At 38.6% G+C, this 66,595-nt stretch overlaps 2 protein-coding genes and 1 long non-coding RNA gene across 4 annotated transcripts; 2 read left to right on the forward strand and 1 right to left on the reverse strand.

The window, feature by feature from the left end:
• Nucleotides 1-1,573: 1,573 nt before the first annotated feature.
• On the reverse strand, nucleotides 1,574-45,392 carry edil3b (EGF like and discoidin domains 3b). 2 transcript variants are annotated; one of them, XM_039678253.2, is made up of 11 exons: nucleotides 45,181-45,388; nucleotides 42,900-42,974; nucleotides 41,212-41,241; nucleotides 40,661-40,789; nucleotides 28,628-28,741; nucleotides 25,971-26,152; nucleotides 20,909-21,064; nucleotides 15,302-15,446; nucleotides 15,034-15,218; nucleotides 4,016-4,171; nucleotides 1,574-2,428 (listed from the first exon to the last, which is right to left on the reverse strand). In XM_039678253.2, exons 1-11 carry the CDS (start codon nucleotides 45,245-45,247, stop codon nucleotides 2,279-2,281), a joined length of 1,389 nt encoding a protein of 462 aa, XP_039534187.1. In that variant the 5' UTR covers nucleotides 45,248-45,388; the 3' UTR covers nucleotides 1,574-2,278. The 2 variants fall into 2 exon arrangements, with proteins under 2 accessions (XP_039534187.1, XP_088982509.1); XM_089126383.1 differs by lacking the exon at nucleotides 4,016-4,171 and having other exon boundaries at nucleotides 45,181-45,392.
• LOC148969463 (uncharacterized) lies at nucleotides 3,604-28,634 on the forward strand. Its single transcript, XR_016149525.1, has 4 exons — nucleotides 3,604-3,801; nucleotides 4,597-4,697; nucleotides 25,965-26,180; nucleotides 27,718-28,634. It is a non-coding gene; the product is annotated as an uncharacterized LOC148969463 (long non-coding RNA).
• Nucleotides 45,393-45,598: 206 nt separating the features above from the next.
• On the forward strand, nucleotides 45,599-59,340 carry rasa1b (RAS p21 protein activator (GTPase activating protein) 1b). Its single transcript, XM_039677522.2, has 26 exons — nucleotides 45,599-46,330; nucleotides 46,740-47,405; nucleotides 47,505-47,657; nucleotides 47,820-47,955; nucleotides 48,054-48,124; nucleotides 48,679-48,796; nucleotides 49,250-49,281; nucleotides 49,370-49,422; nucleotides 49,506-49,656; nucleotides 49,746-49,824; nucleotides 49,895-50,018; nucleotides 50,103-50,259; nucleotides 50,342-50,429; nucleotides 51,521-51,601; nucleotides 51,688-51,845; nucleotides 51,932-52,008; nucleotides 52,095-52,267; nucleotides 53,807-53,966; nucleotides 54,040-54,182; nucleotides 56,423-56,538; nucleotides 56,659-56,745; nucleotides 56,936-57,003; nucleotides 57,145-57,233; nucleotides 57,341-57,418; nucleotides 58,351-58,485; nucleotides 58,563-59,340. The coding sequence occupies exons 2-26, from the start codon at nucleotides 46,921-46,923 to the stop codon at nucleotides 58,644-58,646; spliced, it is 3,096 nt and encodes a 1,031-aa protein (XP_039533456.1). The 5' UTR covers nucleotides 45,599-46,330; nucleotides 46,740-46,920; the 3' UTR covers nucleotides 58,647-59,340.
• Nucleotides 59,341-66,595: the final 7,255 nt, after the last annotated feature.

Below are 66,595 nucleotides of genomic sequence, written 5' to 3' on the forward strand. Positions count from 1 at the left end.
CGGAGAAACGATCTACAGTACCATTGACGATACGGTTGACGTACTCAGTCATGCGGCGCATTGAGGAATGTGGCACGCTCAGATTCCCTCATGTCTGCGAGCATCAGCAAGAGGTGCCTCTCTGTGACGGTGAGCACAGCAGTGCATCTACCGATGGCCTGTGCCGGATAGCATTGCTGACACAGAAGGCTTGAAGGCGGCGAGAAGTCGACTGGCTTCCTCAAGCGCTTTCCTCTGTTGCTGATTTCAAAGGCGGCTTCTCTCTTCTCTCTAGCTTCTCTCTAGATCCAGCGGTGCGAAGCGCTTCACTGAAGAGATGAAAATCAGGGAAGCAACCTCCGAGCAGTGCTTTTATACGCTAAGCCACACCCACTTGAGCGGGTTGTGACGTGTAGTGGACACGAGGCGCCATTATTGGGCATAACATCACACCAGGCTCAGTGGTAGGCTGCTGCAGTTGCTGCAGAGCAGGCAATGAGCACACTAGACGGCCTGCTCTAGGTCTGCTAGCTGCTGCACTGTGTTGACAAAGAATACAAAACTAAGAATCATTTTTGGCTTCAATATCTCGAGAAAAGGTGACTTTACCCATGACGTAAGCTAAACTTATAAGCAATATGAGAGAACTCGTAAGAGAACGGAATAGACCAGGAACATATTCAGACTCAGTGGACATAAAACTGTAGCTGTGCAGGAACAGAGTTTGATTTTTATTTTTAAAATGACCATTACCAGTTCAGTAATACTTTATTACATTATAATCAGGTCTGTTCAGTAACTGTCCTGTGAATACTGCAATGAAGAAATAGAAAGATAGTAGAGATATACATATAACAAACTTGCTCTTGCTGTGTACTGTATTTACACGTTTTTAAAAACACTACAAAAGAAATAAATAAAGGAATAATAGTTTGCTTGCTACAAGATGACATGAAACTCAGCCTGCAACCCATTTCACTTCTATATTGTGAAACATGATATTCGACGGTACAAAAAATTTTTCCCCACCATGGAACTAATTTAATTATAATTTCATGGATACTTGACTTTGAATATATATGAAATACTGAACGCTATATTGTGTTGAAATAATTCTGCCTGTAGCTGTATGCAGGAAGAGTGGGGTAAGATGTGTCATCCCTTTATTCAAGCAAACTGCATAATTTTTGTAGAAAAGTGATAAGCAGTAAAAATATTTTGAATATTTAAACCTTATTTTGGGCTGGGTTATAACAATGCAATTATGTGCAGCAACATATAGACTTTAGAAAGGGATTATGCATTAGTAAATATATTCACATTTTCTCAATTATTCAAAGTACCCTATGATATGTCACAGGTTACCCCTAAAACACAGGGCAAGTTGTGTCACTGAACCACTGTGACACTTCTCATTTCAGTCGACATCCTGAAATATGATGATAAATATTAAGGTACAGTCACATTAAATTTTAGCAGAAAATTACATGAGAAAAAAAGGTCCATTGTCTATAATTGTCGATAGTGTAGCGATACTTCCCGGAAATTCCTAAATATGTGGATTTCTATTTAAAAAACTGCATGAAAGCATTTTTTTTTAAGTTTATATCTTATTCATTAGAAAAAAAGTTATAATAGTGGCATATAAAGAATTGTGAGATATGAACTCGTAACTGTGTTAAAACTCGCAATTGCGCGAAAAAAGTCCAAATTTGTGAGATAGCCACATGTACCTTTTAAATCCCTGGTAGAAATTAAGCTTCCATAGATTCACCACACAATGGTAAATGTGACATCACCTCTAGTCTTGTGTTTAGAGGTCTTAATAAGCGGCACAGTTTACCCCACTCTCCCCTACTTATTCTTCGATTTTGCTTTTACTGAATATTAATAAATTGTAAATGACACCATTCAGTAGTTAATATACATAAATTAGATAAGAACATTACTAACAGTTCTCAGAACCACCTCCTAATTTTCATAAATCATAAACTCGAAGCGCTATTCTAGCAGGTGACCTTTGACCTGAGTGGATTCAATTGACCTATTTCAGCTGTTTATACTCTGAAATAAAAGTAGTCAGTTGTACGATGACAGTAACATTTAAAAAGCATTGTGATTTGTTTTTTTAGAGAAAAAAAAGAATCCATTCAAAGTCATCACAATCATCATCGACCGTAATCAAAAGATCTTTCATTTTCAAGTCAGACCAGTTAAGTCTCATTAGCATCCTTGAAAGATCACCACTAGAAATGTTGAAAGTTATTTATACACAGTCCTTCATGAATGCGGTGAACTTTCACTGTTCCTCCGGACACCCTAGAAGCTCCACCCTCATAGTGATGCGTCCGTACCACGACCACGGAAGAATCCGGATGAATCGGGCGTAGATCGGCGGATCGATCGCATTCTTTCTGTGTGTTTCATTGTCAAAGTTTCCTTGGAAGATCTGCCAATGACACAGAAGGACAAAGAATGATAAAAAAAATGCTGAATCAGTTGAAAGCAAGATCTGATGTCATATAAAAGTGCCCAATAATGGGGCGGTAAAATAGGCCATATAAATCAAACGTTTGGCTTTCATACACCCTTAACCTGCGCTCTTTTAATAGCACTCGATAAAGGACGTCGTTCACAGATTAGTCCTCGGAGAGAATCTATTCCAGTGGACCGTTTCTTATCAGCGCTGTCAGAATAGATTACCCAGCCAACACCACTAACAACCCCCAACCACGACACTCATGACCTTACAGTGTGTGTGTGTGTATTCAGAGGACAAAAACTCTGTCTCTGTGTATTCAGGGGGAAAAAAGAGGGTTATGATAAGAAAAGATCTGTGACTAAGAACAGTCAAACTTGATTGTTCACTTAAAATGTTTAATTTGATCAATATGTAGCCTATTCACTATTCATACATAATGTACTAAAAATGTGCTAGTGGTTCGTTTGCATCATCATTCAGAAGTAATTTATTAAAATAGTTTAGTAATAAATACCAATATTTACCTAAACTACCATTCAAAAGTTTAGAGTCAGCAAGAAGTCTCTTATGCTCACCATGGCTGCATTTATTTGATCAAAAACACTGGAAAAACAGAAATATTGTGAAATATTTATTCATTTAAAATGTCATTTATTCCTGTGATTCAAAGCTGCATTTTCAGGATTACTCCAGTCTTTTTTTCTCCATGCTTTTTGCTGCTCAAGAAGCATTTCATATTATTATTATCAATGTTGTGCTGCTTAATATTTGAGTGGGAACAGTCATACATTTTTTTTGTCCGAATTCATTGATGAATAAAGTTCCAGCTTTATTTATCAATGAGCAGCATTTATTTGAAATTAAAATATTTTATATATATATTTAATCATCTCATACTTTTGAACGGTATTGTGCTCATTTAAACCATGGAAAACATACTATGATTATTTCTAGACATTCACTCCATTTTTAGTTCTTATATTAAACAATCTGTGGCTACAGTGGCTGTTAGAAAATAATTTAGTTATATTTTGAATATACCTAAAAATATACATAATTTATATAAAATTTTAATATTTAATAATTTATATTATATTTAGTTTAAAAATAATCAATCAATGCACTCAGAACACCGTAGCAATCACATAGCACTGGCATCAGTCAAGTTATATTTGTCTAATGAACGTTAAATAGAAACAACTGTCTCTCTCTTCTCCATAGAATGACTCCTGCTGGAGTTTTGTGTCTGACAAAAGCTTGAAAAAGCTGAAAAAAAAAAAAAGTCTTGTCAGCTGCAGCCGCTCCGGACGGGAAGCGTGGAGGTGATTCTTCAGCTGGAGGTGAGAGATTGTCATAAAAATGCTGAAAGCTTCAAAATTCCTCAAGGCTAATGCCAAAGCCATGTCCTTCACTGAGCTCCATCTACTCCTTACAACCAGCTGAGGGATTTTTATAAAAAGACTCTCATCAAATATATTTCTAATAGCATCAAATACCAAAAATGAAACGTAGTGGGTTTGTTTCACATACTCTGTTGAACACAGCATGTCCTACCTTATCCTTCTGTTGTTTCTCATCCTGATATATGAGCCATCTCTCTCCATCATTACTGAATGCCAATTTAAAGGAACCAACAAACTGCACGTGCCCGAAATCTTTGGCTCCTTGGGTGATAATTCCTGTGATTTTGGTTGTAATCAGCAAATCCATCTGGTGATAGTGAGAGAGAGAGAGATGGTTTCTAAATACAGTATATCACTTAAGAAGCACATTTTACAGTAAAAACTTCTAAAACATCTACTATAATACAATGGAATATTTACGATTTGTATGTTGGTTGTAAAAATATTTCATCAGCATACTCAGGTAATTTTGAATGGCAGTCAATGGAGAAAATGGTGTAGTGAGCTCAAAGGCAGAAAATTAAACAATGAAAAGGGGAAAGTAAAATAGCATGAGCTGTGCAAAAATAGAAACGGGCTTCCAAATAAAGGTGTGTCAGGCTTTTGCAATGTAGACACGTCTAAAAGTGTCATTGTAAAGTAGGTTATACCTCTGCTAATGACTAGAAAGGTGTCTGAAGTTAAAACGACTCTTTCTGAACCTGTTCTCTGTTTAAAACCGATTGAATTGAGTGCTCTTCACGGGACGATTGACGTCAGTGTTTCCCCTCGGAGGACCGGAGTAAATCAGCGCCACTGACACCGCAGGAACCTCTTCAGGCCACTGGATTTCTGTAAGTCTATTACTTTAGAGGTATTACAGGGTTTCAGGGATGCTCTGAAGCTTCTTGATTTTGCTAAAACAGCCAGACCTGATTATTGAACTTAAAGGGGGGGGTTGACTGCGATTTCACTTTTTTCATTTGAAATAGTGTGTAATGTTGCTGTTGGTGCATGAACAGTATCTGCAAAGTTGCACCGCTGAAAGTTTAGTGATATCGTCTTTTAAAAATCAGGAAGTATATTGCCAACAAAAACGACTTGATTGGGACTACAGCTGGGTTTTAGACGTCACTAACCCATACGTTTGCATCAACCCCTCCCTCCGGAATATGCAAAAAAGGGCATGCGCATATTTCTGGCTCGTCGAGTGTGTTGTGTTCACCCAGCTGTCAGGTCTTCTGTGTTCAGGCTTCCCACGGACGCTGTACTTCAACAATAATGGATACAATTTATGTTTGATTATGTTCCTGAAAATGGCGATCGTAATGTAGCTGCGCATTTTACGGAAGACAGCTTCCAGAATCTCCACAAATTCAACACCGGATTCAACAAGAAACTGTCACTAAAACATGAAGCAGTTCCAACTTTAAAACCAGAGGCAGCAGTTGTTGGGCCACAACCTGTAAGTAGGCTAAGACTTCATCATTTTAAATGTATTTACATGTATAATTCCAGACGTAGCCTTGTGTTTTATTTTTTTCAAATTCCAGCTCTGGCTTCATTGCCACTAGGCTACTATGCTATTTTGTGTTGACAAACGCGTATAAACATTATGGACCTGAATTTTGTATAAGTACTAATGTTTTAAACGTATTTTGCATGTATATATGCTTCATGACGTTATTTTCGATTTGATCAAGAACGTAAACTAATGTCAACGCTGTTTGTGTTTAACATTAGTAGCCAGTCAGTTGCTATTGTTGCCAATCAGATGCTATTGTGTTAAACAAACGTGTATAAAGTAAAAAAAAATGTAGCAAATTATGATTCAGAAACGTTTAGTAAGAGCCGTGTGTGGTGTGGTTCTGTGTACTCTCTTCATCACGGCTTTCTCGGTCTGATTCTGCCTCAAACTGATACTGCAGTTCGACACATATTTACATCTGGACCGGAGCTCATGACATGTTCGTTTCGCCCGTAAAGGTAATGGGCGTTAACCTTCCGGACAACGTGAGCGACAGTTTAGCCAATCACAACACACCGGCCTAAACTAACCAATCTGAGCCCACTGCCTGTTTCTGAGGGAGTGGTTTCATAGAATCAGGAAGTCAACCGCTCGTTCGAGGACAGAGGAGAGCGCGGCTTACAATAAAGGTGAAGTTTATGAAAAATAAGACTTTTAAAAAAAGAAAAACCACGAATACTTGTTATATTGCACCCCATAAACACAATCATGCAAAGAAAAAAAGCAGTAAACCCCCCCTTTAATTGGCTTTTATTAAAGTAAGCCGTGCCTGAAACTGCAGTGCGCTTCTCTCAAAATACATCAAGTGCATTTCTAGATGGTTAGGGTTGAATTGAATTGACCACGCCCACAGATTGTGTTTATGTAAATACATAAACATGTGGCCACACCCACAATTTATTTAACATGTTTTTAAAATGTTACATAAATACCCAATTTAAACCATTTATAACTTTATAATAAGATTAATAATAATTCTACTTATTTAAGTCTCTAAATTTCGCAGACTAATGTCTGCTGAACAGCTGAAGAACTTAATTCATTGTGAAAATAATTAATACAACCATCAAAGCTGAATTTAAATAAAAGCACCATATTCTTTTTAAATAGCTCTATAAAAGAATGACTTAATTATTCTCATGATTCAGTATATATAGAGGAAATTAAAATGTATTAAATATAATGAAATAAGTAAAGACCTTTGTACTTATTTCATTATGTTGAATAAATTCACATAATTTAGGGTTATTTTAATTTTAAAATAATATATATTTTTTCATTAGTTTAGAGAAATATCTCTATTCAGATGAGGAAAAAAAAGCATATTAAAATAAATTATAAATGAAAACGTAAATACAATAAAATAAGTTCAAATGTACAATGAGCACATTCGTACTGATTTCACAAACAGCACTTCTATATTTTATTAAATTTATTTTCAAATAGAATTTTTATTCTTAATTGTTTTTAAAGCATTTCAATTAGTTTAGAGAAATATCTCAGTCTTTTTAAATATATAAATATTTAAATAAATATTAAACAAGCTATTTTAATAATTGTTAATATAATTTAATATTTCTGGAAATACCTCATATGATGAGATATTTATGGATAATTCATGTTAAACAATATTATTAAAATACATTTGTGGTCTGGATCAGCAGGCATTGTTCAACTGTGCCATGGAAGAATGCGGTAGTTAAAGCATATGAGAGGAAGAAACTGTCTGCTCATCTGGCCACTGAAGCAGAACAGAGAGGATAGAGAGTCCAAGTTTATCCAGTGGAAGTGGGTTGTCATGTATTTGTGGCACAGTCTACAACCCGGTTCCTCAGAGATGTTGGGCCAATCCCAATTCTACCCCTTACCCCTTCACTTTCCCCTTCCCCTCCGTTTTGCGCGTCCACGTGAAGGGGTAGGGCTGTCCCAATTCTCTTTTGGTTGGAGGGGGAGGGCTAGGGTGAAGGGCCAGATAGCCCTTCAAACGAAGATTTTTCGGGAGCACACTTCAAACGAAGGGGTATGAGAAGTGTCACTGCTAACCCAGGCTGGCTGCCCAAGCGACAAAGGAGACCCATAAATTTAAGTATTTGTGGCTTTAATAAGTATTATAACGACAAATAATGATTTGCTTTATGTTACATTCAATATTGTGTTCATATTTACGGTCAGTTTCTTCACAGAAACGTTTGTAAAAAAAAAAAAAATCGCTAAAATTACTGTAGTTTGCTAACGATAGTCCCGCAACATATTTTCGTCGTCTCCGTTGTTTCCTGCGAACTTCACAAGATGCAAGAAAATAGCTGTAACCCACGCGACTGAAATAACTGCAGCTGTCGATGGGATCTTGGAAGTTGTGATAAACATCGGCGCATCTCCTGTGACGTAGGCGCTAGCGACGACTTATAATGACGTTTAACGGAGGCGTAGTGGTGTCCCATTTCTTAGGGGAATATTTTCACCCCTACGCATTGCCACTCTGTTTCAAGGGTCAAGGGGAAGGCGAAGGGGTAGGGCTAGGGGAAAGGGAAGGGGTAAGGGGTAGAATTGGGATTGGCCCGTTGATTCAGTGGCCAAGAGTTGCGTCGCACAGTAAAGAACTTATCTGAAGCAGCAGAGAGGAGCAGCAACTGGCTGTGGTTGAGACGGAAAGATTCTGGCTGGCTGTGTACAGGCTACGCTATGGTTTCATAGAAGTCTTGAAAAACTCAAAGAGTCTTTTGGTTTATTTGTATAGTTTGCATAGTAATTACAGTTATTACATTCCTGTGTATATTGCGTGAATGAGGGTTAGTGTTTGGGCAGATATTGGGTTTTGCGGTGAGTAGTATGCCATATGGAAACCGTTGCCACTGAACCTGCATTAACGAAGACAGCCTTAGTCAAACGGGTTGGCGCGTATGGTTGGGTTGGGAGAGATTGTGAGATTGTGGTTAGGTCACATGTGAACTATACAAGGATGGAGCAACCTCAACAGTGATGTAAAGGTCAGTAAGCTGGGCTGAGTTGAGTGGGGGATGGAGTGGGGTGACTCTGGGAGTCACTGTCGAGTCCTCTTGAGGTGTCGTGGCCTAGTCGACGAAACACTGAGGATGGAAGAATCCCACTTGAAGACCCTAGAGATGTCCCCTACTCGGCTCAATCCAGACGGTTGTCGTGCTGGTCCACTGGGGAGACCACACTGTAGATGCAGCCGTTGTGTGTGCTGACGCGCCAAGTACACTCAAAGTCCTTTTAGGCAAGTCATACCACTCGGCCGCCATCTTGGCAACACCTCCGGGCAGCTATTTCGGACTAATAAGACCAGGCTCCTATCTAAATGAATGGGCAGAGAGTCAGAACTGCAGTTTCACTGGTCACCGGGACATAAAAACTGCATGTATAGAAAGAAACAGCAGTACATTCTGACAAGAATCGCTGAAAAAGTTTGATGACTTTGCCCCAAAATAAGGTTTAAAACGCCTTTTTCCCCACAGGATGTACTTTTACTACACATGTGCAAGGGTTCTCGTCTCCGCTGTCGCAAACATCTAATGTGCGCGTGCGTCAGTGGAACCAGACGATAGGCTTGAATGTTTCCCAGCTTGACTGTTAAGCCTTGTTCACACTACATGATTTTAAAACATCAGGCTGAACTGTGCGGTTCATACTACATGACTTGCTCTCAGTGAAATCAGGAGTGTTCAATTTGTTTAGCTGTTCACACCACACAACACAACGTGATTGATCCACAACCGGAGGTAACTCACTACACGAGTTGACCACGCACTACATAGAGATACAACCATGATCGGATGATAGCTCAGTGTTGTAGTCGAGACCACCTCACTCGAGTCCGAGTCGACACCGAGACCAGAGAGAGTCGAGTCCGAGTCAAGACCGAGTCCATAGAGAGTCGAGTCCGAGACCAGAGACGGTCGAGTCCGAGTCGAGACTGAGACCAGTGAGGGTTGATTACCTAATTTACTTTTATTTACTTAGAGAAATCCTTTTTTTTTTTTTTACTGAATTTACTTAGAGTTTAAAAATATGATCAGTTTAGGTTAAAAAGGCCACATAGTAGGTGGTGTTAAAAGTAATTTATTACAATTTGTCATGCGCAGTTGAAAATCTAGAAAATCACCAATCACTGGGTGTGTCAATCAATTTAAAGAAATATTTTATTAACATACATTAATAATCATGAAAAATATTTTTAATTGAACTAGAGTGGACTCGGGAATAATTCCGAGTCCTAAAAAAAAAATGTTCGAGTACGAGTCAATTCCGAGTCCAAATGGACACGAGTCCATGACAAGACCAAGACCATTAAAATATGGTCTCGAGACCGAGTCCGAGACGAGTCCGAGTCTCGAGTACTACAACACTGTGATAGCTGTTTCAGTACTATGGTACGGTCTAAATTATGAAAATAATCAAATAAATAACGAGTTGACAACAACTCTGTCACCCAACGATTCTATCTTGTCTACGAACCACGTTTTGTCACGAAAAAAACACGCAATAAAACGAACCAGAAATGATGCGAAACAGCACGTGCGCCATACCCAGTGAAGAAGAGAACACAACGCGCGGATATGGACGTCAGACAGAAACTAGTGCTGGACACTGTTTGCGTGACGATCTGCTCTGAGAAAAAAATGTAAAAAAACAAACAAACTAAGATTTACCTGGTGTCCTCAACCCATGCGTTGCTATGATTGGCTGTACTCATGACATCACTAAGGTTGAGTCGCGCAACGGCTCTGGATATCTAGCAGGCTAGATATTTTTCTGGGCTCGGCGACGCGTCTGCGAGCGTTTTCGCTGCGTTGTTGGCTCTTTCATACTAACAGATTGGCGCGCTTTCATCGTCCGCTAATCCCCCGCGATTTGCACGCGATAACACCCTGACCTGTCGGCAAGCTCAACGATTTGCAAATCGGGCTTAAAATCCTGTAGTGTGAACTTGGCTTTAGAAGCAGACAAATGGCTTTCCAGCGGGAGGGGCGGGGCATACAACCACCATCTTTGGCGTTACGGGTTTTCCTATATAGTTGTATTGAGGATTTAGGAAGTGGCATGTCTCTAAATCAACTGTCTCTGCAGCCGTTAACGCCGGACAGAAGGAGGGACACATCACCATATATAAAGAAATGTAAATGGATGGAGAAGATAGTTTACTGTAAAGCTATGTCTTAGTTGGTGCTTATCTTGGCAAAAGCTGAGTACAAATCAGCATGAAGTTTTAACATCTACTCTTGTGTAATGGAAATCGTGAAGCTGTTATAAGCTATTCTGTTTCCTACATCCTGAATGGGACAGTCAGTTTCTTTGGCTTGCGCTCTCTCTCTCTCTCTGTATTATTTTTTCATGAGGACTGAGGTTCTGCTTTCTGACCTGGCCTGACGTGAGCGGCATTCATAGCAGCTCTGCAATCTCAGAGGAGGGTTTGAGCGGCCGGGCTCAGCTCTGCAAGCGTGCCGGTGTCATATAATATATACATTAGGCTGTTCTCTCGGATCCAATTTCCCAATCTCAGTTCAATGGATACAGACTCAGCCATTTAAAAACATCACGGCCCTCCGCTCTGAGGCCGAACTCAGATTTACGTTTCATCATAATGGCAGGGCAAACACTGATAATAGTCTACCAGTTTAGCTAGATTGGTGATGTTGGTGGTACAGTAGCTGACCTCAAACTGACCTGAGTGTACATGGAAGATTATGGACGAAATGAAAGATTACCCTGCAGAATATTGATTGCATGGGGATGATTATGTTTATAGGGCATGGAAAATTTGGGGTAAAATCTTATAAATAGATTGATGCCACATCCTACCACATCAGATTCAGCCCACTTGGATTTTTAAATGATCCCATTGGCTGAAATATTTTTTTGTGATATGGTATCCTATTTGGTGCCTCCTTAGAAATCCTGAAATCACCACATAAATATTCTCTGGTTCTATTAAAAATAATACCAGCTGTTTATCACCCCAGTTTATGCTTGGCACTGTGTGACTTTTTAACTCCCTCAGGGGCAGAAATGGAAAATGAAAGTTTCTGCGACAGTACAAAGTCATGGATATTTAATGAAGTAAACATTGTTTGGTTCATGATTGGTTGTCTGTTGCTAAATAACTCATAAAAATTCCAGAGAGGGCTTCATAAACCAGAATATATAGTGCTTTTAACTATGGGTTTTAAAATTATGATAACAAAGAGAGAGAAAAGCAGCGAGAACTGTTTTTATATTGTACAGCTTGCTGATCTGTTTCATTTTAATGAGCAAAATCTATTTTTTCACTTTTGATCAATTTAATGTGTCCTTGCTGAATAAAAAGTATTAATTTCTTCCAAAAAAATTTTACTGACCCTACACTTTTTAACAGTATATATATATATATATATATATGAAGAGTTCAGATGCAAAAGCCTCTAAGTGCCATTTGAAATTTTCTTCAAGAATGATCATTTTTATCAACCTTGTATATTTAAGTTCTAGCCTAGAAATCTAGACGCACCCTAGCGGCAGCAAAAATTATTTTGCAGCAAAGTGTGGTCTAGCAACTCTCCATAGACGTTTTAGCTGGAAAAACTCAACTCTGGTAGGGCCAATCACATCGTGTATAGAGTCGGCGGGCGGGCTTAACAAAGTGACGACAGAGTTGCGACGATCAGAGCAAGCTCGGACATATTCGGGTTTAAGTCGTTCATCCTCGGATGCGGCCGGTGTTCTGACATTCCATCCTACCCGTCAGATTGTCCTACCAAGGCTTACTGCGCATGCGCACATCAATAATACGTCATTTTTTGTCACGCTGAACAACACGCCCATAATATTTTACTACTTGCGCGAGATCTTCTTCATCTGAGGTAAGTTTTTCACTATACAAAGATATATAGCAGTAATGAGAACTGTTTACTCTCACATTCATACAAAGCAAATTCATATTAGCATTTTTTTCATGAAAACATTAATGTAAAATCATTCTACTCGTTTATTTCATACTGGTAGGACAATCTGATGAGGCATTTTGCACTGTAAAATCATACTACTCGTTTATTTCATACTGGTAGCACAATCTGATGAGGTATTTTGCAACGTAAAATCATCCTATCGTTTATTTCATAGGACAATCTGAAGAGGTAACGTTACTTTGCACTGTAAAATCACCGTAACATGGCCTCCCAGACAGCAAACTGACATTGAATCAACGTGGAAACGACGTCTCTCATGACATTGAAACGACGTTGATTTTGCTCATCGAATTAACGTTGAACCAACATCAGACGCGGCATTCTTCAAAGCTAAATGAAAATCGAAAATTGGTTTGCTTTCATAACGTTGAAACAACACGTTGATTTTAAGTTGATTTTCCGTTAGTTTTGAAAGAATGACGCGTCTGACGTTGGTTCAACGTTAATTCCATGAGCAAAACTATGTCAGATCAACGTTGTTTCGATGTCATATTTCCACGTTGATTCAATGTCAGTTTGCTATCTGGGCTAATAAGAAAATTCGGCAAAGTTACACAGAAATATTTTATGTAACTTAGTCACAGACGCGAAGCAGAAACGCTCAGTAGGATTTTACGACGTGGTAGGATGAACCGATAGATATGGCTATAATTTTGCGCTACGGTAGGAAAATCTGACAAGATAGGACAGATCGACAGAACACCGGCGCCGCGCGCGCTGTTACAAAAAAGCTTTTGCTTGACGATCAACTTGTCATTTTGTCGTCGAGGACAAAGGCTTTATTCCGTGTCAACGCGCGCTCTGATCGGTTATGGTGCACGGACCTTTCCCGAATCATCTCCACCACTCCGAAGCACCACTACTCCGCCTCCGTTTCCCTCGTAAGCTGATATTATTATTTAAACATTCTCTATGATGTTATTTTTTTAATGACACACTACTGTCTCTTTCTCTCTCACACACACACAAACACACACTGACATACGGTCTCTTTCTCTCTCACACATATGTAGGCTAGTTATAAACTCTTTAGACATTTAATGATTAGTGTTTTATTTTTAAAGTTTGTGGGTCGTGTAAAAAATAAAAAAAAATCCCTTATTTTGGGGATGTATTCCGGGAAATCTCCCTTATTTTCAATGTTCAATGTTGACAGCTGGACTGGATGCGGTAAAAGTTTAATATATTAACTTGCTCCGCTGAGTACGTCACCTTCTTCGTTGCTCTGATTGGCTTTAGCGCTATCCAATTGCGTGCAGAGAGAATTTGAAAGACAACCGTTTATCCCGCCCCTCGGATTGAGCCCTGTCAATGAAGAGTTTCCAGACCTAACATCTTGATGTAGGTCTGGCATGCCAGGCTATTTAAGTTCAGTAATTTTACTTAAATGGCAATGATAATTACCTATTAATTGTTATTTAAGTGAAATTACTGAACTTAAATATACAAGTTTGATAAAAATGATCATTAAAGAAGAAAATTTCAAATGGCATTTAGAGGCTTTTGCATCTGAACTCTTCATATATATATATATCTATACAGTTTATATATATATATATATATATATATATATATATATATATATATCACCAGCCACTAGGTACACCTGTTCAACTGTTCTTTGGCAAAAATATCTAATCAGCCAATCATATCGCAGGAACTCAAAGCATTTAGACATGTAGACATGGTCAAGACGTTCTGCTGAAGAGAGTTCTGAATGAGAATGGGGAAGAAAGGGGATTTAAGAGACTTGTACCATGGCATGGTTGTTGGTGTCGGGCTGCTCTGAGTATTTCAGAAACTTCTACTGGGATCATCACACACAACCATCTCTAGGTTTTACAGAGAACGGACCGAAAAAGAGAAAATATCCAGTGAGTGGCAGTATTGTGGGAGAAAATGCCTTGTTGATGCCAGAGGTCAGAGGAGAATGGTCAGACTGGTTCAGCTGATAGAAAAACAATATTAACTCAAATAAACTGTTACAACCAAGGTGCAGAAGAGCATCTCTGAACACACAACACGTCAAACCTTGATTCACACAGACTTCCCAAAACTGGACAATAGAAGATAAGAAAAATATTGCCAGGTGTGTTGAGTCTGGATTTCTGCTGCAAAGTTAAGATGGTCGGGTCAGAATTTAGTGTAAAAAAAGCATGGATCCATCCTGCCTTGTAACACTGGTTCAGGCTGCTGGTGCTGTAATGGTGTGGGGAATATTTTCTTGGCACACTTTGGGCCTCTTAGTGTCAATTGAGCATCATTAAACACCACAGCCGACCATGGCCATCTCTTTATGACCACAGATAGTGTGCCATCTTCTGATGGATACTCCCAGCTGGATAACACATGTCACAAAGCTTTAAATCATCTCAAACTGGTTTCTTGAACATGACAGTGAGTTCACTGAACTAAAATGGCCTCTACAGTCACCAGATCTCAATCCAATGGAGAAGCTTTGGGATGTGCAAGAACAGGAGATTCGCATCATGGATCTGCAGCAACTACATGATGCAATCATGTCAATATGGACCAAAATCTCTGAGGAATGTTTCCAGCACCTATGAATCTATGCTATGAAGAATTATGGCAGTCTTGAAGGAAAAGGGGGTTCCAACCCCCAAGGTGTACCTAATAAAGTGGCTGGTGAGTGTACCGTATATACAGTAATAGTGTTATACAGTAAGTCTAAAGTCTGACCTGTAGCCACTGTGATTGGTCGTTATGGGCTGATGTCCATGCGTTGACTTTGCCCTGTTTGTCAAGTCTGGCCTTGGAGGGTTCCCAGGAGAACATGTCCATATTTAGGGTCTGAAACACACTGGAGGAGGTTATTTGATAGTCGTGGATGTGTCCGGTTTTCATCCCCATGGGCTCTGAGCATCCTGAAAAACAATCGCAAGAGTGAACATAATTCTCACGCCTCATGACTGTGCCGAACACTGCGCCCATGTGTCAAAACACAGACCTGTGAGCTCACAGCCCAGGAGCTCCATTCGCAGTGTGCAGTGTTTCCTGCAGACTTGTGGGTAAATGCGGATATACTGCGCTTCAATCGGTGGGCTGAAGTAGTTGACAGAGGGGGAGTTGTTATCTGTATTTCCTGTGAACATCTGCATTAAAATAACAAAACTATGGTCAAATATTAATGTACAGTAATGCTAAATCATAATATAAGTTAGTTTCATGTCTCTCATATCACACTGCACTGATTTTCACCCACATACACTACTGTACTGTTCAGTTCGGGGTCAGTAAGATTTGAAAAAATATATAATAATGATACAAATTAATACTTGTATTCTACAAGGATGTAATACAATGATAAAAAGTAACAGTACAAACATGTATAATGTTACAAAAGATTTCCATTTAAATACCAAATAAATGCTGTTCTTTTGAAAATTCTGTTAATCAAAGAATCCATAAACAAATGAGCCACGGTTTCCTACTAAAATATTAAGCAGCACAACTGTTTTCAACATTGATAATAATAATAAATATTTTTGAGCAGCATATTAAGCATATTAAAATGATTTCTGAAAGATCATATGACACTGGGCTGGAGTAATGATACTGAAAATTCAGCTTTGCACCGAAGAAGTAAATTACATTTTAAAATGTATTTAAATAGAAAACAGTTACTTTGAATTTGAATATTATTTTAAAATGATACTTATTTAAAAAATATTATTAATATAAAATTACAGTCCGTCGATTTTCCTCTTTGTCGCCATCTCTGTTTGAAATCTGCAATTGCAGTTATTCTTGGGAAATATCATTAGGAAACATGGATTAGCTTTCATTGTTATGCTGATGATACTCAGCTGTATATTTCTTCAAAATCTAACAAAACTTACCAATTCACAAAATTAACGGAATGCATAGCTGATATAAAAAATTGGATGACTAGTAATTTCCTACAACTAAATTCTGAAAAAACAGAGATTCTAATTATTGGACAAAAAACTTCAACCTTGAATGCTGTCTAACACTTTATGGCTGCTCTGTTGAGTCTTAGCCGTCGGTTAGAAACCTGGGGGTGCTCTTTAATACCAATCTCTCATTTGAAAATCACGTTTCGAGATCTATAAAATCGCATTTTTCCATCTTAAAAATATGTCTAAATTACGGCATATGCTCTCATTGACAAATGCGGAACAATTAGTTCATGCGATCATGACATCAAGGCTAGATTATTGTAAAGCTCTACTGGGTGGTTGCCCTGCACACTTAAAGGGTTAGTTCACCCCAAAATGGGTGACGACTTTATTTCAACTATTCGTTTATTTCTCCCTCTGCGCGAGTCAGGTTACTAGTTTAATAGAGTAAGCTTCTGTTATTGTACGTCACACGCATCACACACACATGACCAGCGTCGGCCAATAGTGAGCCTACGTGTGACGTAGCTTTACGCAATCACACTACGTTAACTGACTACAGGCCCATGGAGAAGGAAGTGAATAGTTGAAATAAAGTTGTTATTAGGGCCCGAGCACTAACAGTGCGAGGACCCTCTTGAAACTGTTAGGGTTATTTTTTTTTTTTTTTTCTTTTTTCTGCAAAGTAAGTGCCATTTTCGGGGCCTCAACATGCTCAAAAACTCACCAAATTTGGCACGCATGTCAGGACTGGTGAAAAATTTCGTATTTTGTGGGTTTCGCGGATGGGCGTGGCAAAATGGCTCCCTAGCGCCACCTAGAAAATTGGAAAAAATTAGCCCCTCGTCCACGTTCAACCTACAAGCACGAAATTTGGTGGGGACGTGTATCATATCAAGACGCACAAAAAAGCCTCAAGAACCCATACCCTAAACTCAACAGGAAGTCGGCCATTTTGAATTTGGCGCCCATTTTGGGACGATTTACACACTCAGTACTTTAACGAACTCCTCCTAGGGATTTAGTCGGATCGACTTCAAATTTCTGCTGTGCCTTCTGAAGGCATTGACGATGTAAAGTTGTGCTATCTGCGCATTTTCGTCGATGGGCGTGTCCGTGGCGTCGATGATTCGCCATGAAACGGCAACAGGAAGTGACCTTTAACGAAGCAGCCCCCGTCGCATGTTTGACCGACATGTACGAAATTTCTGTGGCACATCTACCATGTCCAGACGCACTGAAAAGTCTCTTGGAGCGATGCCCTAAACTCAACAGGAAGTCGGCCATTTCGAATTTTACCGCCATTTTTGGATGATTTACTCATTACGTACTTTAGCTAACTCCTCCTAGGGCTTTAGTCGGATCGACTTCACATTTCTGCTGTGCTTTCTAAAGGCATTGACGATGTAAAGTTGTGCTATCTGCGCGTTTTCGTCAATGGGCGTGTCCGTGGCGTCGATGATTCGCCATGAAACAGGAAGTTGTAGTAACTTGGCTGTAAATGCCCAGATCTGCACAAAATTTTACACATTTGACAAGAGTCCCGCCCTGAACAAATCTACATGCCGACATTCACCCACAGTCATAGTGCCACCTAGTGACAGGAGGAAGTGACCTTTAACGAAGCAGTACCCGTCGCATGTTTGACCGACATGTACGAAATTTCTGTGGTACATCTACCATGTCCAGACACACAGAAAAGTCTCTTGGAGCGTTGCCCTAAACTCAACAGGAAGTAAGCCATTTCTAATTTTACCGCCATTTTGGGATGATTTACTCATTACGTACTTTAACAAACTCCACCTAGGGATTTAGTTGGATCGACTTCAAATTTCTGCTGTGCCTTCTAAAGGCATTGACGATGTAATGTTGTGCTATCTGCGCTTTTTCGTCGATGGGCGTGTCCGTGGCGTCGAAGATTCGCCATGAAACAGGAAGTTGTAGTAACTTGACTGTAAATGCCCAGATCTGCACAAAATTTTACACATTTGACAAGAGTCCCGCCCTGAACAAATCTACATGCCGACATTCACCCACAGTCATAGCGCCACCTGCTGGAAATAGGAAGTGACCTTTAATGAAGCAGCGTAGCAAATTCACAGCCGCACCGGCTGAGCTGCAAAATATGCAACGTGGCCGCCTCACACCCCGACGCGCTACAGGTGCGAGGGCCCGCCCATCGCTGCTTGCAGCTTTAATTTTTGTTTGTTTTTGCACACAAAAAGTATTCTCGTCGTTTGATAAAGTTAAAATTGAGCCACTGTAGTCACTTGGACTATTTTAACGATGTCTTTAATGACTTTTCGATGCCAGCAAGAGTCATTCCCTCAGGAAGCCTATGGACTAGTATACTATGCAGGAGCGATCTCAATATCTTAAATATCTTAATTTGTGTTCCGAAGATGAACGAAGGTCTTACGGGGTTGGAACAACATGAGGTTGAGTAAATACTGACAGAATTTTCATTTTTGGGTGAACTATCCCTTTAATAAACAAACTTCAGCTGGTTCAAAACGCAGCAGCTCGAGTTCTTACAAGAACCAGGAAGTATGACCATATTAGCCCGGTTCTGTCAACACTGCATTGGCTGCCTATTAAACATCGTATAAATAATTTAAAAAAATTGCCGATTACTTACAAAGCACTAAAGGGTTTAGCTCCCCAGTACTTGAGCGAGCTCTTAACGCATTATAGTCCTTCACGTCTATTGCGATCTCGAAATTCCGGCCAGTTGATAATACCTAGAATATAAAAATCATCTATGCTAATATTAGTCTCTCTGTTTATCACGAGGGACCCTCTATGGTGGACCTGCGCCTGGACCCATCCCTACTCATCCTTAAGTGCCGGCGACATCGGCACTGATCCTCAACAACTCGTCTCCATACCGGCGTGATTACTTCGTCTTCCAAACAGATGGAAATGGACAAATACTCTTAATGTTTCAATCCAATTTGACTTCCGAATCACGCACTGTTTCTTCGTTGGCCAGGGGAGAACTGGCCCCCGACTGAGGCTGGTTTCTCACAAGGTTTTTTTCTCCATTCTGTCTCCTGATGGAGGTTTGGTTCCTTGCCACTGTTGCCTTGGCTTTTGGCTTGCTTAGTTGGGGACATTTAATGTTCAACAATATTACTGATCTGTGTTGCATTATTTTCAGGTTATCACTGTGAAGCTGCTTTGATACAATCTGTATTGTAAAAAGCGCTATATAAATAAAGGTGACTTGACTTGACGCTTTACGTGGGTTGTACCTCGGCACGGCACAGCGCAGATGAACACAATGTTTAAGGAGAGTGTGCAGCTGTCAGTCACACGCCGGTGTGGATACTGTCATTCGGAATCACAGATTCTACTTTTTGGAAGTATGATCGACATAAGAATCTTCATCCTAAAATGTAATCTGAAAAAGTAATTAACATCCACGTTTGTTCCGACCAACTGGGGAAAAAAGCATTGCAGTAAATCGCGCTGATATATGCTGCGTTCACGTGCTATGGAAAGTAGGATATTTTCCACTTGTTAACTGGTATTTACCAGTGTGTTGCGTTCTTTTGTGCTTTTGTTGTCGTAATGTGGTAAAAAGATGGAGATCCAGACCTGTTATTTATCTGCAACAGCAAGAAAATGATTTATCAAAACTCAAAAGGTAAATAATATGCTATATATTTTCTAGATCATGAATAGTAAATAGTTTTACCATTCACGACTCTTGCGGTGCTCTCCGCCATTTTGAAAAAGGTTCAAAGGGTATCTCATCTCGGCAACACGTCCATCAAAATATTCTATGAGTTGCCCAGTGGAAAATACCACATGAGGGGGTGTTCATGTGCATTTTCCACGTCGGCTTTTGGTATTTACCATAATTACCATAGCACATGAACGCAGCATAAATCTAACGTCTTTTGCATTTTACAGAGGGTGAATCTGTTGTCACTGGTGATTGTCATTTGAACCTTTCTGGATCCGCCATCACATTGACAAGTTTAATTATATCAAGTGCTGTGAGAAAAAGCTATAAATCTCCACCTCATACATCCTCACACTCCTAGCCGAGACTCTTGACGCAAAAGACATTTTTGGATTTCCCGTGAAAATCCACTAGTACCACTGGAATTAAAACATTATTAAAAGCTTACCACTTTGAATCGAGCTAGGCAAGCAGATAGCGTTGAATACTGGCTGGTTTTGTACTTTCTCAAAAAAAAAAAAAAAATGACCATTTTTAACCCAAAAAAGTTACAGACTGGAGCTTTAATATATAAACAACCTTGGTGAGCATAAGATACTTCTTTCATTAAAACTATTGTTTTTAATCTTACTGACCCCAAAATGTTAGTGCAAATAATAGTGTACTTTTATTATTCAATACGATATTATAATTTTAATTACATATTTTAAAGTCAAATCAATTTGTACTTTAATTATTAATTTAATTTATCATTATCATAAAAGCAAGAATTGATATATAGCTGGCCTAAATTCTGATAAATGTTACATTGAAGGGATAAAATAGTTTTCAGGCAGATTTGTTGCAGATATATAAAATTAGAGGAGTCTGACTGATAAAAATAAAAACTGGAAAGAGGGCAGAGTTGGCAGGAGAAGTTCTTAAGCGTACAGATTCTTAATTTAAAAAAATCCCCCTCGGGCTCTCTCATCTCATCTGGAACGAACGGTGTGCCCCATCTTACCATGTCCTCATCTGTGTCCTTGACTTTAAACATGCTCCAGGCCTTCCCGTCTTCACTGTACGCCACTTTATATGATTTCACATACTCGGGGCTTCCGATTCGCTTGGCACCCTGTGTTATCAATCCGGTCACTCTCATCCTGCGCTGTAGATTTATCTGTGAGGGGACAGCACAAAATCCATGGCCTCAGCTTACAAGATGAACGAGTGAAGCCTCGTGGGCTGTGGGGTAATAATTTGTCCCTATCAGAAATTGCTGTGGTAGAGAAAATAATGCCTGTGTATCTGGAGAGGGGCTGTGTGGAAGTAAGCTACTGTATGAAAGTTTTCACTGTAAAAAGCAAATAAATCAAATTTAAATTGTAAATAGAGTCCAACAGTCGGGTTCTGGACGTAAAAAACGTCATTCATTTTTTTCCACAGGGAAATGTTTTTTATACTTATAAACAGGGCCTGAAATTAATCCTCGCCAAGCATCAAATGCAAGTAGAAATCAGCGTCGGTGAGTACTGTATATTAAACCGTGTCAATCACCAGTTACCCGGTAACATGCTTATGAATTGTAACAATGCAATGATGTGAGAATATAACGTGAACAAACTGCTGCATCATTACGAATGTTTAAGCCGTGCCAATTTAAAAATTCGAGCACAAGAATGCGAAAAAGGGAACTCAATTCGTTACTCGCTCACTGTCTGAAGTTTTCTGTCCACAAACATTCGAAGCGTGCTGCCAGAAAGCCGCGTTTCAGACAGAATACTGAATTGAGCTCTCTTTCGCGTCTTCTTGCACTTGAAAGGACAAATTCACATGAGGTATCCTAGTAAACATAGTTGTTATGTCTTAAGTGGACGTAAATAGTTGAGAAAGAAAACGTGTACAGTATCAGTATATCTGTGGATCCGTGCAGGTCTTCGTGACATCAGCCTAATAGTCCTGCTGCTATCAGTGTCATTCATTTTGCCTGTCCCTTAAACACACTGTAAAAAAATGTGGTCTATGCAGACAACCCAGGCTCCACAAATGGCAACAAAAACGAACTGCGGCAACCCGTTCCACAAAACATAACAAACTGTTCCAGCCAATAACTGACAAGAAGGCCCTGTGGGTGGGGTTTAGGGGGCTAGTGCACGGATGAGGAGGAGGGAGGGTCTATCTAGCCTCCGTTTTTGAAAATAGTTTAAAAATCAATAAGAAGTCACGGTAGTCCAGTGTTCCCCTTTGTGTTTGGCGGTTTCGCCGGGTTCCGCGGGAAGTTAGAGAAAATAGAGGAGTCAAAGGTTATATGACGCCATAGACGGGAGACGAAACGGAAATAAAGAAACGTCCCGTGTCTTCGAATTAAACTATAAATTTCTCCGTATTTGAAAGTTGGTGCAAAACTGTCGGGATAATGTAAGTACACATCTAATAGAAATATATAACATAGATAGAGTTATTTTTGCTATTTTTAAAGCAGAAAAAATACATATTGTGGCTTTAATGGAAATCAATAACAAAAGACAAAGAGAAAATCACTTACTGCTCTTGTCTGAATAACTTTTTTAACTTTAATAAAGATTAGACTATGTTTAAAAGACTACGCAGCCATTTTACATTTTTACAACAGCCATGTTATTTTATATTTGTTTACTTTATTAAATTTCAGAACCTAATAAAATCGTGAATTTTGCAAAAACACTTTCATGGTCTGTAAAAAATATTTATAGCTGCTGGTAAATTTTCTGGTAAATAAATTAAAGAGCCCCTATCATAGCATTTGAAATGTTCCTATTTTTGTTTTAGGAGTTCCAAAAAACAGTTTAACATGCATGCAAGGATAAAAAACACTTTATTTGTCTCATATTATGCATTTATTTTTAACTGATTTGCTCACCGACTCCCAAATGATTCGTACAACGACTCTTTGCGTGACGCTAATCGGCGGTGATTGGTCTGATGACAGACCTGGTCAGTTATTGCAACGCATAAACATATTGATAAAGCACTGCAGTACTACAAGACGTCTATTCTTTATGACAATTCCAATAACAGCGACACACATTTCACATATTTAAAAAAAATTACATTGCAGACACATACTGCCTCGTGTCCCGACGCAACAAAACCGTTTAAAATCCATAAAAGCAACAATTATTAATAATACTTACAGGTTGTGATTCGAAGGAGGAAGCTGATCCATATACACTGGGTGAGTAAGTTACTGAGCCCTCCTTCAGGAACAACCGCTTGCAAATCCACATTTGAATTCATTTTTGTTTTTGAACTAACGATATTCGTAATTAAAATGATGAGAACACAATCGGGCTATACTGTTGTGGTATCGTTGCAAATATGAACTCTAACCACCGATTCTTCACATGCTCGTCCCTGGTAAATGAAAACAAAGTGGCTGAACTATCTTTGCATTGTAGAAAACAGCGTCTTCTCGACATGATGCTATGATGAAGTATTTGAACGTGTAGACTTCAAGTTTACACTTCCGTCTGCGTGCGCAGTAACTGGGCGCGGCCAATGACCTCTCTACGTCACGATGTAACAGCTAATGACTCGTTTCAAAAACAATTCATTCGACTCTCACTTTTGAAAGACAATAACTTTATATACGGTGCACTTTCAGATATAAATCTTTGCAGGATGTTTTCATTCCCTTAGAGCTATATTCCACACCATATGAACAGTCATTTTCAAAAATCCATGATAGGGTCACTTTAAGTCACCGGCCATTGACAGCTGTGGAAAGAAGCTCGTTTTAGGCCCTGCTTGTAAACCTTACAAGACCTGCACCTGTTGGGAGTTGTGAGGTTGTTAAATATTAATTAGTGGTGAAAAACTACATTACCCATGATGCAGTACAGAAAATTACACTCATCAGAGAGTGGTGGTGAGCAAATCACCCCAAAAGAAGTACTCAGTCCCAATGAAGCACCACGACTGACGTAATCCAGTCGGCATATTTTGCAACAAATTTAAAATATATTGTTTCTATAGATATTATTATCAACTTTCAGTGAATAGTTTTTTTCACCATAGTCTTTAATTCAATTATGTAATTTCCAATGCTTCATGGGATTGTAGTTCTTTCCATCAGGAAAGTCATTAAGTCTGACTAAATGGGGAAAAAATGCATCCATAACCAACACCGCTGAAACTTCCCGCTGGCGGGAACTAATGAACTCTGATAGTGGCTGTTAATTACTAAAAAATTGGTAACAGTTTACAATAAGATTTCATTAGTTAACTACATTTGTTAATGGATAATGAACCACTTCTACAGCATTTATTAATCTTTGTTAATGTTATTTCAAAATGTACCGCATTATTAAAATCAAAAGTTGTTAACATTAGTTAATGCACCGTGAACTAACATGAACGAACAATAAACAGCTGGATTTTTATTAACTAAAGTTAACAAAGAGTTTCAAATACAGTAATAAATGTTAAAAGTTCATGTTAGTTAATACATTAAAAAATTAGACCTTAAAAGAAGTGTTACCAAAAAATTCATACAAATTAAATGTATTTTATTTATTATCAATGTGTACAGTTTCATTTTAAACATTTGTTTTTGCTTTAGTACAAAGTAAAGCCCAATTATGTCATGTTGAAAACAAAGTCTTCACACCACACATTTTTATTTGGGGTCCTTGCCATCTAGTTATTTGAAAACCCCATTCTAGGTTGGATCACCACTTGATGTACAATATAAAATGTGGGTCTTGATGCAGAAACCAACTCTGATGCAGCAATGAGAACATATTAGGACTAGACAAACAGGTAATGCCGTTTTCCAGCAGCAAATTGAGGTCTTATTTAAAAGCATATTGGCATCAAAGACTTCTTTAATCTTGAGAGCACAAAAATGGAGTCAGGCTGAGGCAAGACGCCAAACAGAACAAGGCCGGGACGCTGGTGTTGTGTGGGCATAGCTGGTGGAAGAGTGTGGTTATCACTTAAGTCATTACTGTGGCTGTGAATGCACAGAATGTTCTTTCTGTGTGTCTCTTAATGAAATCCTGACTTTAAAAGACTTTAAAATCTCTGATGCAATTTGCCTCCAAGTATAAACTAATTACTGTGGGGTGTTTATGATTTTCTTTGAAAGCAGTAACTGTGCTGGATGATTGGTTTACAGCTTTGAAGTTATGTTAAGTAAGTTGTTAAAGGGATAGTTCACAAAAAAATTCTGTCAGTATTTACAGCCCCTCATGTTGTTCCAACCCTGTAAGACATTTGTTCATCTTCGGAACACGAATTAAGATATTTTTGATGAAATCTGAGAGCTGGATCACTCCTCCATACTAGTCCATAGGCTTCTTGAGGGTTTGAAACTTGCCGGCCTCGAAAAGTTATTAAAGACATGGTTAAAATAGTCCAAGTGACTACAGTGGCTCAATCTTAACTTCATCAAGCGACAAGAAAACTTTTTGTGCACAAAAACAAACATAAATAACGACTTTATTTCAACTATTCATTTCTTTCTCTTTGAGCCTCTAGTCAATTAAACGTCACACGTAGGCTCACTATTGGCTGACGCTGGTCATGCGTGTGACGTACAACAACAGATCGCCCAGAGAGAAGGAAATTCTCTCTGAAGGAACACAAAAAGTGTTCTCGTCGCTTGATAAAGTTAAGATTGAGCCACTTTAGTCACTTGGACTATTTTAACGATGTCTTTAATAACTTTTCGAGGCCGGCAAGTTTCAATCCCTCAAGAAGCCTATGGACTTGTATGGAGGGGTGATCCAGTTCTCAGATTTCATCAAAAATGTCTTAATTCATGTTCCGTAAGATGAACGAAGGTCTTACGGGGTTGGAACAACATGACGGTGAGTAAATACTTACAAAATTTTCATTTTTGGGTGAACTATCCCTTTAAGCTCGTGGTTTTGCTAAGGCAAGCAACACTATTACTATTGCTCAATTTTTGCCCATATATAGATATTCAGTTATTCAAAAATGAGATGAGACTTGAATGTGTACTGTATTAAGAAACGAATAGTCTTTATGGTGACGTTAGATTGGCAGATTTTCATTTAATGGAGTCAATGTGGCAGGATTACCTGAATCCACGGATATCGATCGCCCTCGGCTGCGCTCCAGGCATTGACGAGGCCCTTCTTGTTGAGTCGGGCGAAGTACGGGAACCACTTCTGCAGGCCGAACAGAGCTCGATGTGTGGAGGAAGCTGTTACCTGCTGGTTCGAAATGATCCCCCCTTCCATTCCTAAAGGTCCAGAACATTCTGAGAGAATAGACAGAGAAAAGAGATGGTAAGAAAAATCGCATATAACAAATTCTCATCTTAAAATATTCAGTTGTTTCCTTCTCATAGATATTTAACTGGATTTTGCTTAACCCTCTGGTGCTGTTCAGTCATATTCTGTTTTTTTTTTTTTTGTTGTTGTTTTTTGTAGAATTTTTTACTTCATCGGAATGGTACCAAACTTGGTAAAGGTTTTGGCACTTGCTGTGTGAACACACAAAAATATCATGGACATGGTTAAATGGTCCTGAACAAAAGAGTCACACTTGTTGCGGTCAAAAGTGACCACATTGGAAATGAATGGGAGATGGATTGCATCTATTGGAAAAGTTTGGTACTACGCCCAAACAAAGTCTTACTGAAAGCTCATGTTTTAAGATATCAACCTCAAATTTGGAACACAGCTTTTTTACATTTATGGCTTTTCTCACAGTTTTGGAGTAAATGTGTTTTGGAAAATATATATTTCATTAAAAAAAAATTAAATGAGTATTTTTGTGCATTTTTTATAAAAATAAATGTAAAATTGTTTTTCACTTCAGCAATAATCTCTTTAAAAAGAGAAAAAACTTAAGTCTGTGCTCCAAAGCATTCAATATTGATGTCAGTTTAAAGTGGAAATTTCATTTTCATGTCTATGCTCAAAAACGGAACGAATGACTGTTCTTCTGACTGAATCAAATGCATACAGCACCAAAATTAGTATAGTTTGATTTAAGAACAGATGACTCTTATGAGTCAATTGTTTTTAGTTAATCAACAACAACATACCACTCGAACAGTGAAGTACGATTCCTGCAAAAATGACTCTTGTGAGCTGGTTCTTGTTAGTGAATCAGTCACGTACAGCTTAAAACTGTTTTATGTTAAGGTAAAGTTAAAGATACACAGGAGTTTTGTCAGTTAAAATAAATGAATGAAATATATTGTTCAGTGTATACGGCTATTTAGCTAAGATGTGTTATTTTAGTATTATTGAGAGTATTATTTTACTATATAGTATAATTTAGTATTATTCTACTTTTTTAAATAAATTTTCTATTTCTATTTAAAGTTTTAGTATTTTGGGGTTATTTTTATGTCTTTATAGTATTTATTACTTATTTCAGTTTTATTATTCAAGTTGAAATATTTTTAAATATTTAAATATTAAGTTTTTTAAAAAAAAATACACATATATATATATATATATATATATATGTTATTTCAGTTAAAGTAAATTTTATTTGAAGTAACGAAAATTTATTTTTTATGTTTTTTGTTAACTATAATAAACCCTGGCTAAGACCAATAATTAGAATGCATTTATGCGACCTCTGTTTAAAAATATATTTAAAAAGTCTGAAAACTTAACTTATGTGAGAATTTTAATCTAATTATTATCAAAATTATCTTATTTGGAAAAGTCTCTTGAAGTATAAATAGAAAATGTTATTTTTTCTTTACGAACAAATATAATAAGGGAAGATGAAGCAATTCAAAGAATACCACAAACGCAGAGTTCTTCGTTCTCAAATGCTAATATGATAATATCATTCTCGCAGGTTCCCGCCACAGGCTCCGTATCGGCCCCTGAAATGCCATCTTTCTCCGGTTTGTCCTCAAAAACATCTGTCAGCTCTGAACTTTTGGAGGCAACGTCCTTGGATTCATCGATTGATGTTGTGTCCTTGCTCTCACACACAGAGGTGTCTTCGCTCTCGAAGCCTAAGATGTCCTCCCTTGGGTCATCGCTGTCATCGTTTCGTCCACCTGTGGAGATGTAGCTCGCTCGCTGGGACATTAACGGAGTACTTGAACCATCTCCACTTAATGATCTCGCCGACTGGGTGGATTCGAAAAGGAGCCGCAGGCTGTTCAGACTTGCCCGTAGGGAGCTTTGCCTGCTGTGCTTGGACAGCATGATCACAAACCAAACCGTATCGAGGGATCTAACTTTATATGTGCTCCTCTGAGAGCTGTTTAAGTAAGAGTGCATGACTGTAATCTTCAGCTAATTCTTTTATGCATTCATAGATGTGTTAAGCTACAGATGGGAATATCTTGTTTTGAGTTAGCACAAAAAATACCAACAAATAAGTCACGCTTATGTAAGCGTTGGTATTCTCTCGAGTCCTAGAGCGTACGGTGAGTTATGAGGCGTTTCTGGCATGCTCAGGCGCACAAACGTCTAGGAAAGTTGCATGGACAAAAATAAGCAAAACAGAATCAGTTCCCCGCCCGAAGTCATTGAAATGACAGAATGATTTCGTGAGCAATGTGGTACCCTACTCTGTCAATGTCATATTGGCCTCATTCACTCAGATTCTCCTAAAAACCCTGTCGAAGGCAGATGGCTCTCATCCCCAAGTTGACGCACATAATCTAGTTTTAGTTTTCTCCTCGAGAGATGATAACGAATATTTATGCACATGGGTTTCATTAAATGAGGTGATGAAGTCGATTCTCGCTTACTGTACTGACAGTTCCGCCCCATGTATTCGCCAGGACATTGGCAGGTGTAGTTCGCTCGCAGGTCTGTGCAGCTGCCTCCATTTTTGCAAGGATTTTTTTCGCACTCGTTAACATCTGAAAAGACAAGCAGACATCCACGGACACATCAGGAAATTATCAAAAGCGTCAAATTGAAAAAAGATCCTAAATGTAAAATATAGTGTCACAATACAGTATATCGCAATACAATATGTATCGTGGATAGTGACGATGTGAATAGTTCACCCAAAATAAAAATTCAAGTTTTCAGAGTTTTAGAGTCAGTAGCCTACTACATCATGTTGAATATAATGTATTAAAATGCAACAGGGGAATATTTGATAATGCCAAATGTCTTATGTTACCAGTAGAAAGAGGCCTACATACTGTATATAGTCAGTTACAGAGTGCAAGCATCGGCTATTCATCTAAAATAATTCGGTAACATTTTACTTGAAGGGGTGTTCGTAAGACTGATATGACACCTTCATAACCATGACATGACATTAAGTGTCTTTCACTCAATAATGTTTAAGATGTATTTGTTATGACATCTCGACATAAATCATAACATCATAAGCTGTCAGTGTCTTTGTCATGACAACTTGACATAACTTAAACTGGCATGTGGTTGGCTTTGACATCGGCTGTCATGAGGCCATTATAGGTGTCATCATGAATATTTTTCGTGACCGTGTTACAGTGGTACTTAAAAAGTTTTAATGGCTTCATGACAGCCAATGTCAAAACCAACCACCTGACAGTTTAATGTAATGTTAACCAATAAAGCTAGGTGGTTTCTTAAGTTTGATAATTAATCTGCTATGTCATGTTTATGACAGGTTGTGTTGTCTTAGTAATATCAAGTTGTCATAACAAAGATATCTCAAACAATGCCATATTTGCATTAAAAATGTCATAACTGAGCCAATGACACTTAATGACAGTTGTCACAAACATGCATAAAACTTCCTTCATATTCATAACATATGTCATGTCATGATTATGGTGTTATGTACACCCCTTTAAGTAAAGTGTTACCAATAATTCTGTATTTTCAGCCTCAGTATCATGAATATTTTTTATTCTGGTGTCACCATTGTCCTTAGCATTGGGTTTCTAGCACCAAGTCCAAGCTTATTCATTTACACACACACAATGTAAAACCAAATTTAATCAACAGTAAAAATTTTGTTAACCTTTTATCATATGTCTTGGAGTATCGCAATAATATCGTATCGTGAGTTCAGTATCGTGATATGTATCGAATCGTGACATGAGGGTATTATTACACCCCTAATCGTTTCTCATTAAGTGTTGATTTGCCACAGCGATGAAAAATTTCTCTCATCATACAGTACTGATTTACATCGAAAGTTAAACTTGCTAAGATAAACTAAATACAGATAGAAATATTATTGCTTAAATGTTGTCCACAGGAGACTTTGACACTGAAGTATCTACTTTTTCTCATTTCAAGCTTAAGCAATTTATAGGGAAATGTACACATAATATTGTGTTTGCCACCAATTCACTAAAACACAAAAGTTACGAATTGCCACGAAAGTTCGCTTGATGTTAATTTCATAAGCAGGCTTCGTGACAGACCCCTGGCAGAAAAGCTCATGTTGTCCCATCTTAGACTTTGATTTTTAAGCAGAACAAAAGGAACTCAAGAGACTCGTTACAAACAGCATGACGAGGGATCATCCGAGCAGAAATTCAGGGATCTGCAAGGTGGAGCAAAGATCTATTGTGTCAGGTATCTGACAGAGATAAAGCACACCTTTGGGTTTTCCACAGCAGAAGATCTCTTGAGGGCAACAACAAAATCCACAGCTAAAACAGAGTCACTTCAACAACCTCAAGAACAAACGTGGGATTTAAGGATCTGATTTTAGATTGCTATGATGATGTGGTGTCAAAGTAAAAAGAAAAGCTAAAGGAATAGGACTTTTAAAATCTCATTGCAATTTCAAAACTCACTGTTTACATTTTTAGAGGGAAATGTGAGTGGGTCTTGCTCATTACAATTCTAAATTGTTTTGGAAGGTTTCCAGCACTTTGTTGCAAAGGTTTTCAGAGTAGTTGCTATACGGTTGCTGTACTAGCCTAAAACTGGTCTCTAGATATGCCTCAATTCCCCTCTCAGTCTACAGGATTTTTTTTTTTTTTTTTTTTGCTCATTTTATCAGAAAGTAGAGCTCAGTGGTAGTAATAGTGACACAATTACACCACATATTTAGTTCAGTTTTCTACTGAAAATTACAATCTTGTTGCATTTATGTGCATTTTACAAGTACTGGTGCAAATACCACTAAACTGACTACCGCAAACTTAGTAAATCACCTTGCATGAATCATATAAATACTCTCCACCCATAAATTTTGCGTCTCAAAGGGAAACTCCTATCAATGCATATGCAATAAGGTCAGCCGCGAAAAATAATTGTCCATGCTTTTTCAAAACTAATTCTCATTGTGTGTCTTTAGTAAATCCTTACAGTAGTTTTTAATTTCAGAAGAGGGTTTGCGTTGGCTCAAGCTGTTAGTAAATCTGGCCCTTAGAATTTATATTTGCATTGTGAACATCAGAATATGTCACATTCACGAAACAGTTCAAAAGTGTAGGGTAGCAAGAAAGAAATGAGTCATACATGAATTCAGCAGGTACACATTAAACTGATCAAAAGCCAAAAGACAGTAGGCCTATAAAATGTTACAAAATGTACATTTCAAACAAATGCAGTTTCCCTTTCGTCCTGGGAACTCCAACGTGTCGTCGGGCAGTTCCCTGACAAATTGGGATCATGCTAGGGAGCCAACTGCCTTCAAGAGAATTAAAAACGAGCCAATGAAATTGGCATGCAAAATTTGCATTCCGCGAGCCGCCTACTAGCGTGGATATAAAAAGCGGAAGTAAACAATGCATGACGCTTTTTGCTTCGAAGCCTCACAGAGTGTTACCTGCTGCTGTTCTGGATATTGAAGAGAGCCTTCTAGGAAGAAGACTCACCCATGCGTTTCTGGACGTGGTTGACTTCTCCCTCAGGATGATGGCCACAAACACTCTCTCTCGCGTCTGGGCTTAGCACAGGCTGAGGCAGCGTTTGTGGATGAATCATGTTCTCATTGTGGGAATATGACTCTGACGATGCTGCGTTCGAGGCTGAGAACCCTGAAACATAGGGGAGTCCCTTCAGATAATCCTCAATCTAGTTCATCTGCCGGTTCAGTTCGGCAGGCGGCTACTTCAGCGATTCCTGTTGGTGAGCGGATGAGGATCACCATGAGGAGCGCTCCGACTGGTAAAAGATCTTGTCGGGCGCCTCACGCCTCTCGTAGCGCGTTGCCATCGGCGCTTCCAGTGGAGTGGTCTATCATGATGCACCTGTGTCAGAACATTGCTTCCACTTGGCGGGGTGCCCCTTCACGCCCCTCCCTGTAGGTGCCGGTAGGTTTTCCTCTATGCTAACCAGGGATGCCTGCAAGGAAGGTGGAGATGCCGTCTCCACCCTGCATGCCATGGCGCTGTTGCAATTACATCAGGCAAAGGTGCTCCATGACTTGCAGGTGGGTGGTCCTGACCCAGCCCTTCTGCAGGAGCTGCGTGTGGCAACGGACTTCGTCCTCCGGGTGACGAAAGTCACCGCACGTTCGCTGGGTCGGGCGATGTCCAACTTGGTGGTCCAGGAGCGCCACCTCTGGCTGACCCTGGCCGATATGCGGGAAGCGGAGAAGAACAAACTTCTCAACTTCCCTGTATCCCAGGGCGGCCTCTTCGGCAACGCGGTGGAGAACTTAGCCCAGGAGTTCTCCGCCGCCCAGAAGCAGTCGGAGGCAATACAGCACGTCCTGCACAGGAGGCTGGCTGCTGCGAGCCCGTCTTCTGTTGCTGTAGAACCTCCGGCTGCTCCCCCTTGCCAAGGTCATCCTCCGGCGCCAGCTCCCCCACCTCCTTTCTCAGAAATGGGGCACTCTATGGCACCCGCGTCTAGACCTCTGGAAACTCCCCTGGACGGGACGCGGAGGTTCTAGGTGATCTTCCACAGGCTGTGGTAAACACCATCACTTCTGCTAGAGCCCCCTCTACGAGGCGCCTCTATGCGTTGAAGTGGATCCTATTCATCAAGTGGTGTTCCTCTCGCCAGGAGGACGCCCGAACTTGCCCGATCGGAGTCGTGCTTTCCTTCCGACAAGATGGGTTGGAGCGAAGGAATTTTCCCTCCACCCTCAAAGTCTTTTTTGCCGCAATAGCCACACATCACCTTGTAGTAGAAGGTAAGTCCGTAGGGACGCGCAACCTGATCATCAGATTCCTAAAGGGTGCTAGGAGGTTAAATCCACCTCATGTTTTGCACTCTGTATCCTCTTGGGACCTAGCTCTGGTACTTAGAGCTCTCCAAAATCCTCCCTTTGAGCCTTTGTTGACAGTGGAGCTGAATATCCTGTCCATTAAGACAGCGCTCCTGTTGGATTTGGCCTCTTTTAAGAGGGTCGGGGATCTACAGGCTTTTTCAGACGACAAATCGTGCCTGAATTTGTGCCCAAGATTCCTACAACTCCCTTTGTGGATCAGGTAGTGAACCTGCAAGCGCTGCCCCAGGAGGAGGCAGACCCAGCCCTGGCTTTTCTCTGTCCCGTCCGCGCCCTGCGGGTTTACATTGACAGAATGCAAAGCTTCAGGACCTCAGATCAGCTCTTTGTCTGTTACAGAGGCCAGCAGAAGGAGAAGGCCGTCTCCAAGCAGAGGTTAGCTCACTGGTTAGTGGATGCTATCACCAGAGAGTATTGGGACTGCCTCAGGGACTGCCATATGTTTCACTATGCCCCTGGGCTAGTACATATGTGTATTCCAGGCATTCCGCCCTTCATCATGGCTTCCGCAGCGTTCCCTTCCTCGTGACGGGTTAGGGCACGCTTTTCCAGTGTTATCCAATGTCCACTGAATGGGTCTTGCGGAACAGCAGTATGACTCCCTAGCTAGCTTCCGTTATTTCTGAAACTACATGGGTAGCGTCGCTGGGCGCTGGAAGGGGCCAGCACCATGGCGTTTTATTAGGGATCCCAATTCGTCAGGGAACTCCCCGACGACACGTTGGAGTTCCCAGGACGAAAGGGAACGCCTCGGTTACGTATGTAACCCTCGTTTCCTGAGTACAGGGAACAGAGACATGTTGTCCCTTCGCCATGTTGCTGTACCTTTGCTGACGACCAGACTCCTCAGTGGAAAGCGTCATGCATTGTTTACTTCCGCTTTTTATATCCACGCTAGTAGGCGGCTCGCGGAATGCAAATTTTGCATGCCAATTTCATTGGCTCGTTTTTAATTCTCTCGAAGGCAGTTGCCTCCCCAGCGTGATCCCAATTCATCAGGGAACTGACGACACGACGACACGTTTCCGTTCCCTGTACTCAGGGAACGAGGGTTACATATACGTAACCGAGACGATCTCTTTAACTTTCAGGGTTTCCACAAAAATATTAAGCACTAAATATTTTCAACATTTGATTATAATAAGAAATGTTTCTTGAGCAGCAAATCAGAATATTAGAATCATTTCTGAAGGATAGTGTGACTCTAAATACTGGAGTAATGCATTTTCCATCACAGGAATGAATAAAATGTTAACATTAAAATACAACACAGTTTGGTATTTTACAATATTACACTGTTTCACTGTATTTTTGATCAAATAAATGCAGCCTTGGTTGCATAAGTGACTGAGAATTTTTTTTTTAATCTTACCAAACTACACTTAAAACAATAAGTCATTGTAGTTTATTGAACTCTTATTTCAAGAGAAATACATTTATTTACAATATATGACCCCAACAGATTCATAGTGGGGAACGACCATTGGCATTCAACCTTCATACAAGTCATGTGCATCCAAGCACCACTGTCAGATGCGATAGAACAAACTCGTCCTGATTGGAGGGGTTCCCTCCGTGGGGCCAAAGTCCAGGCAGTCAAGCAAGTAAATTGGTGTGAGGAGCAGAGGGGGGTTGGTCATCTGTCATGCTGGATTTGTGGTACTGTACAATACTTCCATGGTAAAAAACAGAGCCTCTGACCTAATAAATGTAATTTTTGAGATGCCCAAGTTCCTTTTGGGTGCCTCTTCACCTCATTCTCCTCTTCTCATTCCATTTCTTAAGAAATGCAAATTCCTTTGTGCTCAGTTGTGCCAAGGCAACTAGGTTAATGAAGTCAGTGGTGCCTCACACAATAAACACTAAGTCAGAACCAGCATCAGATCCTGGCATAGTCGATACAGATGAGGATGCCCCCCCTCACTTCTGCTGCAATCTGTCTGCTCATAAAAGACACCAACATACAACTTGAGATGTTACATCACAGTTGATTTCATTTATATTTTTTAGCTTAATTTATCTTTTTAATTTAATCATTCTTTGGAATGTCCATATTGACATGATAGTATCATGAAGTTGCTGCATATCCATGATGTGAATCTCCTGTTCTAGCACATTCCAAAGCTACTCTATTGGATTGAGATCTGGTGACTGTAGAGGCCATTTAAATTTAGTGAATTCACTGTCATGTTCAAGAAACTAGTTTGATATGATTTGAGCTTTGACATGGAGTGTTATCCAGCTGGAAGTATCTCTCAGAAGATGGTACACTATCTGTGGTCATAAAGAGATGGACTTGGTCAGCAACAATACTCAGGCTGGCTGTTGCGTTTAAATTATGCTCAACTGGAAAATATTCACCACATCATTTCAGCACCAGCAGCCTGATACAAGGTAGGATGGATCCATGCTTTCATGTTGTTTACACCAAATTACCATCTGAACGTCGCTGCAGAAATCCAGCCTCAGTTTCCAGTTCTTATCTGACAGGTGTGTCAGCGGTGTGTGTCTTCTGCTGCTGGAGCTCTTCTGCTTCAAGGTTTGACAAGGTTTGTGTGTTCAGAGATGCTCTTCTGCACCTCGGTTGTAAACTTGGTTGAGTTTATTTGAGTTACTGTTATGGTGCATTCACACCGGACGCGAATAGCGCGTCAGGCGCGAATGATTTCAATGTCAAGTCAATGCAAAGACGCGTTACGCGCGTAAAAAATTCCTGCGCCGCGTCAAGTTCGAGCGAATTGAGCGTCTGGCGTGTTAAGCGCGAATGATTTAGTTACTGTGCGTTCACACCAGAGACGCGAATAGCGCCTAGTTTGACGCTTGACCACTTTGTGTTAAAGGGTTAGTTCACCCAAAAATGAAAAAAGTCATTACTCACCCCCATGCTGTACCAACCCCGTAAGACCTTCGTTCGTCTTCGGAACACAAATGAAGATATTTTTGATTAAATTTGAGAGCTGTATAACTACCACATTGGCTGCCTAAGGGACTGCCTCTTGACGGTCCAGAAAGTCAATGAAGAAAATGTTTAAATATCCCAAGTGACTACCGTGGCTCAACTATATGTTTATCAAGCGACGCGAATACTTTTTGTGCGAAAAAACAAACAAAATTAACGAGTTTATTCGACTATTTCTTTTCTTCCTTGTAGGCCAGAAACGAGACTTCCTTAGATTTCCACAACGCATGCGCGAGATTTGCGATCTGCTTACACTACTTCAGAGCCGCTCTGCACTACTTCAGATCGCAATTCTCGCGCATGCGTCGTGGAAATCTAAGGAAGTCTGGTACAGCATGGGGGTGAGTAATTAATGACTTAATTTTCATTTGTGGGTAAACTAACCCTTTAACTCTCGTGTCAAAAGTGAAACTGACGCACGTAAAAACAAAAGTTTGAAGCGAAATTTACGCACGTGACGCGCGTCAGAATTGAAATCCGTTGGCGGACATTTTTTTTTATGTCGACCGAGCATTCATCGAGAGAGTCACCACTCTGTGTTTACTCTGGAGAGCAGAACAGCTGCGTGGGGATCATCGTCCCCGTATATTTGTCTCCACCGGACCCTTCGGAGGTGAACCGTTTGGCGAGTTTCACCATTTGCTCGCTCCAGGAGCTGCGCTGGATGACGGCCGCTGTCAGCAGTACTTCCGCCTGTCACGCGGCCAGTTTGATGACCTGTTGTCCTGCATCAGAGCCAGGATCATCCTCGCCCTCATCATCTAATCTAGCGGTCATTTATTTTTGTTTTGATGATAAATAGAGCCAGCCTTTAAAAGTTATTAACCTGTCCTGTGATTTTTTTTTTCTTCTCTTTCATGTCCAGACACGAACTTATGCACATGTATGTTGGTTGTCTTTACATCATAATACTATTTCATATAATCTAGATATGGAATGAATAACATTCAATGCAAAATGAAGATGTCTCGTACATAGAAATAAAATTTTAAGAGATAAAATATTTGCTTTGTTGTGCATAATCCCAACATCTGTGTTGATGAGAGAATCATACCCTGCGTCCCAATTCGCATACTATTCGTCCTAAATAGTATTCGAAAATAGAATTAGTACGTCCCAAATCGTAGTATGTTGAAATGAGTGTTTCAAAGATACCCGGATGGTCTACTTTTTCCGGTCAGAATCCGAAGTGTAGATCGATGCACACTCTAACGGCTGATATTGCCCACAACCCTTTGCACGTCGGAAGAGGATTCGGTTAGAACTACAAACACGAGTAAAAAGTGTTAAAAAACTACAGTCACGTAGTCGATACGGAGGACGCGCGAGTCCCCGCGGTTGTGTAGAGAGGTTTAGATAAAAAGCTTTGAGTGATTAATTATCAGTATCTAACCTGACAAAAAATAAATGTATTAAATGTTGTCCACATTATATTGCATTTGCAGCAGCATTGTGAACGTTTGTAAAGACTCGTTTAGCCACGTTTTAAATGCATCATTATATTTTAAATTGCAAACACGATGAGAGCATTAAAGACCCACAACTGGCAGATGAACGTGCTCTCCGAAACGGTAGGATATAAAATTAGATTGAATGGAGAATTTTAACGGTGACAAGATGATTGACAGGGCAGTTTACGGTGACAGGATGCACGCAGCACGCGACAGAGCTGTCCGTTAAAGATGACGTGATAGTATGTCCCAAAGCTTGCCTACTCTTTTGCTACACACTCAAAAGTATGTACTTTTTCCTCACAAAAAGAGTACATATTTTAGGGCGTAGTATAAGTAAGCGAATTGGGACGCAGCAATAGTGTATGCGCCACTGACTTTACACTACGTTTTTTCTGGTCAGTGGCGGAATTGTTTTCTCGACCCACCCAGGGAGCGCAAGTTCATTCCCTAGTTTACCGACCTGCGTCTGTGGAGGGAAAAGCCCGATTTGCGCGGGTGCAAAATAGGAATGATAAATGCGTCAGTGTACAAAGTCATTTGTGCCGGGTGCAAGATAGGGCCCTATATCTGAATTCTATGGTAAAAATAGGGGCTTTTATAGCTATAAACCACGCCCATACTGGTGGGCTAAGACACGGTGGGTAATTGGTTCACGCATCTTAGCCGTCTTGCCATAGGTTTGTGCAGTTGCTGCAGCCAATGAGCATGCTAGATGCTCAACTATATGTCTGCTGTGCATCTGCACTGCATTTTAAAAAACGTGGCTTTAATATTCTTGAGAAAAGGAGTTTTCTCATAGCGTAAGCTAAATTACGCAATACGGGAGACCTGTCGAAAGGGAACTAAGCAGGTCATGGGGACTTGGGCAGATAATGAATGAATGTCATTCTCCAAAAAGAGTTTTCTAAGGCCGTTGCTCAGTATGTTTTTGCCTCCAGCTGCTAACCAAACCTCAGTGTCTTATGTCTCTCAGCTGTACTTTCACTCTGGCATTAATTATAGACAAGGCTTCGAAGTCAATTCAGGAGACAGTGCAAATTAAGGTCACTGATGTGCGATGCGTATTAGGCTGTGCAGGCAGTATAGAACAGAACACAATATTCCTTCTCCTAATCTATGAAAAATGCAGGAGGTGTGAGGTAACCACAGAAACGAGAATCGGTACAAAAAAAATTTGAATATTCACAAGGAGCAAACAGACAAAAATAGCTGTTTGTTAACTATGTTCCTGTCACTTTGCTAAGTGTTCTTTTTTTAGATTAAATGAAGCAGAAAAACAAATATTCACTTTATTGCAGATTGTGTTTCCACACAAGTGAGACTAACGGCAAAATAATACACTACAGCAAGTGCGCTGTCGTCTTGAACATACTTATATGCGTTCATTCAGATGACATAGGGATAAAAAAGTGTCCCATGTGTAAAATGAAATACTCGGCTGTATCTTTAATGCTGTGGGCCTAATTTTCTGCCAGAGGTCCTGGACATCTTGTTCAGATACATGGCATCATGGATTTGATAAAATTTCAACAGATAAAAAATCTAAACCTGACAGCCTGTGCTTGAAATCGTATAATGGGCCATGTTTGGATCTTCAAAAAGGACAGTGATCCAGAAACAAACATCAAAATCAAAACAAAAATGGGTCGCTGAGCACAAAACCAAGCATCTGCAAAGGCCATCCCCGTCCCCAGACCTGAACCCTATAGAAAATGAGTGGGTTTTGGGTGATTCTGTATGGAGTAATGGTCTCTGATCTCTTGCCAGGTGTTCTCCAAACGTTTCAGGCATTATAGGAGAAGACTCAGGGCTGTTATCTTGGAAATAGGAGGTTGCAAAAAGTATTAAATAAAAGGGGGCAAATAAAAGTTCCCAATGTGTTTTGGAGAAACACATTTATTTCATATGAATTTGATGTGATTTCCCTCCCACTTCCAATTCGTTTACTTCAATAAAAGGTTAGATTTTTGCATTTTTTTAAAATAATATATATATATATATATATATATATATATATATATATATATATATTTAAATGCAGATTTATTTTTACAGCCATCTTTGATCATATTTACCAAGTGGGCAAATAATTTTGACCAGTATATAGTATATACTGTATATAGTGTTAGGGGCATGCATTACAAGTAATGTGCTTTACTTATTCAGATTACTTTTTTAACACAATACTTTATAACATAGTAATATTTGAGTTACTTTTTATAAAAACTAATGCAATTTACTTGATCAATTTTAAACTACTGAATTAAATTTCTTTCTTCTCCATAACATCCGCACTCATGCTTGCGCGGAAACTACAAAAAAGCACAAAAGTAACAAAACACATTTCTTTCATTTTCCAATAAAAAGAGTTGTACAGGTTAAATAACATTATTGTTAAGAGATCCTTTGTATGGCAAGCATAGCTCTAGGGATCAGGAAATATTCTTAGTGATCAGAGAATATAATACTCTAAATGAGGTTTTTTTTTTTTTTTTTTTTTTTTAAATAAAGGTACATGTTAAATAGGCTATGTTGTTGAAAGTCCCCCGTATTTCCCTTGTAGTCAATCATTCTATCCCTTAAAACTCACCTTTGATCACCAAAATGACTTAACTTTGATCACCAAAATAGCTTGATTGTAACTCTACACCCTTGCCTCATTTAGCATACGTGGTTCTATGAATATGCAAATTAGCCCCAACTCCACTCTCTTACAACAGCTCAGAGATCCAATTGTTGACGATCACACACTGACCTGATTGGTTACAGTTTGTGACGTCAGAAACAGCAGTGATTTCAAACCGCGTTTTAGAAACTGTCTTTGGTTTACTGCAGTTTTAAGGAGAAAATACTCAGCGATGGTGTTTACACATGGTTTGTCTTAAGCATATTACTGTAAAAACACCACATAGACATATAAACAACATTAAATGCTGCATTTCCCCAAAGGAGGACTTCAAACATGCAAATATATACAGTAAATATAGATTAAATAAATAAATAGATAGACAGACAGACAGACAGACAGACAGACAGACAGACAGACAGACAGACAGACAGACAGACAGACAGACAGACAGACAGACAGACAGACAGACAGATAGATAGATAGATAGATAGATAGATTTTTCAACATATCTGCTGATAAGGTACATTCATATGGATAAGTTTCCTCATATTATTACTGAAACTATATTAATGTGCCTAAAAACACAATGTTTCTTACTGTGTTGGCAGTGGACACCATCGAAGCCAAGTGGACATCTGCACAAATATCCGACAAAAGTGTCACCGCGGTAGGTCTCACTCAGCTCACACACCCCTCCGTTGTGACACGGGTTTGGGCGGCAGATCCCTGAATCAGAAAAACACAGTATCTGAAATCTGCAGGATTCATTTGAAGTGGTATTTATTTAAAGTTATGTATAAGTGAACTTGATGTTCAGTGTGCTTGATCACACGCACTATTCCCACAAGGTGATTATTATTTCATGCCTTTCAGCTCAGTCTGAACATCACACTAAATACTGCATTGGCTGTAAAAGATGATTCCAGAGTGTGACTTCCTAATGAATGCTAAGCAGGTGTTTAAATGTGAATTAACAAGTGAATGGAAATCGAGGCTGACATCATTTCTGTTCATGGCTCATAAACGAACATAAGCCATCTGCTTAATATGGCATTTATATCTGGAGTCTCAATGAGGAATCTCTTTTGAACGTTTCTTGAAATGAAGAGAACAGAGCATTAAAGGAGACTTCAAATAAACAAACTCACCGATTTCAGATTGCTCTTCCCAGCCTGATGCTGTTGAGAGAGCAGAATGTAGTTTGTTAAATTCTAATATCCTCTATGCTATTGCTCACTATTCCCAATTAGATGAAAGAGTTCCACTACAGACTTTAAGTTAATTTACAGGAAAAGAATGTAAAAATGCTACAGTATAAAAAAATAATTTGGTTAACACACCACTTAAGGTACCTTATCATACTGTACGTTTATTATATATCATTGTATTGTAAAATACCGTCAAATAAAAACTATGATTTAATATTTTACAGTGAAAAACACGAAAAGGACATTCCCATTAGTCTCTGCATGACACCACATATGATTCTACTTTTGTTTAAATAATTTTGTAATTTTGTAAGCCAAAATTCTGATCTAAAGAAGCAACAGCCAAAACAGATTCTTGATCCGAAAAGGGTTCTTTGCTGAGTTTAAGAATCTTTGGAGAAGCTTTATTTGTATGAGTTTGGAGAAATAAAACATCACTTTAGGCCAGTTCACACCGATAACGATAAAGATATAGTTGTAAAAATCATTTAAAATTTTAAACGAATAGCAGAGTCCACACCACAACTTTAACGATAAAAAGGCAAATAATATCGTTAGAATCACTTTCAGAATGACTTTTTCCCGGCTGACAAACGATTAAAACACTGACAGCCAATCGGAATCCATCATGCTTTAAAGGGATAGTTCACCCAAAAATTAAAATTAAGTCATTAATTACTCACCCCCATGCTGTAACGACCCCGTAAGACCTTCGTTCATCTTCGGAACACAAATAAAGATATTTTTGATTAAATTTGAGAGCTATATCCCAACCACATAGGCAACCTAAAGGATTGAAACTTGACGGCCCAGAAAGTCAATGAAGAAAATGTTTAAATATTCCATTGGCTCAACTATAAGTTTATCAAGCGACGAGAATACTTTTTGTGCGAAAAAACAAAACAAAAATAATGACTTTATTCGACTATTCCTTTTCTTCCTTCTGGGCCTGAGACGAGAGTTCAAGAGATTTCCACGACGCATGCATGCATCGTGGAAATCTCTTGAATTTTTGGGTGAACTAATCCCTTTAACGAGCTCGAGCATTTAAAGGGCCAGACGATAAATTTTAGTGAATATGCTTAGAACAAACAAAACGATGTCGTGTGTCGGTGAGGACGCTTGTCAATATTGTTCTTCATGTGAAAGGGCCTTTAAACCTTGCAAACTCATGATATTTCAACACTATCTCACGACCAATTCGTACGAATTCGACGCATGATTAAAAAGTGGCTAATTCGTACTAATTCGTACGACCTCACTCGTACTCATTCGTACGATTTGTCTAAACCCACGTGATGGTTATGGTTTAGGGGCGAGGTAAGGGGTAGGTCATTCGTACGAATTCATACGAATTGGCCAATTCGTAAAATATGTACGATTTAGAAAAATCGTATTAATTCGTACGAGTGAGGTACTACGAATTACGAATTAGCCACTTTTTAATCATTCGTCGAATTCGTACGACTTGGTTGTGAGATCGGGTTGGATATTTTGAAAACTCAAGTCAGAGGCACATATCGCTCAAATGTTGTCTTACAGAGACAAATTTCAAGAAATTAAATCTCATGGGCCTTTTCGGCTTCTTGAATCCAAAATGACACATTAAAAGTGGCTTAAAAACTCACAGGAAACATTTTCTTCAGCTGGTGTACTGGGACAGTCAGCACCGTTCTCACACGGAACCGGTTCACATACTTCACCTACAAAACGTGTAAACGTGTAAATGTGTAGCCACACTGTATAAACAGGAAATGAATACATCACAAGTTAACTTACAAGTTAAGTCAACTCTATAACTTGGAAATGTGTGTTGCAGACAGATGCACATGAGTTTGTGATTCTATCCTTAGCCACTCTGTCATTTCCACCTGAATTATTCAGCCACAGGAATCTGGAGTGGAACTTTGAGTGTTTACACAGGTGTCCGTGTCGGCTAAACTTTGGAATACACTTGCTGACTATTAAAGATGCAGCGCAGATGTTTGGGGATGACATAATGTCAGTGCTTTAGAAATGTGTAAGGTTAAATGAGATAGAAAATAGGAGAAAATCCTTTGTGTTTAAAAAGAAACACGGCTGATGGAGCTGTCTATGTTCACAATGACCCGACACAACCCAAACTAAGAGTGGATTATAGCACGATCCACACGGTACACTGAATTTCACACTGACAGGAATTTTTATTGTGTTTTGTTCATTCATTGATACAAAATCACTGGCAATTTGACTATGGATAGCACAGTAAATCGGAAAAGAAAATGAACGATTCCTCAAACCTAAATGTATACTGTAAAAAATGATTTTTTGGTGAAGTAAATACTAGTGAAAAAAACCCAATGTAATTTACTTGAAAAAGTTAGTTCAGGCAAGAATTAAAAAAAAAACTAAGTAAATTCCATATCAGTACTTAATCCAAGCGAGTATAAATGAAAGTTTAAATATCAACTCAATAAAATTAAGTAAAAATTACTCAACTTTTCTGATACTGGGGTTCCCATCATGCACTGGACCTTGAATAATCAATGAGGCTCATTTTTCACTGGTTTTATCATTGATTTTTGTTGTCAGTATTAGTAAATTGCCATTTTGTGACATTTCGAGTAAATGTTTGCTCACAAAAACGACCCATCAAATGTTACCGCCATTGTGTATTGCCTACCAAGTATTGAGGTGTTTGCATTCACATGAGGCTTATTGTCTGACATGATGTATATATAAATTACTTAGATGATCTAAGTAAAGCACATATAAATGACTAATAAAATTCAAGATTCTTGTTTTAGTGAAATGTAATGCAAAGGAAATCGGTATTAATCAACCTTTTACAAGCCAAGTTAAAATTACTTATTTTTTGTAAATTGTAACGTTTACTTAATTCCATATTCCAAGTAAATTTAACTTAAAGATTTCTAATTAAAGCTACTGATAAATATGTTTAGGTTTTTACTTGGCAAATCTTTGTAAATTTACTAGCATTTTCTGAGTGAGATAGTTTAGCAAGGTTTTTTCAAGTAAATCCTACTCCAAATTTTTTACAGTGTACCAAGGTACTGTAATTACAGTTTCCACCAAAAAGTAAGGCTAGATAACACTTTAACTCCACTAACAAAAAATACTATGGTATCATGGTAATACTGTAGTTTTACTGCAACCTATTACATGGTAGATGATATGGTTTGTATATTTTACTGTAAAAAAACATGGTATTGTGGTGGAAACTATGGCTCATAGTTTCTCATAATCATAATATTCATTTTAATAAATGATAGATAGGTATGAAGCTAAAAACAGTTATAACTCTATCACAACAACAACCCAGTTGATTTCTAATGACATCTCAGTGACAGTACTGAGTCATTCGTAAAGGTCAGCAAGAGATGCACATGACATTTAACAACAATCACACTGAGTTCAGCCATTACAAACACCAAGGTGATGTTTCAGGCTTGCAGATTATAGTCTTTTTTTTAATGAATATTTATTGTGCAGATGACCTCTGGATCACCTCAAAGTAATATCAAACAAATATCACAGATCATAACAGCGTTATGAGCAATGAAACATGCACAAGCAGGCGTTTTACTATTCATTGGCATCTTTATGTCAAGCAGCATGTAGGCTACTTGGATTAATATTATATTTAATTGAACGTCTGTTAGAGGGCGCTGATCAAGTGCTCATAATCCCGAAATAACCCGACATCTCATTATCATCTCCCTCATGAATTATGTCTGAGGACGTTTCAATAAAACACCGAAAGTGATGCTGCTGATATCCGACCTGTGAATAAACGCATTAAACGTTGTCTGGAAGTTCTGACGTGTGTGTGATGAACTTAATCTAGGTTTGTTTTGAGCAAATGCGAGTCGTATGTTAAACACAGAGAGTTGTGTTCAGTGAACTCACCCGTGGATGTCGGATGTGGGATGGACGCGGCAATGCGGGCGACCAGGAACAAAAATAAAGGAAGCATCGCGAGGAAACTTGTGTATGTCCTCTGGTTCTCCAGCAAAGCCTCGATCCTTCCCGTGTTTCAGCTGTGATGATGCAGATAGAATGTCAGAGAGATGCTGTGACTCCGAGCAGTGCTGCTGATGCTGCTGATGCTTCTTACTGCAGTGATGAAGATGATGATGGAGACTCGACACAGGCAGGATTCACAGCATCAGTGAAGACGCACCCACTGATCCATTCATCCGTTCATCAAATAATAAACTTTAATATCTATGGCATACAGGGAATTACGTAGCTAGCTGAAAAAAAAATCAAAACAAAGAAAGAAATGAAAGAAAAAAATAGCCTATAAGGGCACGTATATGGCAACTTGATTTGACTCTCCAATATCCTTAAAGTGCACGTGCAAATGTAAAATGTAATATTGTCTCATCTTACTTTTTTTGCTGTTTTACAAGAAAATAAAAACACGTCTTACATCGAAGATAGGCTAATCATTGGCTATTTTGTGGTGTGTTCTGATTACTAATATGATTACAAACATGTTCACATGTATTGATGTTCTTCATTGCGTTCATCCATTTACATTAGGCCTATAGCTTGACGATAACCTCAAAGTTGTGTGTGTGTGTGTGTGTGTGTGTGTGTGTGTGTGTGTGTGTGTGTGTGTGTCTGCCGCCCTCTGTAGTTCAACAAGAGGAAGTAACAGCATTCGACAAAGTATCAAGAAGCTTCGAATTAATTAATAATTTAACCCGATTAAGTAGGCTATACTCATCTTTAATTATTAAAACTGTATAAAGTTGCAATAAAACATCTTTAAAATCATTATCTTTAAAAATAAATAAGCTAAAACAAACAAAAAAACAATAACAGCAACTATATTCATAATTTATGATTGTGATTTACAGTATCAACATTAATCTTAGGTGACTGTGTATGGTAGAAACCATTGTTACCATGCTATTTTTTGTGAAGGGTGGTAAGGCACGGGCACGCGTCATGAACGCGGCGGGCGGGCTCACGCGTGGTGGGAGTGTTTGAGGGGCGCGAGGGCTGCGCGAGACTTCACAACACAACTCTCAACATGAAACTAGCCAAAGTGAGTGATACAAAAGTAACGAAAAACTTCCTTAACGTCGTTTTTAACATCTCTCCCCCACTCTTTAACACTCCTGCCTGACTGTTAATAAGCCTACGCGCTTAACTAACCTCAAACGCTGGACTTTTGTGGTGTCAATCTTGGCCAGAACCAAACTAACGTTGAGCTAACGAGCTAACGCACATAGCCGTCTTTTGTATGCACATTTGATTTTATTCTGGTTTTCTTTAGGCTTCTTCTTGCTAAAATACACTTTTACAGTTCCTCATAATAGTTTTAATGTTTACACCCAGATAAATTAAATCTTGTGATTCCAAAGGCAAAATGTGCTAGCATGTGTTAAAAAAATAATTAATATTTATAAGTCGTTTTCCAGTAGTTTGAGTTACTGTGTCTTTCCTATTTTCAGATAAGAAGAAAATCAAACATTGAAGACCTGAAGCTATCTGTCTTGTGTTAGACCTAAACCAACACATTGAATTAGAGGGGAAACTGTCTCCTAAAAGGGAATAAAGGTGTAGTTGTGGGTTTCAGGAGGGGAAACCCTCCTGAACATAGTCAGCTTTCATTGTCAACTTCCCCGGGTGACAATGATGACAACCCAGGGTGGTGGCGATGAGCCTGATCCCTTTTCGGTGGTGACCCGGTTGGCAGGGGCAGGAGGAGACGGTACCACCCATTTACCAGCCTGTTGCAGCCAGGGGATACAGATCTCGGACCTGAGCTCAACTTTGTCTGCTGTTTTACCTCCTAAACAGCCTCCTGGGATCACATATTCCGTATTTGGGAAGGATCCGAGACCTGGAACAGTCATGTTTGCCTCAAAGGGAGGTGGCATCACTGCTGGACATGTTATATTGGGGTCTTTTTCAGGAGTTGGGAGAGGGATGTCAGATCCTACACAGGAAGGTGCTGTTGGTCAAATACCATCCACATCCCTGAGTCCCGAGGTGTGCCTGGCAGCCCCTTCGTTTCACTCGCTGGGTATAGTTGAAGAAGGTGATGCTCTGGATGTGCAGGAAATTGGAGAGGATGAGGAAGTTGTTTTAACCCTCACTGCACCGCCTCCTAATCAGTAAGTCGCTGTAATATGACATTTTGCTTCCTATGAGTGGATAACTCTGAACTGTGATGAAAATAGTAAAAGTACATAATGGAGTTTGTAACTCGACAGGTGGTATCATGGGAAGCTGGACCGGATGATTGCAGAGGAGCGTTTGCTTCAGTCCAGGGCGGCGGGTAGCTACCTCATCAGGGAGAGTGACCGCAGACCAGGCTCATTTGTGTTATCTTTCCTTAGCATGACCAACACAGTCAGCCATTTCAGGTGTTTGTTTTTTATTCCCTTCATCTTTCTCCACAGCATCAGTGTCTAATCAAACCACATCTTTGTAATGAGCCATCACTAATGATCATGATACATTTTTTCGGTTTCTTTCATTTAAATGTGAAATATTTGATAATGAGCTGGAGTAATGAATGTTTACAGGATCATCGCCATGTGTGGAGATTACTACATTGGAGGCCGTCGTTTCTCTTCTCTGTCAGATCTGATTGGTTACTACAGTTACGTGTCCTGTCTGCTGAAAGGAGAGACGTTGATATCACCAGTCGCCCCTCCAGAGGTAGACACGTGATGTTAACGTTTTGTATTATTTATTAACATAAAAATTGACTGTCATTTCCATAATGTATAAAAAACCATACGTTTTTTTTTTCTAAGCCTGTTGAAGACCGCAGGAGGGTCCGAGCAATTCTCCCATACACCAAAGTGCCCGAAACTGATGAGATCAGGTCATTTGATTTTATTAATATTTTATTTGGAGTCAGTAAGAATCTTTTTCATAGAAAATAACAAGGGCACTTTATTTTGGTCAAAAGGGACAGTGGAGACATTTATATTATTACAACTGATTTTTTAACTTTCTATAAATCAAAGTATCAATGTAATGTTTAAAAAAAAGTATCAAAAAATATTCCCAACCCCAAACCTATACATTTATATATACACACACATACAAACACTCACATATATCCTAAAAAATCTTCACTGACACTTTTTATTTACTGTTATAGAATGTATTAATATGTTATGTTTTTAGATATTACGTTTATATTTTAAGTTTTATTTAAAATGTTAGTACATATTTTTTTTGTATTTTTTTATATTGTGTTTTATTATTACTATTTATGTTAAATGATTTTTAGTTCTTTTTAATTTCCATTCAGTAATTTTAGTGATTGTGGATTTTTTAAATAATAAAATATGTATGTGTATAGATAAAATAATAATGATAAAAATGGCATTGTGATTAAATTTGACTTAAATTTACTTCTTTTGCTCACAGTTTCTTCAAAGGTGACACATTTATAGTTCATAATGAACTGGAGGATGGCTGGTTGTGGGTGACAAATGTCCGAACAGATGAGCAGGGACTCATAGTTGAGGACCTAGTGAAAGAAGTGGTGAGTGGAAACACTTTCGATTTTAAATGGGGCCGGAGCAACGATTAATAGCGATTAATCGCATCCAAAATAAAAGTTTGTGTTTACATAATATATGTGTGTGTGTACTGTGTATAATTATTTTGTATATAAAAAAAATACATACACATGCAAGTATATATTTAAGAAAAAATGTTATTAATATATCATATTAATATTTATATTTAATATAAATGATGTATAAATATATATATACATTATATACATATGCAAATATTTCTTAAATATATACACGCATGTGTGTGTATTTATATATGCAACATAATTATACACACTACACACACATATATTATGTAAACACAAACTTTTATTTTGGATGCGATTAATCTTTGCCCGGCCCTAATTTTAAATCATGTGTCAGTTATTGGAAGAATATCAAAAGATACAGTATTGACAGAGGTTGTGCTTTCATAGGGACGTGAGGAAGACCCACATGAGGGGAAAGCGTGAGTTTAATTTGTTTTGATTTCTAGTTGAGAAGTAGTAATGCATTACAAACATAAAATGAATAGGAATATCTTCTGTCTGTTTTAGCTGGTTTCATGGCAAGATCAACAAGCAAGAGGCTTATAATCTACTGATGACAGGTCTGTCCGGAAAAAAAAGAAAAAAAAAAACATTTAAAAGAAATAAATAGCACTTGCTAAACTTCTGTAATCGCTCTCCCTAGTTGGACAAGTGGGCAGTTTTTTAGTGCGGCCGTCCGACAGCACACCTGGGGACTATTCGCTGTACTTCCGCACCACTGAGACCATTCAGCGCTTCAAAATCAGCCCAACACCCAGCAACCAGTTCATGATGGGAGGCCGTTACTACAACAGGTGATGCAATTTGCAAGTGTTTCAAGGCTTTTTTAACATATAAATTGAGTTTCATGACACATTGTGTTTTCTTGGCTATGTTTGAACAGTATCGATGACATCGTTGCACACTACAGGAAGGAACAGATAGTCGAGGGCCACAACCTTAAAGATGCTCTATCTGTCCAAGTACGTACAACAATTTGGAAAAAAAATGATGTTATTGTGTCAAATGTTTTAAAATGTGTGATTTCATCAGCACCAGGAGCAGGTGCTTACAGACATCGTCGAAGGCAAAGAAATCTACAACACTATCCGTCGAAAGACCAAGGATGCTTTCTATAAAAACATTGTGAAGAAAGGTTATGTCCTGTTCAATAAAGGTATCGCCAATGCTTCAGAGTAGATTTACGTTGAAGGCATTATCAAAATAATTTTACTAAGATATTGTCTTGTGTCTTTTATAGGAAAAGGAAAAAGATGGAAAAACCTATACTTCATCCTTGAGGGTAATGATTCCCAGCTGATCTACTTCGAGAGTGAGAAACGAGCAACTAAACCAAAGGGTTTAATTGATTTGAGTGTGTGTTCTGTGTATGAGGTCCATGACAGCATGTTTGGCAGGTTTGTTTCTCGCTGTATTATGTGCTTACAGTGGTTCAACTTAAAATTCACTTGAACTAAAAATAAGCATTTTTTTTTGCAGGCCAAACTGTTTCCAGATAGTTGTGCAGCACTTTAGCGAGGAGCAGTGTGTCTTTTACTTTGCAGGCGAGACACCGGAACAAGCTCAGGTAACGATTCTTTCATTAGCAATGCTGGCTAATACACTATCATTAGAGTATGGCACATCTTCCATGTTAATCAGAGTTTTTGTCTTGAGTTTAGGGAAATAATGCATGAGTAAGTCAGTCGGTTTCAGACTTACATTGAAATTTCATTTATCCAAAACCCATCTTCATATCACATATAGTGTTGGAGGATTCATGCCTATATACAGTATACTTGACCTTTACTGATTTCACATTCCATCAAAATGAAGGTTGAATTAGCAGAGCAATAGCACAGCTGTACAAAAACTATTAAACTACACACAGCATAATGGGAGACATATCAGAGTTCAAAAAAGGGACAAATTGTAGGTCCGCATCTCACCGGCTCATCTGTGACCAGGACAGTCTTTTTGGTGTATCGAAAGCTATGTTATTCGAGTTAATGTCGGCAATCCACCACATTTGACGAACCGCATCCAACAGGAGTAACTGGATGCGAGAGAAAGCTGTCTGAAAGAGATGTCCAGCTACTAACCTGGATTGTATTAAAAAAAAAAAAACATAAAAGCACATCTGCAGAATTAAACACGCACCTTAACTCTCATGTTTCCACCAAAACTGTCCCTCGGGAACCAGGGACGTGCGGTCAGGGTAGGCTGTGCCTCACCAAAGGAAATGTTGACATTACATTTATTTATTCCAAGAGCTTTATTAATTCACCACATTATCAATTGCATTTATTTTATTCCAAATATTGATTTTTGTAACAATTTTTGTGGCCACTGTTCTGCAAGAGGAATGTCTCCAAATCCTGCTAGCTGCTGTGCAGGACTTGTAGGTCTCATTCCCAAGACAAACTGGCCCCAAAATGAGGTCCAATACCACACAGGCCCACACTAATAAATGAATGTGTTCCAAAACCGGGTGTTTGTTTCATTGTCCAACCCCTTTATTAGATTGATAAATAATATATGATCTGTTTGGCTGTTTAAATTGTCATCTCGCATCATCTAAATGACTTATGTCGCCCTGTGAAAAACTGTGAATATGAATGTAAAAGGTATTTTTGCTCTCTTCTTACACCCTTCATCTGTTCTTTCTAAACTGTGCAGGACTGGATGAAATGTCTGCAAACCTTTTGCAGTAATTTGAAGAAACCCAGCCAGCCATGCTCAAACAAACGCCTGCGTCAGGTAAACTCTCAGTTGCTTCTTGACGTCTAATGTCGATGAATTTTTACAGTCTACCCCTCGTGTGTTACTCACATGCATCTTTACAGGTCAGCAGTTTATTTCTGAATGTTGAGGAGGCTCACAAACTGCCCAGTAAACATTTCACAAATGCTTACTGCAACATTTACCTGAACAGCATTCAGGTAGCAAAGACCCATCCGCGGGAGGGCCAGAACCCTGTGTGGACAGAGGAATTCATTTTTGAGTAAGCCGCCACCTCAGATGTTGATGTTGATATTAATTGATCAAAACTGAATATCTTTATTAATGTGTTTCTCAATATCCCTGCAGTGACCTGTCCAGTGAAATCAACAGGTTTGAGATCAGCCTGAGCAACAAGACGAAAAAAAGCAAAGAGAATGATATTTGTGTGTTCCTCCTTATTACTTCATGCTCAGACTTTCAATACTGTTTTGTTTAAGGAATAATGTACTCTTCTTGCGCTCTCCCGCAGTGTTCATGTGCTGCCCGCTGTGTCGGCTTCAGAGGGGTCAGATGATTGACGAGTGGTTTCCCCTGAGCTCTCACGTGCCCCTGAAGAACGTGGTGCCCAGCTCGCTCCGCCTGAGAGTGCGCTACTCTGTGGAGAAGATCATGCCCGTGGAGGTGTACAATGAGTTAAAAGAGGTAGGAACAACATACATTTGTTGATGTATTTATACAGGGTCCACATATAAATAAAATCAGTTACTAGCCATTTGGAAAATTACAACATATAATTATTATCATATAACATTTAATCACAATGTTAGAACATTAGTCTGACCATTGCTGATGAAAGTGTCATCCTTTTTTAATGAAATAGTAGAAAATACAGACTAATAGAGAAATATTCATGGCATTTGATAGTGTTTTTTAGTATATATACTATTCTAGTTTTTATTCAGTTTTGAATTAGCTTTTATTTTTGTATTTTAATTTTATTTTATTTTTTTTGTTATTTTATGTGCTTCTTTGTTATTACTATTTAGGTTTTTTTAATTAAGTTTTAATTGTAGTTCAGTTTTAGTTTTTATTTAATAATTAATATTAATATGCTGATTTAGTGTTAAGTTATTATTAGTTGTAATAATATTTCACAATGACAAAATCAAATTAATGCAGCCTTGATGAGCAGAAGACGCTTCTTTTTCAAAAACATCTTTATAAAAGATAATAAAATAAATAATAAAAAGTCTTTATTATTCCAAACATTTAACACCGGTGCATATCTCAATTAACAGAAATGTTTGAACCCTTGTCGGCCTTGTGCATCGTTATGGACATTTTTGTCTTTTTCAGATAATTTTTTTTTTATCACTTTGTCTGTGTTAATGCTAACTGCATAAAATTTGTCACAGGTGTGTATTTTTATTGTAATTTTACTATTTCACTTTCATTTCCTTTAGAAAAAATCGAATTTGTGCTAGGTACACAAAATACTTCCTCTTAGCGCCTTTTGGACAAAAATGTCCATTAAACCCATTAAAGCTGCAATTTTTAATCTCAGGGCAAACTTTGTTAAGAGGCTTTCGTTCTGTTGGTAAGGCTTCAAAAATAATGTGTTTAACTGAAATAACTGGCTTTTAAAAATAAAAATCTGCCTGACTCTATGGGAATTTAACATAGGGGTGCCCTGACTTATGCACCCTGTATTTTAAGGAAAAACATATATTTATTTATGATACATTATTCATTCACAAAGAAAATTTGTGTCCTTAAAGGTTGGAGTTTTCCTAATTTTTCTAATTAAGGCATTAAGATCAATATCCAAAAGATGATTTTTTTATTCCTCTTTTTAGGCGACTTTAGCATGGGTGCCAAAACCTATTCATACCACTGTACAGTACATCTTACCGAAAGCTAATTTTTTGTCATCATCATCCTCAAATTTGGAACCCAACTTATTCATGGCTTTGATTTTCTAGCCGGTTTTGAGTTCAACTTGTTTTATAATATATTTATTTTATATAAAATAATGATTATAAATAATATCAGCAATAATCTGCCAAGTGTCTTTTTTAAAATGAGACCAAACTTAAGTATGTGCTCCCAGTTTTCACATTTTTATGACAGTTTTTTGACAGACATTTTTGTCCACTATGGACCTATGTGTAACTTTTTTTAATTGACGCACAAGGGTGAAATAGTTTTAGTTAACAACAAATATACCCTGGTTCTTTACAGCTGGTTCTGCTGAAGGAGTTGCACGTGATCAATGCTTTGGCCCACGTTTGTGGACAGAACCGCACTCTCCTGGCCAGCGTTCTGCTCAGGATATTCAGACATGAGAACCTGGAGGCCCAGCTGCTAAGAGAGCTCAATGACCGTGAGATCAGCGCTGAAGGTGCTTCTTTTATTATTGCTATGTTGCATGGCTGGGTTCTCAGAATTATTCACTGAGTTGCCTGTTTTTCCAGATGAAGCTACAACTCTTTTTCGCGCCACCACTCTCGCCAGTACCCTGATGGAGCAGTACATGAAGGCCACGGCCACTCCATTCGTTCACCACGCTCTTAAAGACACCATCCTGAAGATCATGGAGTCTAGACAGTCCTGTGAGGTATTGGTTTTTATGTTAATTAAAGTGGCATATAGTAGGGCTGTCACAATATATTTATTATATATTATATTATATTTAAAGGGGAGTTTGCCCAAAAATGAAAATATACCCATGATTTACTCACCGTGACGTCATCCTAGATGTATATGACATTCTTCTTTCAGACGAATACAATCAGAGTTATACTGTATTAAAAAAAAATATCCTGGCTCTTCCAAGCTTCGTAACGGGAGTTAATGGGTATCATTTTTTGTAAGTCCATAAAAGCTCATCCATCCATGATAAAAATGCTCCACACGGCTCTGGCGGGTTAATAAAAGCCTTCTGAAGCGAAGCGATGTGTTGGTGTAAGATAAATATCCATATTTAAAACTTTTATACTAACAAGTTGCTGTACGCAAGTCGACGCAACCTGGTAACACTTGACGATGTGTGATGGAGTAGCGTAAGCTCTCACGGTTACACTTTCGCCGTAAATTGATGTGTACGGCCGTTTGCCGGAAGCTAGTTATTTTAGTATAGCTAGTTATTTTAGTCTTATTTTAGAAAGGACAAGTTCGGTATTTTACAATTAAAGCCCTGTTTTAAGATAGTCCCTGATGAAATAGAATAGTTAAGATTGTTTTTTAGACAAATGCTCCTGTCACGAGAATTTTTGGATTCTGTGTTAGCACCCCCCCCCCCCCCCCCCCCACCTTTATAATGGTAGCATAGGTGCACTCGAACAATCATTCATAAAAACACATAAAACTTTAGTTTACAAAGACGTGAAACTCACCGAGTGTTTTCGGTCGAAGTCCACAGTAGTAAATTGTCGAGTTCACGTGCGCGATCATTGGTAACTTGATAACTAAGGATCGCGCACACAAACTCGACAATCGACTACTGTGGACTTCAACCAAAAACAGAAAGAAAAACTACGATAAAACCTGTTGGAAAGCATATTTTGCAGCGATTTTTGTGTGAGCATATCAGTGAACACCCCAGACCACTCGGTGAGTTTCACGTCTTTGTAAACTAAAGTTTTATGCGTTTTAATGAATGATTGTTCGAGTGCACCTATGCTTTCATTATAAAGGTGGGGGGGTGCTTACACAGAATCCAAAAATTCTCGTGACAGGAGCATTTGTCTAAAAAAAAATCTATTTTAAACTATTCTATTTCATCAGGGACGATCTTAAAACAGGGCTTTAATTGTAAAATACCGAACTTGTCCTTTAAGTTTTAAATATGGACATTTTTCTTACACTAACGTAATACTTACAGTGCTTTTTTTAAGTTTAAAAAATATGAGATGCAGAGGAACGCAAAGTCTCACATGTTTTTTTAAAAGTTGTACTTCTTTTAACTTTACATGGCTTTCTAAACTGGTCTATCTTGAGCGAGACCAGAGACTATTTATATAGAGACATGCCACTTCAGGAGTCACTTTAGGAGTCAAAATCGCATAATCTGACACAGTGACTATCGTAACAGACAAAAAAAAATCGTGTAATCTGAACCAGGCAGAAAAGGACTTTGGCGAGATCTAGATCTAGCACAATAGTCTGTCTAGCACTTGTTTACATAGAAAACAATGGAAAAGCAGCACAGAAAGTGCGTTCTGTGGTAATTGCTTGGTTGCGGTTTTGACACAACCAAAATCGTCTCCGCATTGAGCTTCTCTATTTCTGCAAAGTTTTGAATGAACTACGCAGCAGCGCCACATTATTCTAAAAAAAACAAAACAATTAAGACGCAACAACTCTTACATCATCGCTGCATCTCGTGTGTCACTTAAGGTTGCTTTACATTTGAATTTAAAATTCAAATGCATCTTTTTTGCATTCGATTGTGGATTATTATTTTAAATTAAATGAATTTTTGAAACTCGAATTTTATTTTGACAGTCCTAGCATATAGATGATCATTATGAAAGGCCCATATCCTCTTTTTGTAGCACTTGATTTATTTTTTACCAGGGTCTACTAATAATGTTAGTCAAGGTTTCTTGCATTAAAAACAATAATTTACTTATTAGTTATATTACTATATTGTATTTTAGGTAATTTTAAATGACCAGTTCACCCCTTAAAATTAAACAGGATCTTTTATACTTAAATATTTAAATAATCTTTTCTGACTGTCAAATGACTCTACTAATATCCTTGAATGAATGTTTTGCAGCTGATGTGCCCTAGTTTGCTCATTCGTGAATGTCATTAGAAATGTTCAGTAACCTCGTTTCCACTATGAATTAGCTCAACCCCTCTAAAATGGAGAAGAATGAGGATGTGAACGTGAATCTCGCTAATCTCCTGAGCATCGTGTCTGAGCTGGTGGAGAAAATATTCATGGCTGCTGAAATCCTGCCTCCGTGAGTCTCTGTCACGATTTGAAGAATTCAGCCAATAAACTCTTCAATCAGGATATAATGTGAGAGAATGGAGTTTTACACACATTGTTGTCTTTTTTTTCTTCTTTTTTTTTTTTGCAGAACTCTCAGGTTTATTTATGGATGTTTACAGAAAACTGTACAGCAAAAGTGGCCCAGAAACACAACCATGAAAACTAGAGTTGTAAGGTATGGACATTTATTTTTTGTTGAAGGACATTTTGCATTTTAAATGTATTTAAAGTTAACAACAATACATTTAATAAAAGTGTATAACACAATTATACTAAAATTATTTTATGAATTGGTATAAATATTTCAACAACTGTATAATATAATATAATCTATGTATTTTAAAAAAAAATTCTGTTTCTTCCAGTGGATTTGTCTTCCTCAGATTGATATGTCCTGCTATTGTCAACCCAAGAATTTTTAACATCATTGCTGGTGAGCTGTTAATGACCAAATCGTTTAAATTGTTTTTATTAAACTGGCATCAACAACATTTTTGGCAGTCTTTAAAAAGATGTCTTTTAATAAATCTTTTAAATGTAAAAAAGAAATGTTTTACTTTGTTTATTTCTGCAGACCCTCCTTCCCCTATCGCATCCCGGACACTCACATTAGTGGCCAAAGCTGTCCAGAATCTGGCCAACCTGGTGGAATTTGGTGCCAAAGTAAACACAAAAACTTCATTTGAATTTCAATAGTTTTTGTAGACTTTCCAGGCTCATTAATTGTTGCTTTCTTCAAATTATTATTATAATTTTTTTTTTCATCTCAGGAGCCATACATGGAAGGAGTGAATCCATTCATCAAGAGCAACAAACACAGAATGATCATGTTTTTGGACAAGCTTGGGGTTTGTCAGCATCTCTAAATCTGCTTAATTTGCTGCAAATGTTGCGAGTACATTGAAAAAAAAATTTCATTTAGAAATTGCTAGTAAATTTCACAAATAATTACAGAGAAACGGCAAGTAGCGCATTGAATTGACAGAAAGCCTAAAATAGTACTTTCTTGTCAAACATACTAAAATAATATTTGATTTATGTACAACTTCAGGAATTTTTTTAGACACAAAGTAACTTCCTCCAGGGGGCGCAAATCCTCCATGATCCATATTCATCAACACAGAAATGCACAACAGCTGTTTTCATTCAACTTCTGCTCAAAATTGGAATATACCATAAAACATTTGCGAATAAAGCAAATGTTTTCATCCTATGTGTTTAAGAGAACAAAATCGTGGTGCAAAATATCTGTAATATGGAAGTTTCTGCAATCGAGGAAGCAACTGTAGCTCTTTTTTTCTACGTCATAAATGACTTGCGTCACACAGACGAAAAACGCAATAACGCTGTCATGTTTATTCAGTATGTTTTCCATCGTAGTTTAAGCGCATGTCGCCTTATCGGATAAAAAAATGATCTTCCTCAATTGAGCACCTGTTGTTTTATGCACATTTTTGGATAGTTCACTTTGAATTTATTTTTTGATATGTTTTAGCATCTTTGTTTCCACAGTATTTTCAATTTTGATATTTTTTGGTCAAACCGTTGTTGTCTATCAGTCATATAATGCAGGTTTAGGGGGTCCTCCCTTGGTCCACCTCGAAAAACATGCACAGAGAAGTCAAAATTAAACATGATTTAATGGCACCCTTTAATGTGCATCATGGCGCACACTTTATGCAATATCCCAATATTCGCATAAAAGTAGCTTGTTAAGCACAACGACAAAGTCATGTTTGTATGTGTGTCTTTAGTATTTGCATACGTTTGCTCTTTTCAGAACGTCCCTGAGCTGCCTGAACCCACAGAGCACTTTAACACGGACCTGGCCCGTGACCTCGCCGCCCTACACCAGCTCTGTGTCACACACTTAAATGAACTGAGGATACTCAGTAATGAGAGGGGCGCGCAGCAGGTAACGCAGCAGGTAGAACTTAACACATTTCATACGGATAGCCAGTGCTTGTGTCTCATGTTGTGTTTCTCTCACAGCACATCTTGAAAAAACTCTTGGCAGTCACTGAACTTCTACAGCAGACCCAAACTCAGTTTGCAGTGACCAACAGCAGCCGATAGACTACAGTCCTACACACTTTAAAAGCTTTTACATGTCTGTTCTGTGACATTATAAACCACTTTTGATCAGAAACGTCACACGGTAGTGAAACAGAGAATGTTTCTGTTTATCTGTGCACCCGTATTCACAGGATGTTTTCATGAAGAGATAAAAATATATGAAGCAAGAGAAACTTTCCACAGTTTTTTTCCAAGTGACAGAAGTGTTCATGACTGCTGTTTGCATTCTGCAATGTTAAACACTATTAAAGTTTTTGCTCTGAAAACAAACTAAAAATCAAATTTAACTGAGAAGTCTGATGTTTGACAAGTGGATAAAAAAGCATTTATCTAACTGATGCTGTGGAAAAAAATGCTTGAAAAGACCAAATATGCTTTATAAACTGGTTTGTTTTCCTTTGTGCTTAAGCAGACCATCGAGAGAAAACATTCTTTATGTCTGATCTATAAAACCTACCAAGAAGTGCAAAAGAAGCTATTTTGTATCAAAACTATTTTCATACTTGGAATCATGGATTTGAAGAAAAAAAAAAAGCATTTTGCCTTTGAATTGTTCTAAAATGATTTCATGACTATGCATAAAGATGTGGGTGACATTACACTATCAGGTATGCATGCACTCATTTAATACATTCTTGTAAAAATACAATAATTGTTTTCTAATATATATGCAAATAAATCATAGGATTTGTCATTTGTTTGTCAGTTTAATTTTTATGAATCGCCATTTCTGTATTTATAGTTTTCATTCTGTTGTTTTAACATACTTGGTGATCTTCAATCAGGAGTAAATCAGTGACAATTCAGAAAAGCCTTAAAAGTATTTTGTGTAAGTTCGTTTTGTGTGTGTGTGTGTGTGTTTGCTGACGTTGTAAATAATTGTTAAACACTAGATGCATGATAAAATGAAACCAATGTTCTGCAATCGCGTCAAAATATGAAACGTCTAATTTCCAAACACTAGAATTATGGGAAGTCTGTCGACTTGGGCTGGCCAAAATCTGTAGACTGGCTGTGATTGGGAAAAGTCGAATAGTGTATTCCAACCTTGAGATTACAAAATATATTGTAGGTCTTCTCGTTTAAAAGAGAGAGAGAGAACAATTTTACCTCTAGATGGCAGCATTTCACTTCATTCTCGGTATCAATGATCTGTCGAAATTGAGTCCTCTGTGCCTTACAAGGAATTCAAAGCTGTAGGCCTACGTTGTGAATCTTGCTTTTGTAAAAGGTTTACTATAAAATATAAGAACATTATTGAAGTGTAACAGAACAGCAAATTATTCAAGTGCCATCCTTCCGCTAGAAGATATAGACCCGGAGCGTTCAGGTAAACATCTATGAGTCGTTTTTATGTGTTTTAGCGTGGCTGAACATTACGTTTTGAAACCATTGTTAGGTGTAGTAGATAATATACGCATATATATTCACACACACACACACGCCTATGACCTTATTTTTCATTTTGTAATAACTCTATCGCGACATCTCGTTCGGTCCAAACCCACAGGCCCTGCGTTGAAGCTGCAGTGATTAAATTGTCCTGTGACGAGGCACAATAGAGATTACAAGCACCCACCGACAGCACAGTTGGCCAGCAGAAGGGACTCTATGCCCCCTATTCCTGCCTCAGTTTTCTTATTATTTCCCTCTTTCAAAGGGCCCAAATAGAGCCCAGCAGGTTTGAGTAAAGAGACCTGAAAGAACGTCTTCCTGCTAACTTATCAGCCAGTAAACAAAAGATTAACGTTTTATTTTTTTTCCGAGCAATGATTAAATCAATGACAGCACAACCAAAATCAACACGAGATCAAATAAAAAGAGCCTAGATAGGCTAGTAACATACTGTTTTGACAGTGTAAATTACAAATGAGCAGGACACATTATCCATGGACAATTTTAAAGTGGAAAATCACTTCCACTGGACATGAAGGTAAGACGATATGTTGTAGATGCATTCACACCCCTGTCTGTTTGTCATCAGTTGGAGTATGAAAACTTAAGCAAACAGAAATGGAATTTGCACGTAGAGGATTGTGGAATATCATAAGCACAAAAAATAGCCATACAAACAAGTGCCATTGATAACTATCATGATTGATGGAATGCGGAAATGCAACGTCTATAAATATCTTTAGCCCATGACCTCGTGCCCTGTGGACTTCATATGACAGACCTCATGCCCTTAACCACTCTACTGGTTTTGTGAACTAAAGGAGGGCAAGGTCTATTTTCAATTATGGGTTTCGGCCCCTCTAACACAAACCATTTAACCCCTGACCTCCCTTAGGGCAGCCGGACTGCCTACCGCTGGGCCGAGCGTTACTACCACCTTGTAATCCATACGCTCTGAATGACCGGAGTCCCGCGAGCAGCTGCCCTCTGTCCACGCACTAACAACCTGCTTAACCCATTAAAGTCAAAACCAACAGACCTGCCCTCCACTTTAGAGTTTACAACATCCCGCTGTCTGTTCCTGCATGTTTCACAGAGGACAGGACTGACTTAATTAGAGGCTATTTGTTCTATCACGCAAAAAAAAACTTTAAATAATCATAATGTCAAATTATCTCTACTATTAAATTGTTAAAAATACATACAAACTATTTTAGGTAACATTTTTTTGTTGGCAAATTTAACAATTTTAAATGGAGGGCAAAAAATATAATTATGGGTAAAGCAGTGCATTGTGGTTCATTTTTTTGAGCACACTTCCCACAAGAGCTGGAAGTACCTTTAGGATTTTAGGACTCTGGGAACATAATGGCGGCACTGACGTCAGCCATTCAATTGCCACTCAATGCATAATTATTGCTCACAGATGGTTTTAACAATATGTTAAAATTTGCATTTTAGGGAGACAGCCATGGGGGACACTTGTGTCTCAGTCACATTTATTGTCTGTAATTCTACCTGACATTTAAAAAAAAAAAAAAAAAACAATGAAAAAAACTATATGGCAAAAATAGAAAAAAAATAATTCTGTGAATCATGCATTTAATTTAGCATGAAATCAATATTTTGATACTGACTTTAATAATCAATAATTAAAGATTTTTTTTAATTTAACAAAATTTTAATACTATTTGGTAAATTGATTTCTTTAAATTTTGTTACATTAGCTGGATTGCACATTTATTTTTCATAAAAAAAAATACAGTACTGTAAAATATTACATTTTTACTCTTTTAATGCTTTAAATGCTTTTAATGCTTTAAAATCTTTGATACTTTTTTCTATTAAAGTGCATATTTCAAATATTTTAGAAATCTGGAATGGTTTAAACTTTCATTTGATCTCGAAAAATATCTCCGATAAACTAGGCTAATCAATTTTTTAAATATTTATAATGCCATTGAATTATATTATGCTCATTGTCTTTCATTTTTAGTAACCGCGGGTTAACAGAAAGAGGTTATGCACCGGTAGTGCGACGTCTGTCATGCGGTCATGAACAAGGCTGGCCGGTCAGCAGGTCAAACCAATAGTTGACCAAGTGGATTTCAATGACTCTGTTTGAGCAGTGGTCACTTCACTTTGTGGTACAAAATGAAGACACTCACCAGAACTCACTTAACCTGTTTCATTGTCTCTCCATATGGACGTGCCAAAAAGCGTGTTGTCCAGGCGTCCCTGGGGGCAGAGGGGAAGTGGACAACACATTTATAGGCCCTTGCTGACTTTCATTAAATGATTGGTTTTTGAAATCTGAATATACTTGGATTTAAACACCAAACAGTGACTCAAATACATTTTTAAACACGGTTATCAAAAAAAAGTCCATAGTTTGTGTGTGTGTGTATGTTCTTATGTTAGCGACTGTGCGCCAGACAGCAACAGAAACGGCCCCTGAGTAATGAATATAGTTGTAAAAGAAAGGCTTTGTCTCAGACGGCCCTGTTGGGGTGAAGCATTGTCGCTGGCTGACCTTTTGGGTCAGTGCAAACTCTCCCAGTACCAGGAAGCTGATGGACCACTTTTTCCCACGCGTTGTAAAGCTCTTTGTCTCATGCCGAGAGCTGCCATTAACGTTTGAACCTTCCCTTTTTGGGCTGCTGTAGTCGGCCACTTGGTCGCGGTGCGTCTCCCTGGTACGTTAGATAAAAACCCACCAATAGCTCCCTTGGAAACGTGGATAATAAGGATCAGCTAAGCTAACTGTGACAGCGTGGGCCAATTTTCCGGCTTGCTGAGTCTGTAAGGGGTTTTTCTGGAACACACGACTGGAGCCGAGGAGTATTCAATGGACTGTTTGTGTGAGAGGGAACGACACGCAGAGATCGGAACGAGAGTTTGTATAAAAGAGATAGATAGATAGATAGATAGATAGATAGATAGATAGATAGATAGATAGATAGATAGATAGATAGATAGATAGATAGATAGATAGATAGATAGATAGATAGATAGATCAAACAATGGATGGATGGAAGGATGGATGGATGGACGGACGGACGGATGGATGGATGGATGGGACGAACCATTGATCGCTCCATGGATGGATAGATGGATGAAACGCATGAATGAGCAATGATAGATAGATAGATAGATAGATAGATAGATAGATAGATAGATAGATAGATAGATCAAACAATGGATGGATGGAAGGATGGATGGATGGACGGACGGACGGATGGATGGATGGATGGGACGAACCATTGATCGCTCCATGGATGGATAGATGGATGAAACGCATGAATGAGCAATGATAGATAGATAGATAGATAGATAGATAGATAGATAGATAGATAGATAGATAGATAGATAGATAGATAGATAGATAGATAGATAGATAGATCAAACAATGGATGGATGGATGGACGGACGGATGGATGGATGGGACGAACCATTGATCGCTCCATGGATGGATAGATGGATGAAACGCATGAATGAGCAATGATAGATAGATAGATAGATAGATAGATAGATAGATAGATAGATAGATAGATAGATAGATAGATAGATAGATAGATAGATAGATAGATAGATAGATAGATAGATCAAAGGATGAATGGATGGAAACGTTTGATAGCTCAGTGGATAGATCAAACAACGGATGGATGGATGGATGAAACAAATGAATGAATGAACGATAGATGAATGAATGGATAGATAGATCAATCACTTGATGGATGGATGGATGGATGGATGGATAAGACGATTGATCGATCAATCGGTTGATAGATTAGACATTGATAGAATGAACTAACGATTGATTGATCGATCTATAGATAGATAGATGGACGGATGGAACAAACGATTGATCGATCAAACAATGTCTGGATAGATGGATGGATCAGATGAACAAACAAACGAGTGATTGATTCATAAATAAATAGATATAAAATGATGGATGGACGAATTTTTTTTGTTTTTTTTTTGCATTTGACATGAATAATCTTATATTTTTGATATAAGAGAAAATAAACAACATGAATAATGAAACTAAATGAATTGAAAAATATTTCCAGCAACAAAAAAAATAAATAAATATATGATACCATGATTTTAGCCATATATCATAATGTGCACAATATACCCTTGGCCATTTATTAAGATGCAAAGGCCAATTTGCAATATACTCGCATAATTCACATCCCTTTTCTTTCAGTCTGTCTTTGCCTGCAACGTTTCACACATCTGAAGGAGCCGTGGCCAAGAGAGGGAGCAAAGCGTTCTCCCGGTCTCCTCTGTCAGCTTTTCCAAAGCGGCAGCAGAACATAATGACGGAAGTGGAGTCTCTCAGACAGGAAACACTCCTTTTAATCAGAGTCAGAGCGAAAGAAAGAAAAACTCGGAACCTTCATAATGCTAATCACCCTCAGCCTCGGGTGCTAATGGAGGACCTAGCTTGTTAGCCGAGCGCTAATTAGCCTTCACGTCGGGGCGGAGGGCCGTGATTCACGGTGTGATGTGAATGTCTAATGTACGAGACCGCAGCCTTTTTGAAGCCTCTTTACATTTCGCTAATGCATTAGAAGTCCGCGTAGCGCTCTCTCTTGTACACACATTAGTACAGTTATACCACGGCGTGAGCTTTTTCCTGCTCTTTGTCCTCGCCGGCGAGACGAGAGGCCAGTGCATTCATTTTCAAAGACAGCCTTTATACCTCCACCCATACCTTGTCTAGATCATGCCAGGAGTCAAGCTGTGGGATGCCAGACGGGAAAGATAGTTCTGGCCCTCGTACCCTGGCAACTGTCCCCGGAGACAGCGGGTCGACGGCTACAGACTCCCCTTTCCCTTGAGCTCAGACGCGCCTCTGATAAATGAGGCCTGGGCTGGGTGAAATGAAATAATCGAGCCCTTGATGTTTGAAATAAATCTGACAGGCCTTTCTAGTAAAGTTCCAGCCTAGTTTTCATCTGTCTCTGCCGTCAGCTCGTTTTGTTATATATTATGACAGTCGCACCATGTAGCGGAATGGCTGCTGATGTCACAATTTACAATCGTGCATTGTGTTCGACGAAAACACCCAGGCTGTAGTATTTAAAGCCGTCTCAGATGCACAAAAAAAACCTTTAGGTTACACAGCTGGAGGCACGTGAGTAAAGGGGCACCACCGTCAAAGGGCCTGTTCTTTCTGTCTTTTATATTGCAGCGAGATCTGATAATACTATAGATTTATACTGGAATTATTCAGCAAGAATGTGTTCAGTTGATCAAAAGTGACAGTAAAGAATTTGTTACTCAATTTTTTCAAATTATTGCTGTTATTTTGAACTTCTATTTATCAAAGAATCCATATAAAAAAATAATCCATATGAAAATATAATTAAGTGGAAAGCTTAAATTATAAAAATATTCCACAATATCAAAAATGTTCTTGTATTTTTGATCAAATAAACGTAGTCTTGGCGAGCACGAGAGGCTTCTTTTAAAAATATTTTTATTGACCCCAAACTTTTGAATGGTAATGGTAAATGATTTAGAAAAGTGGTTCCCAACTGGTCAGTCATGGTCAGCAAGGAAAAAAACTAAATTGTAAAAAGTCCAAACTAACCATATAATCAAACATGGGATGGAAATATAACTAAAAGGAAGAAGAAAACACTACATATTTTGTTGTTGACGCCAAAGGCTGCGTCATTGAACGCTACAATATTTTGCAGCAGTCAATAAATAAAGCAGAAGATGACACAGAAGCCCCTTTCACACAGAGATTCCAGAAAATACACGGATAATGTGACCTAGCATATGTCCTGGAATTGTTTGATATCGGTTCATTCACTCTCCCAGTGATTTGCCGGGATCTGTGAGTACGTTCACACACAACCCGTAAAAATCCCGCCCGTTCTCATCCCAAAGCGCCATATAGGACGATTTTGCAAAAGCGTAAATATCCAACGCACATGGCACCCTTTAACGTCAAATGAGACGCAGATATATTTGGGCAGAAGGCGCCCCCTAGTGGTCTAACCCTTACCCTACACCATACCTAAACTTAACCATAACCAAAGCGTCTCATTAGACGTTAAAGGGTGCCATGTGCGTTGGATATTTACGCTTTTGCGAAAGCGTTGTATATGGCGCTTTGGGATGAGAATGCGTTGAAATCCCGGGAAGACGCATGACGTCAGGATGAGACGTAACGGACGCGTCGAAAACATATACACGCGCATACCGTTCCACAAAGCTGGTGAACGATCTCAGCTTCAGTATGGAGGAGCTCCTATCTCTGCTTCGCTCCAGTTTGCAGGTAGGCTATTTGTTCGTCCTTTCTTTGTTGATGACGAATACAAACTTTCTTCTAAGAGCAACAGAGTCGCGCAATGGCACGAGCGTCATCACTATGACACACCCTTTACGGCATTGGTCCTGGCTTTTGCTCACACAGTCAGCGCGCGTTCCGGGACTGATTCCGGCAATGTTACTAGGTCCCCATCAGTCCCGGTATCAATCCCGGGTCGTGTTTGCGTTCACACCAACCCGATCTCACGACCAAGTCG

This window comes from Pimephales promelas, chromosome 23, assembly GCF_988280905.1.
Source record: "Pimephales promelas chromosome 23, fPimPro1.hap1.1, whole genome shotgun sequence".
Taxonomy (NCBI): domain Eukaryota; kingdom Metazoa; phylum Chordata; class Actinopteri; order Cypriniformes; family Leuciscidae; genus Pimephales; species Pimephales promelas.

Coding starts and splice junctions, on each gene's coding strand:
- edil3b (XM_039678253.2), bottom strand. CDS start 45,247: ATGCTTCCTTTATTTTTGTTCCTGGTCGCCCGCATTGCCGCGTCCATC. Junction 42,975..45,180: donor CCCACATCCGACATCCACGG/GTGAGTTCACTG, acceptor CACGTTTTGTAG/GTGAAGTATGTGAACCGGTT. Junction 21,065..25,970: donor ATCGATATCCGTGGATTCAG/GTAATCCTGCCA, acceptor GTCCCCTCACAG/ATAAATCTACAGCGCAGGAT.
- rasa1b (XM_039677522.2), top strand. CDS start 46,921: ATGATGACAACCCAGGGTGGTGGCGATGAGCCTGATCCCTTTTCGGTG. Junction 50,430..51,520: donor AGACACCGGAACAAGCTCAG/GTAACGATTCTT, acceptor TAAACTGTGCAG/GACTGGATGAAATGTCTGCA. Junction 52,268..53,806: donor TGTACAATGAGTTAAAAGAG/GTAGGAACAACA, acceptor GGTTCTTTACAG/CTGGTTCTGCTGAAGGAGTT.